Below are 72089 nucleotides of genomic sequence, written 5' to 3' on the forward strand. Positions count from 1 at the left end.
TTACCCTCTGCCTATTTATACCTGTTTGAGCATTTAATGCTCACGAAGTCCCAAGCGACTCATCGGTTAGCGGAATTGGGTTGCTTTCCTAACACGTCACGAAAGGTTCCAGAAACACAATAATAAAATCGAATAAATGAGATCGGTTAGTTAGGGTTATCGAATTAAGCAAACTTTTAAAACCACGGATCGGTTAATGGCAATTCATTTAGAGATCAGATCAAATATGCATATCAGAGATCGAAAAAATAATTAATGCAGTAATAAAATAAAAACCTTCTAATAAAATTTCATTTCATTTCCTAGAGATAGGATTACATCATTGGGGGAATCTTTAAAGATCGGATTACATTATTTGGCCGATCTCTAAAGATCAGCACTATATCTTACCTAATAATGGCCTATGTCAAAGCCTAGTCTTGTGGCTGAATCAAAAGATGTGTTTGATTAGAAAGCCAGCGACAGGCATTGGATAGATGTGCAGCTCAGATAGGGTGACTATGACTCTCATGATAGTGAGCGGAGTCATCATCGATGTCATCGACCCGAACCGAGTTGTAGTAGGGACGCCCGATGTGATGAGGGGCCAAATGAACTTCAAGAGGTGGTCACCAACATTAATATTGAAATTAGCAGTTCTCTTGCCCAAAATCGATCCACCCATTACATCGGTAGACCGATTGGAGATTGGCACATTCGTCACTTTCGATCTTGATCGATAAATTAGTCTGGTTCTATCACTGTCATCAGATAATGTCCTTATGGTTCTCCGATCGCCAGGGTCATAAACTTTCAGGCGAAAGGTGAAAAAAACAATAGGGAAAAGATCAAATGTAGCCATAATCAGAATTTTTTTTTTTTACCGGAGAAGCTTGAATTGGAGAAAAGAGCATTAGGAAAAAATGAAGTGCGAAGGGGACTTCCTCATTGGTGCATATATATAGGGGCTGGGCATTTATTGCATACAAAAACCGAAGCGAATGCATCGATAACTGAAGAATTAATTACGTTGACCAAGGCAAGTTAGATGAGGAAGAAAGATCTAGAATGGGAGAGATCGGAGAATGAGAAGGAGAGATTAGAAAAGGAGATGGTCATAATAGGGAGATCGGAAGAAACAGAGATCGGAGAGCATGGAGGGACTGAATAGCTTTCCAATAACTCTCTTCATAATCAGAGTCGAGTTAGTTAAAGTATTGCAGGCGTGATCAAATCTTCACTGCACGCCTCATTTGCAGAAATGCCTACCTAGCTGACAGATGCCAAAACAGTTATGGCAGTTTTGTACATTTTGATCTCCACTGATGATCACAATTGTAAGGATGGACCTGAAACCCTTAGATCAAAAAGCAGATGATAGGTTCAGCGCTTTTTATTCCTAGCCTTCGGATCCATCTTGTAAGGCAAGACCCTGAGCCGTTGGATTAAAAGAAGAAAAGATGGATATTCTGAATAAAATCCAAACCCTCCATTTTGATTCTCTTTAATTTTTAGATATCAGATTATGTCCTTTTAAATATAAACCCTCCATCTCCCCAGATGAGATCCTGACCCTCTATGATGAGCACCCGTTCCCTATAAATACCTACATGCAATACTGTAGAAGGGACGGACAAAAAAGGTGGCGGTGATTATAGTGGAAAGACTCTGAAATTTGAATCAGTCTTACTACTTTGCCATTCTGAGCTTTTGAGAAACTTTAGAAACCAGTTTTCTTAAGTATCTTCATTGAAGGAGTTCTGAACCCTGAAATTTTCATTTTCAGCACCCGTTCATTGCTCTGTAAAGGCCATTCTCTTTATTCAGTTTCATTCCCACTGCCTCGATATCAGTACATTATTCTCCTTGTTCAACTTCATTCCGACCTGGTTCCTGCTACTTCGAGTAAGTTTTAGTCTTTTGGCCGTCAGCTTCCACCTCTTCAAGATTTGTGGACGTCAGAGTTTTTTCATTAGTCTACTCAACTCCCCACAGGTAAGTGTCCAGACTGTCATTTTTATCGAATGCTCGTGCTTCATTGTATCTGTTTTTTTATTCTTGAAACTTCTATTATATTCAGTCGTACTAAAATCCCAGTGTAGATTACCCAGGCCGATAATTATTTCCCGAGTCTTCTTTTTCTATTTATTCGTAAACTCTATTTACCTCTTCTCAGTTTTCATTTCCTTCGAAAATAGAGGTTCTGCTCGTGGATAACTTGTAGGCAATTTAAAAGCTATCGGTAGAAGCATCCTAACATGAGAGTTTTCAAACAGATAAAAATGACAAAAGGTTAGTCATAACAAAAGGTTGAGCAGTAGGTCACATGAAAAATTTATAAGGTCAGGCTACGAAACGAGCCCAGGAGATAACATAATAGAGCGAGAATCGAGATAAGATCGAGTCTCGGACTAGTAACCAAAAAGAGATCGAATATTGCCCGCCAAAGAGTTCTGATATGGCAATCACATAGGAGATCGGTGAGAAGTTCGGTCTTATATCCACCCTCTAGTCATAAGGCTCAGTGGGTTAAGAGAAGCTTTGCACGGATTTCTGGCTCCCGAGGGCGCCAGAATCCTTAGTTCAAAGTCCTCACGATATGCGATCCTAATAAATACTCTAAGAGATCGAGGGAAAGTTCTTACTAGATTCTCATCCAAAACCTTAAAAAATATGCAGAGATCGGAAGAGAGTTCTTATCCGAGATCCTTCGCTTAAAATTTTAAACAAAATACTTTAAGAGATCGGGGGAGAGTTCTTACCCGATTCTCGTCCAAAACCTCAAAAAATATGTGGAGATCGGAGGAGAGTTCTTATCGGAGATCCCTCGTTTAAAATTTTAAACAAAATACTTTAAGAGATCGGGGGAGAGTTCTTACCCGATTCTCGTCCAAAACCTCAAAAACCGATTTTCGCCCAAAACCTCAAAAAATATGTGGGGATCGGAGGAGAGTTCTTATCCGAGATCCCTCACTTAAAACTTTAAACAGAATACTTTAAGAGATCGGGGGAGAGTTCTTACCCGATTCTCGTCCAAAACCTCAAAAAATATGTGGAGATCGGAGGAGAGTTCTTATCCTAAATCCCTCGCTTAAAACTTTAAACAAAATACTTTAAGAGATCGGGGGAGAATTCTTACCCGATTCTCGTCCCAAACCTCAAAAAAATATATGGAGATTGGAGGAGAGTTCTTATCCGAGATCCCTCACTTAAAACTTTAAATAGAATACTTTAAGAGATCGGGGGAGAGTTCTTACCCGATTCTCGTTCAAAATTTCAGTAAAATATATGGAGAACGGAGGATAGTTCTTATCCGAGATTCTTCGCTTAAAACTTTAAACAGAATACTTTAAGAGATCGGGGGAGAGTTCTTACCCGATTCTCAGCCAAAACCTTAAAATATGCGGAGATCGAAGGAGAGTTCTTATCCGAAATCTCCCACTTAAATTAATACATCAAGGGATCGGGACAGAGTCCTTACCCGAATTCTCTTGACTAAAACCTGAATTAAAACACCACAACTTCAATACATAAAGTAACCTTTAGACAAAATCTACCACTCGACACTTATTTACTAAGGGTCATCTCATGTACTCATGTCCTTGAGCAGCCTGAATAGTAAAATATCAAATATTCCTTTTACCCTTATGAAGGAATAACATTGCCACTCCAACCCCCAAATTACCAATTTTAATTTATAAAGAGCATAATATTTAATCTTCTTATCCTCGTTGAGGGACGAGGTGGGGTGCCTAACACTTTCCCTACCTGTATACGGACCTCGAACCTAAAATCTCTGTTTTCGAAGTGGTTTCTCCTTAATTTATTTTCACAAATGATTTTCTTTAATTTCCCTCAAAATTAAAGTGGTGACTCCTCACTTTTCCCACTTCGGTGAAGTGTTCGTCCAGGCGACCGCAAAAACCCTTGCGACAATAAATATAAAAAATATTTTCTAAAGAAATATTTTTTGTAAAATAAATAAAACATAACATAACAGTTTTTATCAGTGATGGACACAAGAATTTAATTAAAAATATAATTAAAATATATAATTATTTAGGTATTGATTGAATAGATTAATTAATTTACAGTGTTGATTGAATAGATTAATTAATATATAATGATTGGTTGATAAAATCGTTAAATAACTATAAGATAAAACTTTCAATAAAACATAGTGATAAAAATAAAAAATTTGTTTTTGTTTTTTAATAAAATTGACTTATTAAAAATTAAATTGAATTGCTATTAATTAAAAAATAGAATAATGTTTAATATTATGAAATAATAAACTTAAAATACAATGATGGTCTTTATTTTATCTAATTTATTTCAAATTTAATTTTTTTTAAAACAATAATGAAAAGTAAAATGAATGAAAATTACAAATTAAATAAAATAAATTATATGATTCTAACTTTTAATATTATGAAAAAATATATTCATTTTCTAATATGAGTATGAAGAGATTTAAGCTATAAAAAGATTTCAATAATAACAATAAAATTATACGAAGAAAAGTTTTAAAACTTTTAAATTAATAAAAAATTATAAAAAAATTATATTAGATTTTTCTTTGATAACTCTTCAAATATTCCAATTATCCAGTGCCCTATAAAAATTTGATAGAAGTAATAAAAGTTATTAATTTTTTTAAAATTACTATTATACTCTTAAAAAATTTTAAATTTTCAAGAGGTCCAACACTTTCTTAGGATCAACGTGAGTCCATCACTAGAGTAATTTTTATTTGTAAATAGTTATACAATATTTATAATAAATTTACTATTTAATTTAAAATATTATGATAATTATTTTTTAGAGTGTTAATAACTGAAATTTGGCTCAATTTCAAAATTATGACATTATTTTATCATGAAAATTTTTTTACTGATACAGTTTTTTTTTTTATTGATTGAATGTTATAATGTTTTGAAAATAAAAATTAAATTATTTTTTGATTGTCTTAGTAATAAATTATTAATTTTATATTTTTAAATATTTAGAATTATTTCATTTTTGGAAAAATAAAATAAATTATTTATCATCATTTTTTATATCATTATATATTCTTTATTTTTGTTTAATGTTAATTAATTGTATAAAGATATAAAAAATAATATTTTATTTTTCTAATAATTTTAATTATTTGAAAAATATAAAAATTAATATTTTTTTATTAGAAATATGGCCTATTTGAATAAAATGAAAAAGTTGTAAGTTAATTTAGATAAAAAAAATTTTAAATTTTCCTTTTTAAACTTTCTCAAAAAGCAAAGGGTAAATTTCAACTTTCATTTTTGAAGAAATCAATTTTCAAAAATTCTGCATCATCATATTCACATTTTATCTTATGGACAGTAGGCATTAGCTACAGAGAATATTATCAGCAATTTAATATTAACTATTATTATTATTATTATGAAGCAACAGCTCAACCAAATGGGCCATCATAATAATTGCTATCTTTAAGTTTTAAAGGATGAAAATATATTGAATACATCTCATATAAATTCATTTTATATGAGTAAAAGTTTAATTGTTATTAAATTAAATATTTATATTGAAATTATATAAAATTAATTAAATGTATATAATAAATATATGAATTTATTAATTAATATTTAATTTAATAATTATTAAATTTATTTTTATATAAAATTAAGCTTAAAATAGATGCATTCACATATTTGTAATCTCTTGATTAATATCATATTTGGGGTACTTTTTATAGTCCATTCCTAAACTTTATTTATGTTTTACTTATATCTTTTGACTTTAATTTATTATTAAAAAAATTCATAAATTTTAATGTCATTTTATAAAAAAAAATCCTTTAACCTATAATAATAGATTTCCAAATTAGACATTCTTGTAAGCTGCAGTACGACATTTATAAATACAATTTTAATATTTTTCAGTAAAAGGTAAATCTTTCTTTTTTAATAAGTAGATCATTATGATAACATTATTATTTTTATGATAGATTCAGATAGTGATAAAAACGGCTGATATTTTTTAAGTGTAAAAGGAAAATATGTAAAAAGATAATTTTATTTTTTTTTTAATCTGAAAGCCTATTATAACAATTAAGAAGAATTTTTCAAAATAAAATTAAAATTAAGAAATTTTTTAATAATAAATTAAAATTATTGAATAAAAGTAAAATAAAGGACAGGAACCAACTCTAAAAATTATCCCACATTTGGGTCATAAATGGTTTGCCATGTCACAATGCAATTATAAGACAACATCAAAGCCATCTAAGCAGATGTTACTTGTATTCAACTTTTAATTTGAAAATAACCTTTGTGATTGGAATTTGCATTAGTATCAATAAATCATAACATCATTATGAGTAATCAACACCCACCACTTTATGCTTACTTTGATTTTATTTTATAATATCAACATTTCACTAAATTAATCCACATGAAATCCAACTACAGATCAATGTTACTCAATTCTCTCAAAGTGAATGAATTGATCAAGAAAAAATTTGAGAAGTCAACTCATAATCATGATTAGAGAGATTATATGTGGAATGGAATTGATGAGAAAAGTGCAAAAATGACCCTTTTGTGAGATCTAATAGAACATTCCAAGTCAACTTTCCAGAAGCAGTTGATGGTGGTGATTCCACAATGATAGTGGGATAATACAAAAGTAAGGTCTAAGTTCTCCCACTTGGCATTCACAATCTTTAACTCTCCAAACCTTTTGTAAGGATAATTTATTTAATGTAATTATTATATATATAATAATTCAACGTAATCGATAGTTATAATAAAATCATTGTATATATAATAGTTTTATAATATTATTTGATCAGAGTAAATTTATTCAGGAACTTAATTTTTAAAAAAATTGATAAATTTGATTTGCTTGATTGTCAGTTTGATTCCGCTTCCTTGAAAGTAAAAGAAGCAATTTTCTTCAATTTACACAAAAATAAGTTACTTTCTTTCATGAAATAAGTTACTTTTTGAAGAATGAGCTTCTCAATAAATAAAATGTTTGAATCAAATGAGGCCTAAAATTTTCCCTTCGCAAGTATGGTCAAGGGATTCCCTTCATTTTTTTTTTTCCTCCTCCCATTATCATTAGATAAATTTTTTGTCATTCGATAGATTTTTTTAACATATAATAATAATAATTCACTCTCACTAAGTTAAGAATAAAAAGCATAATAATTTTACAAAATTATACGCATAGTGCACACATGTTCTCATATATATATATATATATATTCAAGTGCAATATAACAGTGTAAAAGCTCAAAGTATTATTTTGATAAGGAAAATTTACAATTTGGTTTATGGATTTTATTTTATATTATACTTTAGTTTCTAAATTTTAAAAAATTAATTATTTAATTCTTGAGTGTTACACTACATTACATTTTAATTCTTGAATTTTTAAAAATTATTTATTTAGCTCTTGAATTTATACGATATCACACTTTAATTTTATAATTTTAATACAAAGAATAATTTAGTCATTCTATCAATAGATCAAATTGTTATAAACATTAAAATTATAAAAACTAAATTATTCTACATATTACAATTGAAGGAACTAGATAATTTTTTTCCTAAAATTTAGAAAATAAAATGTAATATAGTATAAAATCCAAGAGCTAAAATATAATATAAGATAAAATCTAATGGCCAAATTATAAATTTTCCTTTTGATAAAAATAAAACTTTTTTTTTTAAATGATAAAACCCCAAACCACAGGGTATATTTGTGAAATTATTCATATTATATATTACATACTAAACCATGTCTAAATTCAGTTTAAATCTTATTAAGTTTAAGGAAAATGATTTTTTTTTTTTTTGGGGCTTTTGAGAAGATTGTGAAAATCTTTTGAATTGATGCCAAATGATCTTATAAAATATACTAGCTAGCACCAAGAAAGGGAAGTATCCATCAATACAATGTATGGTTTAAAATGGTCCATTTTGATACAGCTTTTCATGGGCCAATGTTTCAATGAACCATTTATCTGCCATTACTGTATTGGAATTCAATGTCACCAGCGTTGACAAAAGCGTGATAAAAAGATTCCCACCTCCTTTTTTAGAATTGGAGTTAATATATAATTTTTTCTTTTTTTGCATTTAAATTTTTTAATAATTTATTATATTTAAAATAATAAGTATTAATTATTTAGTAGACCTTATTAAAATCTTTTCGGCACATAGTATTGAATTGTCACGCTGCAAGAAAGTTAGAGTTACACTTATGCTAATAGTTTAAATTTTGATATAATGATAAACGCTTAATTTTAAATTAATATCAGAGTCGAGATCATATATTCAAATTCCTGACAAATGTTAAGGAAATTGTTGACACTAAGTGTAGATAGTTCAATGGACCAGTGTCCTACTCAAATCGCTTTGGCTTGTGGGCTTTTTTTTATTGTCAATAAGTAAAACACACACATTCAACAATCTACGTTATAAGAGATTAGAATTGCATTTCTACTGGATACAACGATAAACACTTAATCCTACATATAATTTTATAAAAATGAGATTATTGAATTATTTTTTTAATTACTGTATAAAATTAAATATGATAAATAAAAATAAAAAATATATTTAATTTTTAAAGATCAAAATAAGATTGTTTTTTCAAATATATATATATATTCAAAAGTATATAAAACAGTTGAACATCAACCACCTATTCGAATCAACATAAATATTAAAAAAGCAACCAACCGCTTTTAAATTAAATGGAACTCGTATCCACAAGTCAAGTCACCTTCCGATTTGCCATTATTTCTTTGATTCTTTATATATATATATTTTTTTAAAAAAATATTTATTTCGTAATACATTGTTGGATCATAGAGATATTTACCAAGATAAATAAAAAAAAAGGGAATTATTTCTATATTCAAGTGCGAAAATCGTTGGACTAATTACTGTTAGCAGATCCCAAAATATGGTAACTTGATAGCTTCTTTTTTTTTTTTTTTAGTCAAATAGTTAAAAAAGATTTGGATTCTTCACATGAGTAGACATAAGAAATAATCTTCATACTGTGTAGCAAAGCTCAAAGTGAAAAACAGAACAAATCACAAGGAATTACAACAATAATGAAACCAGCTATCACTTAACCAGGTGTAAGGTGGGGCCGTCCCAAAAGTTTTTAAAATTAAAATTTTATTTATAAATTCTAGTGTATTTTTAAAAAAAAAAAAAAATGATATTTGCCTCTTCAAATTTTTAAAATTAAAATTTTACATATTATTTCTTAAAAAATTATCCTGCTAAGCCCAAAGGAAGAAGTGAGTGGTTTATTCCTCAAGAATCAAGAAGCCTCCAGAAGGAATGGAAATCACCAGCCAACTCGGGAACCAGTTAGTTTGATTTTCGAAAAACAGGGACCTACTAGTAATTATGACATAATTTCAGGAGGCAAATAGAGGAAAGGAAAATGCCATTGACAAGCTTCCTGCTAGAACTCAGACATTCATTAGTGAGGCACAAAGAAAGAATTGCAGTAATGCAACTATGAGTAGTACAATACCAAACTATTCACTTCCAAAGATCGGCTATCAGCATAGCAGAAGGGTACATTTGTATGCTCAATTCTAAGAATGCTGCAATATATGATACAACTCAATTAAGTCTTTATCCCAAAAATTTTAGGTCGGCTATATGGATTCTCTTTCTCCACTCTAAACGATTTTGGGTTAAATCCTCGAAAATGTGTAATGCTTCTAGATCATATTGTACTACTCTCCTTTAAGTCAGTTTAGGTCTACCTCTTCTTTTCTTTTTATCCTCTAACCTTATGTACTCTACTTGTCTAACTAGAGCCTCCATATGTCTATACTTCACATGACCAAATCACCTCAATTCTCCTCCTCTCAACTCATTCTCAATTGGCACCACTTCTACATTTTTTCTAATACTCTCATTACGGACTTTATTTAGTCTAGTATGACCACTCATCTACCTTAACATTCTTGTCATACCATACCCCTCTGTAAGGCATAACATGATCCCGTAGAATACCTAATGAACTACCGCACTTCACCTACCGATAACTCATTAAGTACCCTACAAGGGATTTTAAAATAATTTTCTTACTTTTGTTAAGTGGTGAGCATTTTCTAATAGGTATTTAAAACATTTAATTAAAATTAAAACTAGTTAATATTTTTGGTCCATTTTGTTTTTCCACAAATTTTATAAAAATTTTGCTAGAGTTCCGTCTATATTTTGAGAAAACAGTTCTTCAAATACCTGAAAAAAACACTTCCAATAATTTTTCTTAACAACTACTTCAATTTCACAATCAATCTCAACAACTCCACGATCAATCTCAACCATTTTCTTAAATCTCAAAATTCAACAGTCAACATTTCTCAATTCTCAAAACTTATCTTAACAATTTGCTAAACATTGCCATTTCAAATATACACAATAACTTTCAACAATTTAAATTAAAACTTCATAAATAATATCACAAATAAACTTTCACAATTCAAAGCAAAAGTAAAATACATATTTCATTCACTTTATCAATGAATTTTAAAGCATAGTGATGTTGTGCACAAACCTTAAGCAAGTCGCCTCTTGGCCTTGACTCGGTTCCTCGGGTTCTTTCCCAGTGTTCTTTTCAACTGAAACACACAATTTTACAGTATTTCAGTACCATAACTTAACATAAATTAAAAAATAAGTTTAACTTCACTTTTACCTAGCTCTAATGTGCTAAACTCGACGTTCTTGAAATTTCGTATTTCGGAGTTACTATTCACTACACTATTCAAGTCAAATTATTGACTTTCTAAGGCTTAATAGGTATGGGAATTCCAACTTCACCCACATACCACATTTTGGTCACTAAATTTGTTAGTTTTGGTTGTTTATTCAAATTCTAAGTCTTTTAGGCAAATTTGCAAATTTTTAGTTTTGGTGTCTAAGGTTGCACTGTTCCATTGGTCACTTTACTGTTAAATTTTGGCAAAACTTTCTTCACAGAAAATGTTCCCTATTATCTTAAGTTTATTCTCCTTTTTGAATCACTCCAATTGGAGTTTTGTAGCTCAAGTTATAGCCATTTGAACCATAGCTGCTGGATTGGACTCAACCCAGATTTTCTGGGCAATTTTTGGTTCTAGCAGTTTTAGGTTACTAACTTTGGGTGGTCAAATGACTTGGTTAATGGCATAATTTGGGTTGGTTTTCTTCATGAAAGTTTTAGGTATATACCTCAACTATCCACTGGTCAATTTTCAAGTCATTTAGACCTGCCTAGCTCAAGTCATGGCCAAATGAACAAACACTGTTCATTTGGTCAGTTTGTACAGAGGCAGACTATGATTTTCCAACTTTGGTTAATTTGTTCACTAGGTTTTTGTCACTTTTTGGGCATATTTTCTAAATGAAAATTGTGTCATTTAGTGTCTATTTTCATTCCCAACTGGTCCCTTACCAATTGGACTTGTAAAATTTCATTTTTGGTCCCTCAAAGTTGACTTGGTCATGCTGCCCACACTCAATCCGAATTTGGCCTTAACTCCAACCATTCCTACACACTTCATTTGGTCATAAATGACCATTTCTCACTTCAAATTAGGTCCAAAACATCATTTATAAGTTTCTCACATTTTTAGTCTCTAAACCCTAATGTCCAAAACCCTAATTCACAAACTCTTGCATTTAGCTACTTTCAAAGCCTTTAATCATAACCATTCAACTAATTAAAGTTCATATACCCATTCAAACCATTCAAATCATGCAATAAACCCCCATACACATGCTGGCCAAATTTCAGTTTAGTCCCTCAACAATTTGTTTCATTTCATTTTAAGTTTATTTAAAAGTTAATCAAGCTAAAAATACAACAAATAAACTAATTTTGCATCTTAAATCACTAACCTTTTTTTGTTGAATTTCTCCCTCTTCAAATCTCCTTTCTTTCCTCTTTTTTTTGTTGTCAATAGTTTTACTAAGCTTCAAAAACAAAGTTTAATGAAGGAATTTGTGAAATTTATGGCTAGTTTTGGGGTTTAAGAAGCTTGAGAGTAAGCTTCCATGGAGATTGAAAAATGAAGATGTAAGGGAGAGTCAGAGAGAGACTTCGGCTAGCTTAAAAAGGAAGAAGCAAAAATGAATTTTTGTTTATTTAATTGCATATTTATCCTCTAATTGACTTGGTCAAATTATCTAGTAAATAAAAAATTTATTTATGACTTCATATGTGATGTCACTTTAATGATGTCACTATCTTTTTGACTTTTCTTTTTCTTTTTTTTTTCTATTTATTTTTCTATTAGTTCTTTAATTTAATTCTTAATTCTGAAATTTTCTTTTCTCCGATTTTATTTGACAGTTAGGTCAGGAGTCAGCTCTCGGGGTCAATTGACTAAATTGCCCCTCGCCGGTAATCCAGGTTTGCAATTAATTCAATATTTCTTCCGGCTCCCTGACCTAATTATTTGACTGGCTTAACAGTTCTTTTTAGTGAATTTCTCTTTTCCAATGTGTTCGTAATGGTCCTAAGGACAGCGCGTCACATTTCACGGTTCGAAATTTGAGTTTAAATCGACTTCGCAGTCGTTCCCGAGATGGTCACCCATCGTTATGACTCTCGGCTCGTTTAACTTCTTATATTCTGTTTTTCTTATTTATACTTAACTAATTGGTAATTAATAATTATTTGGGTTTAAGGCTTATCTAGTTGTCTTAAGTGTGGTTCTAATCCCCTCAATTGTCCGGACCGACACCGGTCACCCGGAACAGTGAAATATACCAGGCTATTCAAATAGGGGTGTTACAATTCTCCCCCCTTTAAAATAAATTTCTTCTCGAAATTTTACCTGGTATCAATCTCTGAACAGCTGTAGGTGCTGTCTCCTCATGTCCTCTTCTCGTTCCCAAGTAGCCTCCTAGCCCGAATGATGGTTCCACAGCACTTTTACTAATGGTATCTGCTTGTTCCGTAGCTGCTTCACCTCATAAGCCAGAATCTTTATGGGTTCTTCCTCGTATGTGAGGTCTGGATTCACTTCAATTTCTTCCACTGGGAGTACATGAGATGGGTCTGATCGATACCTCCTCAACATAGACACATGGAAGACATTATGTATCTTCTCCAACTCTGGAGGTAGTGCTAAACGATAAGCCAAAGGACCCACTCTTTCCAGAACCTCATATGGCCCAATGAAACGAGGACTCAGTTTCCCCTTTTTGCCGAATCTCATAATTCTCTTCCAAGGAGAAACCTTGAGGAATACTTTCTCACCCACTGCATACTCAATATCCCTTCTCTTCAAATCAATATAGGACTTCTGACAGTCTGATGCAGTTTTAAGTCGATCTCTGATCACCCTGATCTTCTCCTCAGTTTGCTGAACAATTTCGGGTTCAATCATCTTTCTTTCACCCACGTCATCCCAACACAATGGGGTTCCATATTTTCTGCCATACAAAGCTTCATATGGAGGCATCCCAATGCTTGATTGGTAGCTATTGTTGTAAGCAAACTCAATCAAAGGCAAGTTTGTATCCCAACTGCCCTCAAATTCAATCACACAAGCTCATAGCATATCCTCCAAGATATGAATTACTCTCTCAGACTGGCCATCTGTCTGTGGGTGGAATACAGTACTGATATTCAATCTAGTTTCTAGGGCTCTCTGGAGACTACCTCAGAATCTAGAAGTGAACCTAGGATCTCTGTCTGATACAATGGATACTGGCACTCCATGTAGTCTCACAATCTCATCAATGTACAACTTGGCCAATCTTTCTAAACTGTAGTCCATCTGGACTGGCAGAAAATGAGCAGACTTGGTCAGTCTGTCAATAATGACCCATACTGCATCATGACTCTTCTGTGTCCTCGGAAGTCCCATCACAAAATCTATTGTTATTCTCTCCCATTTCCACTCTGGTACTGGTAGTGGTGTAACAACCCAGCGGGTACTTGATACTCTGCCTTTACTTGCTGACAAGTTAGGCATTTGGATACAAACTCTGCCACATCCCTTTTCATACCCATCCACCAGTAATGCTCCTTTAGCCCCCTATACATTTTTGTGCCACCAGGATGCATGGCAAAAGGAGACTCATGTGCTTCCTTCAAAATGATCTGCCTCAAATCAACATCATTAGGAACACACATTACCTCGGGTGTAGCAATAGACCATCATCTCGATTGAGAATTCGGTTTCTTGCCTGTAGGACTTTTCTAATAGCTTCGATATTTACGATCATTACGACGACCATTACGATCGATCAATTAACACTGGCTGTACATGCCATGCAACTGTTGTCTGCCCATCATCATTAATCTCTAAGCTGGCATGCAATGATCTTAACTCATGTACCAAAGACAAAGGAGTAACCCGTAGACTTGCCATAGTCTTGCAACGTAAGGCGTCAGCCACAACATTAGCTTTCCCTGGTTGATAGTCTATTAGACAATCATAGTCTTTTATCAACTCTAACCATCTCCTCTGTCTCAAATTCAACTCCTTCTGAGTGCCTAAATACTTTAAACTCTTATTATCTGTGTAGATATAACACTTCTCCCCATACAAATAGTGTTTCCAGATCTTAAGAGCAAACATAATAGCTGCAAGCTCCGATTCATGTGTTGGATAGTTCCTCTCATGCGGTTTTAGCTGGCGTGATGCATAGGCAATGACATTTCGATCTTGCATCAATACACAGCCTAACCCATTGTGAGAAGCATCACTATAAACTATGTATTCTTTACCCGAAGTAGGTAAAGTCAGGACTGAAGCTTCAGTCAAACATTTCTTCAATTCATCAAAACTCTATTGGCATTTATCCGTCCACTGAAATTTAACGTCTTTTCTAAGCAGCTTGGTCTATGGAGATGCCAACATGGAGAATCCCTTCACAAATCTACGGTAATATCGAGCTAAACCCAGAAAACTGCGAATCTCCGTGACATTTCTAGGTGGCCTCCAATTAAGGACAGCTTCAATCTTACTTGGATCTACCTTGATGCTCTCTTCTGATACTACATGTCCCAAAAAAGATATTTTCTTCAGCCAAAATTCACACTTCGATAATTTGGCATATAGCTGTTTCTCCCTTAAAGTCTGTAGTACAATCCGCAGATGTCTATTATGCTCTTCTGCATTCATCGAATAGACGAATATATCATCTATGAATACCACAATAAACTGGTCGAGGTATAGTCTAAAGATAGTGTTTATTAGATTCATAAAAGCAGCCGGAGCATTAGTTAACCTGAATGGCATAACCAAAAACTCATAATGGCCATAACGGGTTCTGAAGGCAGTTTTAGCAATACTCTGCTCTTGTACTTTCAACTGATAATAACCTAATCTCAGGTCAATTTTGGAGAACACAGCTGCACCCCTCAACTGATCAAACAAGTCATCAATGTGGGGCAATAGATATCTATTCTTTATTGTCACCTTATTCAAGTCGATAATCAATACACAAACGGAGAGTGCCATCCTTCTTCTTTACAAACAACACTAGCGGCCCCTAAGGTGACACACTAGGGCAGATAAAGCCCTTGTCAAGCAATTCTTGCAACTGCACTTTCAACTTTTTCAATTCTGCAAGTGTCATTCTGTATGGCATTATAGAGATTGGGTCCACACCAGGCATAACATCAATCTCAAACTGTACCTCTCTTTCTAGAGGTAATCCTGATAATTCATTAGGAAATACATCCAGAAAGTCACATACAGTAGGGATGTCCCTCAGTGCTGGACTCCCCACTTGGGTGTCTATCACATGTGCCAAGTATGCTTCACAGCCCTTTCTGATCATTCTTCTGGCTAGTGCAGCCGAAATGATGTTTGATGGCAGTAAATGCCTCTCCCCATATATTACCACATCACCGTACAATGGGAGACCAAAAGTGACTGTCTTCAGTCTACAGTCAATCATGGCATGATGCTTGGCTAACCAATCCATTCCCAAGATAATATCATAATCTCTGAAGGGCATTTCAATCAAATCTGACAGAAAAACATGTCCTTGGATCACCAAAGGACAGTCCCTATAAATTCTATTGACTCGGACCTCTTGTCCTAACGGACTAGTTACTAGCACTTCAAAACCCATTTGCACACATGGAACAACAAGTGAACTGACTATGCTAGCACTAACATATGAATGGGTTGAACCCGGATCAAACAATACAAATATTTCTTGATCAGAGATAGAGAATCTACTAGCTACCACATCGGAAGTCTCAGCCTCTTCTCGCTGTCTCATCGTGTAAACTCTGGCTGAAGCACTTCCTTGTGCTGATTGACCAACTGTGCCTTGACTACCTGAAGTAGTGCCTCTACCTCTGCCTCTTCCTGCCTTGGCGATCGTGAACCTCAGGAGCGCGGGACTGCAATAGATCCCTTGGCAGTAGTAGGAGCTGAACCATATCTCGGATACGGAGCACTAGTGCAGTCTCTAGCTATATGGCCCTTGCCTTCACAGTTAAAGCAGGCTCCAATGGCCTAATAACATTCCCCCCCATGAATCTTGCCTCAAGTCTCACAGGGGCGGGCAGAATGTGAACCCCTGTTCGATTGCTGACCAGACCTAGGGGGTCTTTGTCCAGAGAATCGGCCCCTACCAAATCTTTCACCTCAACCCCTGCTAGGTCCACTAAATTTCTTCTTCTTCCCAGAAGTCCCACCAGAACTCTGTTCAACTGATTTTTTCCTCTTATCTTTTTTTGATTTCTCAGCTTTCTTTGATTTTTCTTTCAATGGGGTTTCTTCTGATTTTATTCTTTCCAACTCAAGTGCTTGAGACATGAGCTCTGAGAAGTTGTTATGCCTGAATCCCACAACTTGCATCCTCAAACTGGGCTTCAAACCAGTCTCAAATCTCTTGCATCTTGCCTTGCTGGTGGAAAAGAGACTCCCAGCATAATGACTTAAGCGGGAGAACTCCCTCTCATACTCTGCCACTGTTCTGTTGCCTTATTTTAGACTCAGAAACTCTTGTAACTTCTAATCAACATATGCATCTGGGATGTATTTCTATCTGAATTCTCAGATGAAGTCATCCCAGGTCAGTACTGGTGGCTCAGCTAAGCTATGGGGGATGGTCTTCCACCAATCATACGCATCCCTTTGCAGTAGCGACACAAAATACTCAAACTTCAGTTCATCTTGGCAGTGCAACTTCTTAAATACTCTGTCCATTCTTTCAAGCCATTGCTCTGCCTCTATAGGGTCCATTGTACCCTTAAATTTTGTAGCCCCATACTTCAGTAATTTATCATCTTTGCAGTGGAGGCGGTGATTGTGCCACAGTGTGCAGGGTGGAGCTTAGCGAGCATACCCCTGACCATTTGTTGAAACATCGCGACCATCTGCTTTGTGGTGTGCAGAAAGCTGCGACATTTGCGGTAGTCTTTCTTGATCCACTGATGTTTTGTAGAGCTGGGGCTTCCCCTTGTGCCTCAGCTTCAACATATTGCTCAACTGAGTGATCCCCTTCTTCCATTTCAATATGAAGTCAGGGTATCTCCTGAACAAGTAACGCATGGAGATTTCCCTCCGTTAGTTCATATTATGATGTAATGTACTGTATGTAATAAATATGGACATTGAGCAGTTGTACTTAACAAGTGTAGAAAGAGATGATTCTCATATATTTCAATTAATCTGTACATGGGTATTTATATACAATTGATTCCTATAATTGTGTTATACTAATTAGGAAGAAATCCTAAATAAGAAATCCTAAATAGGAATACAGAATACAGAATATACACAGAAATAATATAATGATTGACTTTCCATAACACTCCCCCTCAAGTTGGAGCATAGATGTTAATCATACCCAACTTGTTACAAATGTAGTCAATCCTAGCTCCATTCAGAGCTTTTGTGAAAATATCTCCTAACTGCTCTCCAGTTTTGATATGTCCTGTTGAGATGATCTGTTGTTGAATCTTTTCACGAACAAAGTGACAATCAATCTCAATATGTTTGGTCCGCTCATGAAATACCGGATTAGAAGCAATATGGAGAGCGACTTGATTATCACACCACAATTTCGCAGTGGGGTCTTAAAACTGTCTCATCTAGTAATTGAAATATCCACATTACCTCACATCGATTGTGCCATGGCTCTGTATTCGGATTGAGACTAGATCGAAACTACACTCGCTTCTTGCTTTTCCAAGACACCAAATTTCCTCCAACAAAAACGCAATATCCGATGAGTTGACCTCCTATCAACCTTAGATCCAACCCGATCGGCATCGAAAAACATTCAACATTTAAATGCCCATGATTACCATATAACAAACCTCTTCCTGGAGCTCCTTGGATAGCACAAGATTTGTCCCAAGGCTTCCCAATGAGCAACGGTTGGGAAGACATAAAGCGACTTACCACACTAACGGCATAAGCAATGTCAGGACGAGTGACAGTAAAGTAGTTTAATTTTCCTACCAATCTCCTGTATCTCTCTAGATCTTCAAACAACTCACTATCCCCTGCTAACAGTTGTAAATTTGGAGTCATTGGTGCACTACAAGGCTTAGCACCTAATTTTTACTCTCTGTCAATAGATCAAGGACATATTTTCTTGAGACAAGAAAATACCCTTCTTACTTTTCATAACTTCAATAACCAAAAAATACTTTAATAATCCCAAGTCTTTGGTCTTATACTGTGTTTGGAGGAAGGTTTTATGATATGAAATACCTGCAGAGTCACTCCCAGTGATGATAATGTCATCCACATAGACTACCGGGAGAATTAGACCCACCTCAGTTGCTTATAAAATCGAGTGATCACACTTACTCTTTTGCATACCAAATTCTGTCTTGCTTCACTGAATCTCCCAAACCAGGCCCTAGGACTTTGTTTCAAGCCATAAAGAGACTTCCGAAGCCTACAAACTTTACCCAACTCCCCCTGAGCAACAAACCCAGGTGGTTGCTCCATATACACCTCCTCCTGAAGATCACCATGAAGGAAGGCATTCTTGATATCCAATTGGTGCAGGGCCAATCATATGTAGGCTGCTAAAGAGATAAACAAGCGAGCAGTAAGTTTAGCTACAGGAGAAAAAGTGTCGAGTAATCAACCCCATATGCGAGCATATCCTTTTGCTACAAGGCGTGCTTTTAATCTAGCCACAGAACCATCAGATTTACCTTTACTGTAAATACCCATTTGCAACCAATAGCTTTCTTACCAGTGGGCAAAGGCAACAGTTCCCATGTACCATTAGCATCTAAAGCCTCCATTTCCTCTTTCATAGCAGACACGGCCCGGGATGAGACAGGCCTCACCAACGATTAGGGATGGGAATAGAGTCTAAAGAAGTAATAAAACACCGAGAACAAGAAGACAATTGATTATAAGAAACAAAAGAAGAGATAGGGTAAGTACATGAACGTTTACCTTTACGAAGAGCAATGGGTAAGTCTAGATCAGAATCATGATCAGTATGAGGTACAGGATCTCCCAACGAAGTAGCTGGTGGAGGATCTGATTCAGGAATCTCCAATCTCCTGGAATAAACATGAACAACGGGAGGCCGAGTAGGTCTAGAGACGGAAGAAATAGGCTGTGAGAGAGGACTAGACATTGGTTGGACAGTATATATTAAGATATCATCTTCCTCCCCCTGACTCTCATAAACAGATGATTGAGAAAAAAATGGAGTGGACTCAAAAAATGTGACATCTGTAGAAACAAGATAACGATTAAGAGTAGGAGAGAAACAACGGTACCCTTTTTGGATCCGGGAGTACCCAAGGAAGACACATTTGAGAGACTTTGGATCCAATTTAATAACCTGCGGACGAACATCACGTACAAAACAAGTACAACCAAAAATACGGGGTTCAACGGGAAACAAAGATTTTGTAGGGAACAAAGCAGTATAAGGAATATCCCCATTAAGGACAGAAGAAGGCATACGATTGATCAAAAATATGCCGTGAAAGCGCATCCGCCCAAAAGTGTTTAGGAACTTTCATCCGAAAAAGAAGAGCACGAGTTACCTCAAGAAGATGCCGATTTTTCTTTCGGCCATGCCATTTTGGGATGGGGTATCCACAGAAGGCGATGAAGAATGCCATTTTGTGTCATATAAAGTGAAATTGTCTTTGAAAAATATTCTTTAGCATTGTAACTTCTTAATATGCGCACAGATATATTAAATTGAGTTTTTTTTTGATTACAAAAGGCACAAACTATAGAAAACAACTCAGAACGATTCGTCATTAAATATAACCAGTAACACGAGTAATCATCAACAAAAGTAACAAAATAACGAAATCCGGTTTAGAAGTAACAGAACAAGGACCCCAAACATCGAATGAACTAACTCAAAATGGGATGAAGCCGTTTATTGACTCTAGACACGAGAAGGCAAGCGATAATGTTTTGCAAGCGACACGACTCACATTCTAGTCTTGATAAAGATCAAATCGAGGACACAACTTCTTCATGGTAGACAAAGAAGGATGACCCAATCAATAATGAGCTTCAAGAGGTGTTAAGGTCTTTGGAGCAAACAAGCGTCGCGGTACATGATTTTCGAATGTAGAGACCACGACTCACGTCCTCTACCAATAATCTGTTTCGTGTAAGATCTGAAACAAACACCGATCGAAAAAAGGAAATAGAACAATTTAAGGTGCAGTAAGTTTACTAACGAAAGTAGATTAAAAGAGAAATTTGGTAGACACAAAAGCAGATGACAAAGAAATTGTGAAGTCAGTTCGCGATTCAGAACCCATGACACAAGAAGTAGAACCATCGGCTAAAGTAACGATGAGGAAGTGGGATTAAAGTGAAAAGTAGATAGAAGACTATAATTACTGTCATGTGATCATTGCACGAATCAATAACCCATTTAGATGAGGAAGACACAAGGCATATAGTGGATTTACGACTCGTGATCGTAGTGATAGGGGCGGTAGGCTTTAGAGATGCACGATCTTTGGGAAAAGCGTGCAAAATCCTCTGCGGATACCAAAAGCAGTTTTCTCGGAGGAAGATCTTGTAGAATTCTCTTTGCCATATTTGCCATCTGTTATTGATTTTTCCTCTGAAGTTGCGGACAATTATATTTTGTATGGCAGCTCATGACAATAATAACAAATGACTCCTCTTGAGTCTGATTAGAACTAGCCTCTCCATTCTGTGATTATACATTGCTGTAATTCCTCCTCTACTTCCTCTTCTATTACCTGTTGTCCATTTGGATTATGGCTAATAAGAGCACTCTTGTGGCAGTGTGAAGATTGGGTACTCTCATGCAAGGACCCGTGTGAATGTTTCATGCAAAGAGGAAATCTCGAACTAGAAAGAATTTGAGATTTAGCAGTCTCATACTCAAGGAAGGCACAAGAAAACTCATGACCAGTTGCTCTCGTTGGGCTCTTTGAACTTTCACATCGAACTAAAAGGCAACAATACATTAAGTTCCTCATATACGTTTAAAATCCATAAAATAAGCCGTGAGAGACTTATTCTCTTTCTCACGGTAGAATGCCTTACAAACATCATAAATACGGAGATATTCCCTTTACGAATCTGAAAATTTAAGTAATCCATCAATTCCTTAACAAATTCACGTGATTAATTAAACTAATTACCTCACCGTGAATCGAGTTCAGCCGCAAAACAACCGAGCATCCTCCTTAGCCAAGTTTGTTGTGTATCATCGAGGTGGATCTTTAGTAAGGTGGTCATCCTTATCAATGCTACGCAAATAGACCCTAACAGTCTTACTCCACCGGATAATTCGAACCATTAAGTTTGTGTTCCGTGATCTTAGTCATCATCGAATCACATCGTAAATAACATTCTTATTGTCCGCCATTTGTTGAGACAAAGAAAACTAACCAAACGCTAATCCAAAGTCGATAAAGAACAAAATAATCCAAAATCACAAATCAAGCAAATACAAATAGGATCCGAGAGCCAAACCTCGAAGTCCTTTAATGGTGTAATCGGATCGAACAAAGACACAGTGGTAGAATGAGGGGATTGAGGCGACGCTGGCAATGTTGATCGGAGTCGAAACGGCCGGTCGGCGGCCAAGGTCTCTCTTGAGCTGGGTGGTGAGAACAAATAATCACCATAGATGGATGACCTGCTCTGATACCATGTAGAAAGAGATGATTCTCATATATTTCAATTAATCTGTACATGGGTATTTATATACAATTGATTCCTATAATTGTGTTATACTAATTAGGAAGAAATCCTAAATAAGAAATCCTAAATAGGAATACAGAATACAGAATATACACAGAAATAATATAATGATTGACTTTCCATAACAACAAGAAAGACACAAATTCTCAAGTTAAAACATACTTCAAAAATTTTCTCTGATACCACTAAAACATGTCACACCTTACCCCTCTATAAGGCATAACATGATCCTGTAGAATACCTAATGAACTACCGCACTTCACCTATCGATAACTCATTAAGTACCCTGCAAGGGATTTTAAAACAATTTTCTTACTTTTGTTAAGTGGTGAGCATTTTCTAATAGGGATTTAAAACATTTAATTAAAATTAAAACTAGTTAATATTTTTGGTCCATTTTGTTTTTTCGCAAATTTTATAAAAAATTTTCCAGAGTTCCGTCTATATTTTGAGAAAACAGTTCTTCAAATACCTGAAAAAACACTTCCAATAATTTTTCTTAACTACTTTAATTTCACAATCAATCTCAACAACTTCACGATCAATCTCAACCATTTTCTCAAATCTTAAAATTCAACAGTCAACATTTCTCAATTCTCAAAACTCAATAATCATTAAAATAATATCTATCAATTTCATTCAAATTAAAATAAAACATTTCCATTCATTATTTCATTAAAGACAAACAATCTATATATACAATATACAAAAATCTACATTAGGAAATTCAAACTAAATTTTATTACAACTTAATACAAACTTTGTATAGACTGCTCAAGACCGATTTACATGTCCATATATTTATGTGCAATACATTCATCAAAATAAATATTTACAAATAGAGTATAAATTATACCCGATAACTTCAAGCTGATAAATCCTCAATCCTCAGCAGCTCACTCTGCTGTTCCTCTAGTCTCTATATCTGCGACAGCAATAAAAGCTATCGCTGAGCACTAGGACTCAGTGGTGCACAACATACTCAAATAATCCTTATGCAGAAATAAAATCACATTTATTCAAAATTTGACTGAGCATGCGAGTTAAACACAAAACATAATTTATGAGATTTTAATCCCAAACAATTTCATTTTGAAGTATCAAATCACATTTCATAAAACTCACAGTTAGATCATGCCATTCGAAACAAATAAAATCTCAATAGCCAGAGGCTAAAGAGAAATCACATCACAAGGCTAGCTAGCTCAAATATATGGATATCCATTCACATCCTCTTCTACTAGTACACCTCAACACTTCTTCAGAGAAGGAATCAAAATTCGAAACTAATTACCCCCATTAGTCATGCTAGTGAGATATTCAAATATATGGTAATGATACTGTGATTTCAAAACTTATCTTAACAATTTGCTAAATATTGTCATTTCAAATATACACAATAACTTTCAACAATTTAAATTAAAACTTCATAAATAATATCACAAATAAACTTTCACAATTCAAAGCAAAAGTAAAATACATATTTCATTCACTTTATTAATGAATTTTAAAGCATAGTGATGTTGTGCACAAACCTCAAGCGAGTCGCCTCTTGGCCTTGACTCGATTCCTCGGATTCTTTCCCAGTGTTTTTTTCAACTGAAACACACAATTTTACAGTGTTTCAGTACCATAACTTAACATAAATCCAAAAATAAGTTTAACTTCACTTTTACCTAGTTCCAATGTGCTAAACTCGACGTTCTTGAAATTTTATATTTCAGGATTACTACTCACTACACTATTCAAGTCAAATTATTGACTTTCTAAGGCTTAATAGGTATGGGAATTCCAACTTCACCCACATACCACATTTTGGTAACTAAATTTGTTGATTTTGGTTATTTATTTAAATTCTAAGTCTTTTAGGCAAATTTGCAAATTTTCAGTTTTGGTGTCTAAGGTTGCACTGTTCCATTGGTCACTTTACTGTTAAAATTTAGCAAAACTTTCTTCATAGAAAATGTTCCCTATTATCTTAAGTTTATTCTCCTTTTTGAATCACTCCAATTTGAGTTTTGTAGCTCAAGTTATAGTCATTTAAACCATGGCTGCCGGATTGGACTCAACCCAGATTTTCTGGGCAATTTTTGGTTCTAGCAGTTTTAGGTCACTAACTTTGGGTGGCCAAATGACTTGGTTAATGGCATAATTTGAATTGGTGTTCTTCATGAAAGTTTTAGGTATATACCTCAACTGTTCACTGGTCAAATTTCAAGTCATTTAAACCTGCCTAGCTCAAGTCATGGCCAAATGAACAGACATTTAGTCAGTTTGTACAGAGGCAGACTGTGATTTTCCAACTTTGGTTAATTTGTTCACTAGGTTTTGATCACTTTTTAGGCATGCTTCCTAAATGAAAATTGTGTCACTTAGTGTTTATTTTCATTCCAAATTGGTTCCTTACCAATTAGACTTGTAAAACTTTATTTTTGGTCCCTCAAAGTTGACTTGGTCATGCTGTTGGCAGCATGACCACACTCAATCCGAATTTGGCCTTAACTCCAACCATTCCTACACACTTTATTTGGTCACAAATGACCATTTCTCACTTCAAATTAGATCCAAAACATCATTTACAAGTTTCTCACATTTTTAGTCTCTAAACCCTAATGTCCAAAACCCTAATTCACAAACTCTTGCATTTAGCTACTTTCAAAGCCTTTAATCATAACCATTCAATTGATTAAAGTTCATATGCTTATTCAAACCATTCAAATCATGCAATAAACCCCCATACATATGCTGGCCGAATTTCAGCTTAGTCCCTCAATAATTTGTTTCATTTCATTTTAAGTTTATTTACAAGTTAATCAAGCTAAAAATAAAACAAATAAACTAATTTTGCATCTTAAATCACTAACCTTTTTTTGTTGAATTTCTCCCTCTTCAAATCTTCTTTCTTTCCTCTTTTTTTTTGTTGTCAATAGTTTTACCAAGCTTCAAAAGCAAAGTTTAATGAAGGAATTTGTGAAATTTATAGCTAGTTTTGGGGTTTAAGAAGCTTGAGAGTAAGCTTCCATGGAGGTTGAAAAATGAAGATGTAAGGGAGAGTGAGAGAGAGACTTCGGCTAGCTTGAAAAGGAATAAGCAAAAATAAATTTTTGTTTATTTAATTGCATATTTATCCTCTAATTGACTTGGTCAAATTATCTAGTAAATAAAAAATTTATTTATGACTTCATATGTGATGTCACCTTGATGATGTCACTACCTTTTTGACTTTTCTTTTTCTTTTTTTTTTCTATTTATTTTTCTATTAGTTCTTTAATTTAATTCTCGATTTCGAAATTTTCTTTTCTCTGATTTTATTTGTGATTAGGTCGAGTCACTCTGGTCAATTGACCAAATTGCCCCTCGCCGGTTCATCCCGGTTTGCAATTAATTCAATATTTCTTTCGGCTCCCTGACCTAATTATTTTACTGGCTTAATAGTTCTTTTTCATGATTTTCTCTTTTCCACTATGTTCGTAATGGTTCTAAGGACCGCGGCGTCACATTTTACGGTTCGAAATTTGAGTTTAAATCGACTTCGCAGTCGTTCCCGAGATGGCTACCCATCGTTGTGACTCTCGGCTCGTTTAACTTCTTATATTCTGTTTTTCTTATTTATATTTAACTAATTGGCAATTACTAATTATTTGGGTTTAAGGCTTATCTAGTTGTCTTAAGTGTGGTTCTAATCCCCTTAATTGTCCGAACCGACACCGGTCACCCGAAACAGTGAAATATACCAGGCTATGCAAATAAGGGTGTTACAATTCTCATCTCTGCAACTATTATCTCAGACACATACGATTCCTTCAATACCCAACACTCACTACCATATATCATGGCCAGTCGTATGGCTGTATGGTAAAATTTTCTTTTCAACTTATTGAGAATCTTGCGATCTCATAAAACTCTCATAGCATGTCTCCACTTCAACCATCCGGCTTTAATCCTATGACTAACATCCTCCTCACATCCCCATCTACTTGAAGGGTTGAGCCGAGATATTTAAAGTGATTATTTTGGGGCGGTACTTATCCATCCAAACTAACTCCTTCCCTACCACCAGTTCGACCTTCACTGAACTTGCAATGCATGTATTCTGTCTTCATTCTACTTAACTTAAAGCCCTTTGACTCTAGAATACTTCTCCAGAACTCTAGCTTTCTATTGACTCATTCTCGCGTCTCATCTATCAGAACAATATCATCCGCAAACATCATGCACCAAGGGATACTCTCTTGTATATGTTTCGTCAATTTATCTAAAACTAATATAAAAAGGTAAATGCATACAGCTGAAACTTGGTGTAATCCTACTAAGATAGGAAAATCTCTTGTGTACCCTCTCACTGTGCGCATAATAGTAGTTGCTCCTTCATACATATCTTTCAATACTTGTATGTACCTAATAAATACCATCTTTTGTTCTAACACTCTCCATAAGACATATCTTGGAACACTATCATAAGTCTTCTCTAAATCGATCAAGCTTCTAATGAGAAATATCGCTTCCATAGTTAAACGACCGGGCATGAAGCCAAATTGATTGGGAGATATAGAAATGTCATGACGTAGTCGATATACCATAACTCTCTCCCAGAACTTCATAGTATGACTCATGAGTTTAATTCTCCTATAGTTTGAGCAACTCTATATGTCTCCCTTATTTTTAAAAATAGATACTAAAATACTCCTCCATTTATCAAGCATTTTTTTTTAGTTTAGAATCTTATTAAACAATTTAGCTAATCATGTTACTTCCATATCTCCCAAACACTTCCACACTTCAATTAGGAAGTCGAGCGGGCCTTTTTTGGGGATAGAGGGACTTGAACCCTCACGATTTCTAAAGTCGACGGATTTTCCTCTTACTATAAATTTCCTTGTTGTCGATATTGACATGGAGAATGGGACTCTATCTTTATTCTCGTCTGATTAATTAGTTATCTATTAGACTTTGGAATGAATGATTTGATCAATTAATATTCAACCCTTTCTTCAACTTGGAATCAATTCAAAACAATTTTGTTTTTATTTCATTTTTCATCTAAAGATAAAAAAAATACGGATTTGGGCCCCTATTAATCTTTAATTAATTTTAATCATTTGGGATAGTATTTCAGTATATATATATATATGTATATATGGTTATCCTTTCTGAAGTTTTGACGGAATGATTACTTTACTAATGCAACGCAATCAACTCCGTTTACTTTACTTTGTTTGTTTTCCGAAAACAGGATTTGGCTGAGGATTGCCCATTTTTAATTCCGGGGTTTCTCTGAATTTGAAAGTTATCACTTGGTAAGTTTCCATACCAAGGTTTCCATATATTGCAGCTCTGCGGCAATATATGATATAAGAATCGAAATGGCATTATCTTTTTGGGATCAGACTGACGTGCAAAATAGATTCTCAGCAGAGCTGATGCCTTTGATAATTTCTTTGAATTTTCTTATCATCTCCGAACCACCAAAAAAAAAAAAATGTAGAATCCAGCCATCTCATAGCCAATGGAGGTGTTACGATCCCATTGCAAGAAACCCACACTGAAAGTATGGGATTTCAATGTGGGATATAAATGGACTTGAGCTCTCCAAACTTAATAGCTAGCAGTATGATTCTCCTAAGTTCGTATCAGAAGGAGACTAAATGAGACCATCAAAAGATTAAAAGGGGAAAAAGGTTGAAAAACCAAAACCATAGTTAAATATAGAATTACCAAAACAGAAACCAAATTTAGATAAATTCTAAAATCAGATAGAGGTGCAAATAAATACACCGCATACCTGGTGCCTTAGAAATCTGATTGTGAATTGGACATCATTACCTAGGCCCCAAATTTTGTATAAAAGTGAAGAGAATAAAATAAATTGATATAAAAAAAGATTGTCAAAACTGGGGGACAATAGTGAAAAGGACTAATGAACCCAGTGTTGCGACATATGGCCAAAAAAATAGCACATAAATGACAAGATTTTATTTTGGATCACATAGGCATGAAAACTAACCATGCAGTAGAGCTAGAGCCTTTTGATAATCTGTATAGCATGATAACCAGGCTCAATAAGCAACAGGTTAAGCTATCTCACTGCAGATATTGGAGACTTAACTAAACTAAGTTAGATCATAGAACAAAAGTAGAATCTTAATCAGCAAGAATTGGGATCAGACTGACGTGCAAATAAACACATTCAGCACAGCTAATGCCTTTGATAACTTGTGGTTACTTCTCATCATTTCCCAATTCATAGCAGAAAGATCAACCCAGAAAAATTAAATTTAACAGATACAAGAAGAAAAATAACCCCAAAATGGTCAATAAAAATTATTAGTGCATATGCTGCCCTTAAAATCAGATTACATGAAGAATACAGGCATTTAGATGTTCAAAACCTTATTTTAGAAAAAAAAAATTAAAAAAAGGAGCGAAACCATGGAGAAGTCTCTTGCTACAAGACGACAAAATTTAAAAACTAAAAAGCCCGAAAACACCAAGAAATTACGTGTTCCTCAACCTTCATGTGCTTTGAGAATAGCTTGACAGTATGCCATTCTCTCGTCAATGAGGGCAAGCCTCTGGAGAATCATAATCATTTATTCTAAACGGTCATATAGAAAATGAAGAAAAGCAAGCGTTCTACATTACAACAACAATGTTAATTTCATATGAATCTCAGAATCAGAACGATTTAGTTATAACATAATTCATTTCAGACAAAATGAAAAACTACTAGACCTTAGAAGTTAAATAGCTCTCAAGGCAGAAGTTCAAATAATAAGAACAGCTCGACTACCTGGATCCATTTTCGCTTCCACAAGCAGCCCTTCACAGAGAACTTCTTTCCATGAGGATCCGAAAGCCGCCTTCATTTGTTTACCCGAGGCCTCGACATCTTAATTCAGTTCGTGAGATAACTCCAGAAAGCTCGTCTGTGTATTTTCACAAAACAAACAAGAAATTGAGCACCCATTAACAAAAGAACAAGAAGCAGAAGTATTCTAAATAAACCCAGGTATCATTCAAGAAGACACATTGATGCTCTTCATTTATAAACCCATTATTGATTATGGGTTATAATCACTAATAAAATATAATAAAAAAGAAAGGAAGAGAAACCTTTAATTGATTCGACCTCGATAAATCAGAGCTGAAGACCATTGGCCGATTTAAATTCATTTATAAAGAAACTAAGTAGCTGTGAAGCCGAAGCGAAGGCGGTGTTACCTCATTGTTGTCGCTTCTGCTCTTTGTCTTCCTCTCATTCTTCTGGCCTTGAGGTTGATGCTGGCGGCTGGTTCCTTTTCTTCTTAAATTTGGCAAGGGTTCTAGGCTTTCTCAGAGAGGCCGTCTTGGTCTTTGAGGGTTTTTCTCATTTCATTTAGCTCGAAAAAAGCTATTTGGCTTGTTTTGTAAACGAGGACAACTCCAAGCGTGAATTTTAGGCTTGTTTATTAAATGAGCCAAGCTTGAGTTCAATAGTATTTAATTTGAGATCAAGCTCTAGTTCAACTCATTAATAGACTTATGAATTAGCTCGTTAATTAAGCTTGTGAATAAGTTCATGAACAGGCTCGTTTATAAATTCGTAAATCAATTTGTGAATATGCCCATTTATAAAGTGAATGAGCTCGTTTATATGCTTTGAATACAAAATAATATATTATTAAATATTATATTATTATATAAATTTATAATATAATTAAAATAAAAAAATACATTTATAAAATGTAATTATTTTTATCTTCTTCTAGAAGGTTATTATAACTTTTATGCATAAAAATTATTTTAAACTAATTTATTCATATTAAATGACTAAATATGAATTCATGTATCTTTCCTCCTCTCTTCATTTTTCTCTTTAAATGTTAAACTTTTAAAAGATTAAATTTCAAATTTATTACTAATCTATTTAATTAGAATTGGTCTCTCTCTCTCTCTCTCTCTCTCTCTCTCTCTCTCTCTCTCTCTCTCTCTCTCTCTCTCTCTCTCTCTCTCTCTCTCTCTCTCTCTCTCTCTCTCTCTCTCTCTCTCTGTATGTAATTTCCTCCCTATTTCTATTAACACTAATTAATCTATCGATATTAATTTATTATTACTTTGTATACTGTCCTTCTTCCAATCTCTATCTTTATAAACTCTCTCTCTATAATCTCTCCCTATTTCTTTTTATTAATGCTAACTAATCTATAGTTACTATATTACTTAATATTGCACACTTATTTCATTTAAATTAAATTATTTATTTTTTTAATAGAACATTAGTGAAAGATATAAAGCACCAAATATAATTTGATAAATTAAATAATATAATATATTTAATTCTTTTAAAGTTATTTAAATAAATTAAATAGAAAAATAGAAAAAATATATTTATATAAAAATTCATAAATGACACTTTATTAAGAGTATAATTGATTCTGTATAAATTAGTTAATAATATAAAAAGTAATATATTTTATTAGAATAATATTAGAAAAAATACAATAATAAATTTAATAATAATTACATAAAAGTAATAGTATTATTATAAACTCTATAGTTTTGATTCAAAATGATGTAGTTTTAAATTTTAAAAATAAAATAAACTAAAATAATAAAACACAGCAGCCTACAATCTCTCATTTTGGTAAGTGATAACCCTAGACTTCATTCTTCTCTCATGTAAACACAGCAGCCACCGCACCCATAGTCGATACACCATTTTTTTTCTTCCTCGGACAAGAGTAAGGTGGTCGAATATGACAACTTAGGTCTCAAATCTCTGAAATCAGCAGCTTCAGTCTCAGATCTTGGATAAGAGAAGGGTCGAACGTAGTAGATTTGATCGAACAAGAGCAAATCGAGTTTATTTCATTTTCAACCGGTAAAGGATTTTTTTTTAAGCTTTTTTGTTTTATTTTTCTTTCATGGGATTTGTTGTTTGATTTCTTTATTGGTTTATCTACTTTCAACTAAACTTTTATTCCATTTATTTGCTTTTTTGTTCTGCTTTTGACTCAATTTAATTTATTAAATTAATTTTTAATTTCTTAGACATGGAAAGTTTCTTGATGAACCTATTTAATATGGTTTTTTTTTTTTTTTTTGTGAGATGAGATAATATAGTACTTGGATCACCTTGAGACTCGGAGCAATTATGAGTACTATTAAGTTATACTTATTTGCATTACAGGGACGGCAACTGGCTCATGTAGCTATTGCAATGTAAATGTACAGTCATGACTCATAAGCATATTAGGCTCTTTCCAACCTTTAATTTATTTACATAATACTATTTATAGTTGTATGTATTGTTTGGATAAATTCAACAGGAAGGTTGTGGTTTTCAAGCACAGCTTTATTGACTACTTGGAGCTTCTCTTTTTAGCAGATGATTCCCTCTTTGAATTACAACATATTACAATATGGATCCTATTTGATATTTAAAAAATGAATATTTTAAATTAATCATTAATTGCACTTTGAAGATTTTATTTTATGAAATAATATTTTAAATTCCCTCATAAATTTTTTTCCAAAAATTATGTCTTCTTTTTTTAATAAAAAAAAAAAACTAAGTTTTACCATCTGTTTTAGTTATTTAAAAGGTTGAAACCACTACTATTAGAATCTTAGGAGCAACTGGATTAAGTACATAACAAATTCAAAAGCTATTTTGTATGATTTCTAGCATCTTGAATTTTCCTCAAAATTTGATTAAACTTTGACCAAGCTGTTGTTATGTATTTTGTCTATAGCCTGAATGTGAAAATTATTGCATAGAACTAGAATTACTTTAAATTCATTACATTAGTTATATTTCCCCACTATTATAGATTCCTCTCATTTTTGACCCATTTTCAAGCTTACCATCATCAATCTAGACCCAGTAATATATGTTATTGCAGTAGAGTTCATTTGCATCTCTTCTATGCTTACTTTTATCATTTGCTTACTTTTGGCCTTTTATATATATATCTTATGCTTTCATGCTTTGATTTTTGGTTGGCAAGCAATTTTTTAATTAGTTTTCACTGTTTGCAAGAAATTCTTGCATGTGCCTTTACACTTGCGCTTTTAATTAGTTGAAAAATGTGTTCTACTTCTTGTACACACAATTGCTCACAGGCCATTTCACTTCACATTTAATCATTTTTTTAATAATAATAAATAATTAAATTAATTTGAATTTTATTTTGATTACCCATAATTTAACTTATCAATTTAATTATTCAATTTTATTTTGATTGCCAATAATTTCTTTTTCTTTCAATAAATTAAATTAACATGGATTTTAATTGATGGTGTATCTTAAATTAGGCAACTATTTTGGGATGGATTCAGATGAGATCCTAGTAATTTAATTTATCAATTTTGATTTAATTCATCAATTTAATTGTTGAATGTTATTTTAATTGGCAATAAATTCCTTTTTTTTCCTTTTATATATATATCATTTTCAATAAATTAACATATATATCTTTTCCTTTCAATAAATTAAATATATACAAATTAAATTGATGGTCTATATATCTTAAATGGTAAGCATTTCTATTCTATATATTATTTCATTTTTATATAAATAACATGCGAAATTTTTTTAGCAGAATGTCAAACAACTCAAACTCAAATGTGATTGACTTAACTTCTCTTATTGATCAAGCTTGTTCTATTACTTTTCTTTCTACTCAAGATTCATCTATAAGCCCAGTCATGGATGATGCTACTGAAAATGTTGATGAGGCAAATCAGAACAAAGAAAAAGATGTCATCGAGGCAAATGAAGAGGAGGAAAATCCATTTGCTTCAAAGAAAAGGAAGTGAACATCTAAGGTATGGGCCGAGTTTAAAGAAGTAACTCTTCCTGATGGAACAATGAAAGTAGAGTGCATTCACTACAAACACCAATTGGGAGTTAACAAGATTGGTGCCATAACACATTTTCTTAGACATTTAAAGATTTGTCCAAAAAGGAAAGTAAATTTGAAAGGTCAACAACAACTTAGTATCACTACAACACTAGCTAAGACAGAAAGTGTGACTTCTGTGCAGAATTTAAATATGACCATGTCAAGATAAGAGAAGTCCTTGCCCATATGATTTTTGTTCATGAGTTGCCATTTCTTTTTACAGAGTCTGAGCTTTTTAATTTGTTGATGAGAACTGTAACTCCATATTATCAAAAGTTTAGTCATGCAACTGTAAGAAAGGATTATTTCTCTGCTTATGATATTGAGAAAAAGAAAGTGAAGGATTTGCTAAAGCATATTGACAAAGTTAGTGTGACCACAGATTTATGGAAGTCAGGTCAGCAGGTTTCATACATGGTTATTACTGCACACTTTATGGACTCCAACTGGAATTTGCAAAAGTGTACTTTGAACTTCTGTGATGTTCCATCACCTCATACAGGAGTTGTTATATGTGATGTGCTGTAAAAATGCTTAGTTGAATGGGAAATTGAAGATAAGGTATGGACTGTTTTTATTGATAATGTTGCCTATAATGATGCTGTTATTAGAATGTTGAAGGATAATCTTGCTTACAAGAATAGTCTTGCACTTAATGGTAAGTTGTTTCATGTGAAATGTTGTGCGCATATCTTAAAATTATTAGTGCAAGATGGGTTATCTGAGATTGAAGATATCATTTTCAATGTGCGTGAAAGTGCGAAGCATCTTGCAAAAGCTAAGTCTCATTGTTTGATTTTTAGTGAAATTGCAAAGTAATTGAAATTGCCTACAAAGAAGCTTATTTTGGATTTGTGGCATAAGGTGGAATGAAACATATTTCATGCTATCTGTTGCATTGGAGTTTTAGGATGTTTCGTCTCTATATCAGCAAAGAGATCCAACTTACACTTTCTTACCTAGTGAGGAAGATTGCGAAAAAGTGAAGGAAGTTTGCTCTTTTCTTGAAGAATTCAATAAAGTTACTAAAGTAATTTCAAGTACTGAATATCCAACTTCAAACTTATTCCTTGCTGAACTTTATAATATAAAAAAATTGTTAAATGAAGCACATGAGAATGTGGGCTACATGCAAGCCATGGTTAGTAAGATGAAAAAGAAATTTGATAAGTTTTTGGGTGATTGTAATTTGTTGATCTCTATAGCAGCTGTATTGGACCCAAGAAACAAGATGAAATTGGTTGAGTGGTGTTTTCCAGAGATTTATTCTACATCTGATGCTATTGAGCAGATGACTATTGTTCAAGAGACTTTGCGTATGCTTTATAATGAGTATTTTGAAGCTCATAGAGCAAAAAATGTTGACACAAAAATTAGTGGTGCTGAAAACCAAAGGGAAGGATCTAGTTGTATTGTAAGTGGGAAAAGAAAAGTTAGAGGGAGAGCACAATTTTATAGTTACATCAGGAATGTTGATAATATAATTGAGCAAGTGAAATCTAAATTAGAAGTGTGTTTAGAAGATGGTTGTCATATTTGTGAAGATGATGAAAAATTTGATGCATTAGAATGGTGGAAGATGAATAACATGAAATACAGGGTATTATAAAAAATGGCACGCGACATACTATCAATTCCCATTACAATTGTAGCTTCAGAATGAGCTTTTAGTGTTGGAGGTAGAGATATTGATCCGCATAGAGCAGCCTTGGGAGCAGAAACTATTCAAGTTTTAACTTGTAGATCTGATTGGTTACGAGCTTTCTATGGGATACAAAGAAAAAGAAAGGTAAATACAATAATAATATATTACGCTTCAGTCTTCAATAGGATATGGTAGCATACAATTAACTTTTATAATTTATTCGTTATTGTGAAAGGACAAGGAGGAAATTCAAGAGAGCATACTACTTTAGTGGTTTGGAATATTTTTGCATTCAATTTTCAAGTAATATTTGTTATACTTTTCTTTTGAATTTTTATTTTTATGTTGCTAATTTGCTATTATGATATTTTATTTTGATATTACTAATATTGATGTTTTGTGTGGTAAATCTTGAAGGTTGCATGGATGCAAAAATCACTTCAAATTCAAGCTTTAGGCAAGACCTATCCAATCATTTTAGTGATTTAATCCTAAGATTTGTTATTTTATTAAACTTTTTCAATTTTATTTAAATTATGGTAGTGTTGTAATTTATGTTATTTTCAAATTAGTTGTAATGTGTTGTATATTTTTTTTTTCTTGTTAATTTATATTATTAATGACTATAAACTCATGTAGTAATTTATTTTGAAAGTAATTGTGATTTAAAACATGTATTATAAATGTCGAGCTCGAGCTTATCAAGCTTGCTTATCGAAAACAAGTTCGAGCTTAAACTTATCGAGCTTGACACGAGCTCAAACTTGAACTTGACAAACAAACTTAAACCGAGCCTAGCTCGAATCGAATTTGAATTCGAATTCGAATTTAACATATTGCAGACGAATTGAGCTCGAACTTTAAGATTAAAATCAAATCAAGCTCGAGCAAAGCTCGAGCCTGAAGCATATATTCACGAGCCGAGCCTGAACAAGTCAAAGCTCGGCTCGGCTCTGTTTGATTACACCCCTATTTCCCGCTCACCATTATACGGTTGTTATGAGCCTAGATAAGTTTTCATTAAGGCCAATCCGATTAAAAATGCCACCATGATATTCAAAACTTTCAAATTTATGACCATGTTAGTGAATGAAATTGAATTTAAAAAGTTTAAATTTTATTTAATTAATAAATTAATTAATTAATTAATTAAATTTTATATTTAAAAAATATATATCTTTTTATTTATTATTAATTATCATCCATAATTACATTAAAATAGTATTATTATTTAATGGATACATAAACATAGTAAAACTTTATGTGTTTTATTAATTATTGTCAATTCTTTTAATTTTGTGAATTTTGACTTAATTTTAAATTTTAGTGTTAATTGTGGTTTGTATTCTAAATTAAATAAAGTGAATGCTAATGTAACCGTTAATGTGGTAAAAATATTATTTTTTTACATGTTTATCGTTGACATGGCAGATGATGTGGAATTAACTTTAATTTTTTAGTATGTTGTTGATGATGCAAATGATATGGTAAAAATATTATTATTATGTATATTGTTATTGAGTGGCATAACTTTAGTAATAAAAAGAAAATGCTAAAACGTTTCGACTTTTCTTAATTATAGCCATTTTTATTTCATTTATAGCTAGTTGATTAATTTGGACCTTAGTAAAAAATTAATATTTTATTGCTTAATACCAATGTAAAAAATAAATATTTATGTTACTTAATATAATTTAAAAAAAAATTCCTCTCTCCCCTTTATATTTTTTTCTGTATTTATGAAAATTAATTTTCAAAATATAAATTTTTATTTATTTAAAAAATTAAAAATTCATTAAAAAAAATCAATAATAATAATAATAATAATAATAATAATAATAATAATAATAATAATAATAATAATAATTTTAACATATAATAAACTCAACTCAACTCAACTCAACTAAGCTTTTATCCCAAAAATTTGGGATCGGCTATATGGATTTGCTTTCTCCACTCTAAACGATTTTGGGTTAAATTCTCATAAATGTATAATGCTTCTAGATCATGTTGTACTACTCTCCTCCAAGTTAATTTAGGTATATCCCTTTTTTTCTTTCTATCCTCTAACCTAATGTGCTCTACTTGTCTAACTGGAGCCTCTGTATGTCTACGCTTCACATGACTAAACCACCCCAATCTTCCTTCTCTCAACTTATTTTCAATTGGTACCACTCCCACCTTTTCTCTAATACTCTCATTACGAACTTTATCTAGTCTAGTATAGCCACTCATTCACCTTAACATTCTCATCTCTGCAACTCTTATCTTAGACGCATACTACTCTTTCAGTGCCCAACACTCACTACCATATAACATAGCCGGTCATATGGCTGTACAGTAAAATTTTTCTTTCAACTTATTGAGAATCTTACGATTATATAAAATTCCTGCGGCACGTCTCCACTTCAACCATCCGGCTTTAATCCTATGACTAACATCCTCCTCACATCCCCCATCCACTTGAAGGACTGAGCCTAGATATTTAAAGTGATTACTTTGGGACAGTACCACTCTATTCAAACTAACTCCTTCCCTATCACCAGTTTGGCCTTCACTGAACTTGCAATGCATGTATTCTGTCTTCATTCTACTTAACTTAAAACCCTTTGACTCTAGAGTACTACTCCAAAGCTCTAGTTTTCTATTGACTCCTTCTCGTGTCTCATCTATCAGAACAATATCATCATAAACATCATGCACCAAGAAATACTCTCTTATATATGTTTCGTCAATTCATCTAAAACTAATGTAAAAAGGTAAGGGCTTATGGCTGATCCTTGATGTAATCCAATTGAGATCGAAAAATCTCTTATGTCCCCTCCCACTATGCGCACAATAGTAGTTGCTCCTTCATTCATATCTTTCAACACTTGTATGTACCTAATAGATACCCTCTTTTGTTCTAACACATTCCATAAGACATCTCTTGGAACACTATCATAAGCCTTCTCCAAATCAATAAAAACCATGTGTAGATCTTTCTTCACATCTCTATATTTCTCTATCAAGCTTCTAATGAGAAAGATCACTTTCATAGTTGAACGACCGGGCATGAAACCAAATTGATTGAGAGAGATAGAAGTATCATGACGTAGTCGATGCTCCACAACTCTCTCCCACAACTTCATAGTATGGCTCGTGAGTTTAATTCGCCTATAGTTTTAGCAACTCTGTATGTCTCCCTTATTTTTAAAAATAGGTACTAAAATACTCTTCCTCCATTCATCAGGTATTTTCTTTGAGTTTGGAATCTTATTAAATAATTTAGTTAACCCTGCCACTCCCATATCTCCTAAACACTTTCACACTTCAATTGGTATTTCATCGGGTCCATAGGCTTTACCCACTTTCATTCTCTTAAGTGCTTCTTTTACTTCTAAAGATCTAATCCTTCTAGTATAATTCACATTCTTTTCTATTGTTCTATAGTCTATATTCACGTAATTACCATTTTAACTACTATTAAAGAGATCATTAAAATAATTTCTCCATATTTCTTTAATGTCCTCATCTTTCACTAGCACTTTTCCTTCTTTATCCTTAATGCACCTAACTTGATGGAGATCTTAACATTTCCTTTCTCTCCTCCCTGCTAATCTATAAATATCTTTCTCCCCTTCTTTAGTTCTAAGTTTCTCATATAACTTTTCAAAAGCTTGTGCTCTTGCTTGACTAACTACCTTTTTTGTCTCTTTCTTTGCTATCTTGTACTGTTCATATGCCTCATTATTATCACATTTAGGTAATTTCTTATACCATTCTCTTTTTCTCTTCACTACCTTTTGTATTTCCTCATTCCACCACCATCTCTCTTTTGAGGGTGGTCCATGTCCATTAGACTCTCCAAGTACTTTTCTAGCTACTTCTCTAATCTTTGATGCCATCTGTATCCACATATCATTGGCCTCTATATCCAGCTTCTATACTTCGGACTCAAGAAGCTCATTTTTGAACTTCACTTGCTTTACTCCTTTGAACTCCCACCACTTTGTTCGAGCTACATTATTTCTTCTGACCTTACTTGAATTATTCCTAAACTTGACATCCAAGACCACCAACCGATGTTGACTTGTTAAAGCCTCTCCTAAAATGACCTTGCAATCCTTTCATAGAGCTCTATTTGTCTTTCTGGTTAAGAGGAAGTTGATTTGGCTTCTATGTTGCTCATTTTTGAAAGTCACTAAATGTGACTCTCTTTTTATAAAGTAGGTATTTGCTAGTATTAGGTCGTATGCCATAGCAAAATCCAGCATGCTTTTTCCCTCCTCATTTCGACTGTTAAAACCAAAACCTCTATGAACATTCTCATAACCTTGTCTATCACTTCCTACATGTCCATTCAAATCTCCACCAATGAAAATATTCTCTTCATTCGGTATGCTTTGCATTAAATCATCCATATCTTCCTAAAACCTTTGTTTACTCTCATTGTCTAGTCCTATTTGTGGGGCATAAGCACTAACTATATTTATTGTTTCTCCTTCTAGTGCTAGCTTTACTAGTACAATGCTATTACTGCGTCTTTCAATGTCCTGTCTATGATTATGCCCACTCTGTTCTTGTTTCTCTCCTTTTCGATAAACTACAGTTTGCACCCTGAATTACCCACTTCCTTACTTTTCTCTCCTACCCATTTAGTCTCCTGAATGCAAGCAATATTCACCCTTCTCCTTTCCAAGGTATCCACAAACTCCATTAATTTTCCTGTAAATGATCCAAAATTCCAAGTACCAACCCTGATCCTCCTCCTATCCTGCTCCTTCCTAATTGGTCTCCTTCTATGATATCTTTTTTTGTTTTCTATGTCTATCTTGTGTTCTATTCTACTATCTATTCTATGTTATACTTATTTCATATAGACATTTTAGGGTAGTTTTATATCCATTTTGCCCTTATATTTTAGTATATTCTATGTTTTTAGCTTTATTTTAGCTTATTTATTAACTTTAGATACTTTATATTTGATTTTCGTAATTTTGTTGTTTTTGATAGGATTTTGTGGCAAATCAAGGATCAATGAGTGCATTAGGAAGTGATTTGAAGAAATTTGGATTCCTTTAAGCATGGAGGAAAGTTGAAGAAATCAAGCCTTGAAAGAGCAAGTTAGCCGAAATTTGCTTGAGACTCTGCTTAAGATCCTACTTAGGGTAAAGCGGCTTAAGGTGCAAGTCAAGCATGAGCGAGAAAAGTCTATTTTACTCTAAGTCCGCCGAGATATCGTCTACTTAACCTTAAATTTGCTAAGAAGTCGCTTAGGTTAAGCCAAACCCTAAGCGGTAACGTGAAAATGTCACGACTTGGATAATTTACACCTCATTTCCTATCCACTCCTTGGCTCTTATTTACTTTTAGGGCAACTTTTTGGGACCATATAAATTCATCATTTCCTAATTTTTGCCACAAGAGGAAAGGGAGGAAAAACAAAAAGGAAAGAAAATTTAATAGAAAGGGAGAGGAGACGCCATTTCTTTTGGGGAGGAGCTGCTGCAACCATTTTTTGGAGCTCCAGAAACCAGAGTTTTGGGTTCTTCTACCTGGGTTTTTCTATTTTGGTCCTCTTATCATGTTTTTCTTTACTTTTCTATCAATCTTTCTTGTAAATACCATAATGAGTGAGTAGACTCTTTAGATTTCAGAGTTGGGAAATATGTTTTAGATTAATTTGTGGATTTGCACTGGGTATTTCCTTATTTTATATAAATATAAGTTTTGATTCTTTCCTTGTGTGCTTGATTTACTTGCCTAATGTTGGTACCCATTGGGTATTGTGTTAATCTTTGATTGAAGGACCGAAAGGTGAAAGTCATTGATAGATAATCAAGGATTGGAACTTAAAATCACCTAGATTTAGAAATAAACTTGGGTTTTAAGAGGAATTAATGATTGGTTACAAAACTTAATGGGTTTTAAATTAATCAAATATCGTATGAAAGTAGGTTTGGTTATTTTAGAACACACTTTGATTTGCTTGAAAAAGAAATCAAAAGAATTTAGAATTAATCACCTTCAAACTCTATTTTTCCCTAAAAATTGGAATACCCAAGATAAATCCCAATTAATTTATGCATAAACCCCCAACTCTGGAATCACTTTTAACATAATTAGACTTTCATTTAAATTACCCATTATCAGTTTAGTTTAATTGCAAACTAGATTTAGAATTTATTTACTTGCTCTTTACATATTCCAATTAGATTAATCAATTTACTTCGCTCATTTACATTTACCATTCATTCATTAATCATTAGCCCAAATAATCACTTCATTCATAGTTTGGTACTCAAACTGCAAATCCTCATGGGAACGATACTTGATTCATCACTTTATTACTTGAGATGACTTGTATACTTGCGGATTCGCCACATCATTCTACTATTTGTCCTATGGACTAACTTCTTTACCCACACCCGTCCATAATGTGGGAACCCTTGCTCACTTAACACCACACTCTGGTGTCGGCATGGAGCATCGCTTTCGGTGAACGCCCTACTCCCTTGCATATTTCTCACTACACCAGGGCTCCGATGTAGTACGTCGTAAGTAGAGGATGCCCCAACGTTTATATCATTTGAATCCATATCATAAGGTGTGACAAAATTTTTATACTGGTTGTCACCTACCGCAACCCTCCTCCTTTATCCGGGCTTAGGACCGGCTAAGCGCAAACTACTTAGGCGGAGTTTATTTTAGCATATAATGATAATAATAATAATCAACATATGGGTAAATGTGTATATATATTATTGGATGACGGTGAATGGGAGGAGAAAGAGAACATATGGTCGATGTGTATATATATTTGTAACACTCCTAATTTTCAAATAATTATTTTATATACAAATATTAATATTTTATTTCATTAAATATTATGAGAATTTATTTAGAATTTTTCTAAATTTTTAGAATCAGGTTTGACTTCCTTGAAACAATAAATTTTATTAATTTTTAAAAAATTTATTTAAAGATCACATGATAAAAATAAAAATATATTTAGACTCTAAAAATTTTTTTGAGTATTCTGGAATTTTTTCAGAATTTTTGGCCTCGTTTTTTATCCCAAGGTAGAGCAAAAATTTAATTTTGGGTATTCTAAATTGAACCATCTAAATCAAACTGGACTGAATCAGACCAGTCGATTCGGAATGGTCTCTTTTTCTTTCTCCCTCCCTTCTCCTGCACGTCGACCTCCTCTCCCATTTCTCTCAATTTCTCTCTCCTCCCTCCTCCTCTTATTGGCCGACCACCTCCCCTCCACCCCAGCTCGTCGGCGCCCCACCTGGGAGTCTCCCCCTCGCAAGCACCGGTAGGATCACCGGAAAACATGCCATTTTCCTCTCCCTCACATGTGCGTGACCCTTGAGTTTCCCTGCCAAAATCCAGTCAATCCGGCTACTAATCAGACAGGGTCTTATCCCAAAATTTATTTACACCTCGAGAGTTTTCCATAGACACCAAGAATACAAATTTTCATTGAGCGGATTGTCTAATTTTTGTCTGGGAAGTTTCAGCGCATTTTGACTTTGGGGCTAAATTTCTCCCAAACCGAGAACCCTATGGGAATTTTGAGAGTACCAGCATGCTCTACACGACGAGAGCTTCGCAGCAATATAAATTTCAAAATTTTTCGATACCAAAATTTTGGTGGGTCCCACAAACTTCATGGTGATTTTCGAGCTTTACATTAGTTTAAATAATTTTGTAAATATTTTATTCTAACCCCTGGTATTGTGGGCTTCACGTAGGTACTTTCATTTTATGGAAATTCGACTATCGTTCGGATTTGTAATTTCGGACCGAATAGATAAGCTGCTGGAACTACTTTAGAACTGGGTCAAAGTTATAGGCTACCCCATCATTTTTAAATGTCCCAGACGCATTCCAGCAGTCAAAATTGGTGTAGGTAAACCTGAACCCTAAGTTTCTTTAGTTATCTAGTGTCAAGTTTAGATTAAAAATTCATAAAATATTCGCAGGAGGTTAGAAAATTATAATTCATTTTGTATTAGCTTTGTAATATTGCTAAGGATTGCAGAGCAAAATTTTAGAAATTTTAGGGCTCGTTTGAATGATTTATAATAAAATATTAGTTATAGGGATTGAAATGTAAATTTTTAAATTTGAGAGTATTGACTGTTTTGGAGGGCCCAGGAGGGGCCATATGATGTTAATGAGATGCGGTTGTAAAAATTTGAGATTTAGAAGTGTTATTTGAATCTTTTTGCAGGTTGGGTAGGTCATAGGTATGAGGAAAACTCTACCGGATTTTCGGCAAAACTTAGAATTGTCCTTTGATTCTTTAAAATTTTGTTTTAAGTAAATATTGATAAAATTTTTAATATAATGTTTAGGTGAGCCAAGTCAGCATTCCTCCTTTGCCAAGCCGCTGCAGTGACTGCCGATTAATTTGTGAGTAGATATTGATTTTATTTATAATTTTAATATTATTATATATTCAAGGCGTACTCATGCATTACTTATATATATGTATGTAGTAAAAATTAGGCACGTTTTATATTGTATTTGTTCTTGATGATATTGTTGTGATTATTATTTTATGGCAATCTGGAGTTGTGTGAGTGTGTTGGTGTGCATGTGGTGTATATATGGATACGGGTAGGATGGGTAGACGCGGTTGGAGCTTGTCTCACTGAGACCCGATCCTTATTATAGATAAGTCAGGGTAGGCACGACTTTGAGTTGATCTCACAGGCCCTCGCATTTTAATATTAAGAGAAAGTCTGGCTTTGAGTTGATCTCGCTAGCAGATGTTGGAACTAAGAGAGCTGTATGGGGGATCAGCTCCCATATATATATGCGTAAGTATAGATGTGACACACGGGTGTGTGAGTGCTCTAGATTGCCTTTGATGTGATTATGACTTGATTTCTTAGAAATGTGTGAAGATGATAAATTTCACTCTTAGGATACACTAGACTTAGATAGTTATAAAAATTATAAGTAAAATCAATATCTTACTTTATGAGTTGAATGCTTACTCCTGTTCACCTTATTTTTCCAGGTTACAGGAGATCTTATTCTTGTGTTTAACCTACTTCCTTCCTCGTAGGTCCATAAATTTCTATTTCCATATTTTGTATTGTTAAATTTGAATTCTAGATCTCCGCATATGTAAAACTATTTTATTTAGCTTGGGACTGTAAGATTAATTATTTTAGGGTTGTAAACTTATTAATCTATGTATGTGTAAATGTGTGGATGAATGGCTTGTTGGATGAGGGAGTTGGACTCCCATTTGATTCTATATTGAATTATGGATGATTGTAAGGGTGAGTTGAGCTCCCCAAATTGTTTTATTTTGAGATTAGAGGTCGGGTGAGTGAAGAACTCCCCGTTGGATAGTCAATGTTATGGCCGGACTCTGTTCAGTTGATTTCTTAAAACTAAGCTCAAAATGTGAGCTTCATGGACAAGTTAGAGATTAGTTAGGCTTACTACGAGTTTTGAGGGCCTTATGCTAACCTAAGTCCTAGTGCCGATTCAGCCCATAATTTGAGTCATGACAATATTATTAGAAGACGGTGTATGGGAGGAAAGAGAGAGAGAGAGAGGTGGGTGTAGGTAGGAGTAAGTATTATTTGGTTTAAACCGAATAAACCAAACTGAATCACCTTAATTTGGTAATTCGATTTGATTTTTAAGATAATTCGACTCGGTTTGATTTTGCATTTTAAGAATTTCGGTTATTTTAATTCGGTTTAATTTTGAAGAAAAAGATCAATTAAACTGAATCAAACTAAATTACTTTATTAATTTTTAAATTAATTTATTTTTATAAAAAATTTATGAATTACATGTAATTATATATATAAATTATTTAATTTCATTGATTAATGGTTATTAGGTTCAAATCAAGGTCAAAATCAGACCAAATAATTTGAAAATCAAGTCTAAATTAAAAAATCCATCCAAACTCAAAAACTAATCAATTCAAATCGAGCCTAATCAAAATAAAGCGATTCAATTTGATTTGATTTTTCATTCATTTCGGTTTAGTTTGGTTTTTAAAATATTGTAATTCTGTTAATTTATTTTTTATGATTTGGTTCAGTTCGGTTTGAACCGAATATTCAGCCCTAAGTGTAGGAATACTTTTTAAAGAAAAGGTGGGTGGAAGGGTTTATATATATATTATTGGATGACAGTAGGTGGGGGGAGATAGAGAGAAAAAGGGAATGATGAAGATATTTTTTAGAGAGAGAAATGGGCATAATGATATTTTTAAATTTAAGCAAATAAAAATATATCTATTTTAATAAATAAATTTTATAAATACTGACAAAAAAAATAAAGGGAGGGAGAGCAAATTTTTTATTATATATATATATATATATATATATATATATATATATATATATATATATATATATATATATATATTAAAAATTAACATAAAATAATTTTCATATTTTTAGGGAAATGAAATTATTCATTCCTTTCAATCATTATTGCTCATATTGTAAGCGCTCTATATGGCACAATTAGCCAAGACTACAATTGCGATTCGATGATATCAGCAACTTGCAATTTTGGTTGTTTGCTAGTATTCAGTTTACCCATAAACGTGTTGGAAATACATTAATGGAGAAGATAAAAAAATATCTAGACCTTGAAGTTGATATGTCCATTTCTAAAGTTGCGACATATAATATTATTTTCTATGTTGATTTGCCACCGCTTAGAAAGCTCTCGATACACTTGAGGTTTCAACAAAAAATTAAATTAATTATGATAAAATTACAATATAAAGAGTTCATTTGACCAAACTTATGTATGAGATGCTTATTTAATTATAAATATTTATCATGATTGAAGAGACTATCAATCATAGATTTAGTGGCCAAAATTGACCTTAGATGTTTCTTTTTATTAATGGATTATGAAATTAATTTATACGTAGAGAGCAATTTCAATATATACATACACTTATATATGTATTCAATTAGTTGAAATTTGAGAGTTTTGCTCACTTTAATATATACAATATATTGACCTGTTTAAATAATAATATAAAAATAATAATATCTTAATGTAATTATTGATGATAATTAATGATAGGTAAAATGTATTTTCTTTTTAAATATAAAGCTTAATCAATTATTATTTTGTTAATCAAATAAATTGTAATTTACCATTAACTTTTCAAATTCAATCACCCCTTTAACTACAATTGTGACATATCTGAAAGGTTTACATATTTTACACAAAATTAAAAATTTTGGATATAATTATGATTGTATGTAAACGTTTAATGTTTTTAGTTCAATTGGCCTTTCGTCAATTGCTACTTTATTTACATTGCATTGAAAGTGATCGAAAAAGCGGTTATTAAGGTTTAGGCCCATTTGGTTTAGTTGTGGAATTGCCAATAACTAGACCTAGAGACTAAGCACCTGTTTAGCATTGAGGTTGGATGGCCAAAATTATTTTTTAAGAAAAAAGAGTATTATTTTAGATGATATTGCAAAAAATAGTTTGAAAAAAGTTGTTTTGTTATTTTAATATTCTTATGATTAAAATTTATCAAATTTAATTTTAAATTATTTTTTAATACTGTATAACTAGTGCCTTTAAAAAAGTTTTTTTTTTTTTAATACCACCTCAAATAGTAATACCAAATAAGCCTTAACCCTATTTTTGAAGAAAGATTTTTGAAGTAATTGGAGATTTTTGAAGGTTTAGAAATTTTGAATTTTTATTTAAAAAAATTATAATTTTTCAAAATAGTATTTTAGAAATTTTTATTTTTTAGTTTACTAAATTAATGAATTAATAAAATTTTTCTTTAAAATCTTTAAATATTTTTAAAATTTTTTACTTTTTTTAAATAATAAAAAATTACAAAAATCTAAAATTTACTAAAAAAAATCTTACTTTCAAAACAAAATTTTAAAAAAATTTATCTTACTTTTATTTCCTTGATGTAAAGGAGTCATTTCAAATATCAGTAAAATGCATGGTATCTCAAATTAATTTAATGCAAATTAGAATCACATAAAAAAAATTACCACTTCCATTCATAATGGACAATTGTTATTTGTTGGCCCATAACTCAAAGGATCAAAACTTTTGATGATAACAAATGTTTAGGTACGTTTATCATCTTTCAATTCTAGTTTTTACGTAAGGTCCCTAAATCTCAAATGTAACAACCCAAATTTAAATATATATATATATATATATATATAAAATAAAAAAATATTTTATTATTAATATTATAGGATTTATTTGAATTGATTTTAAAATAAAGGAAGATAATTAGAATAAATAAATTAAAAATTAAAATTTTTCCAAGAATGAATCTGGACAACATGTTTGTCCAGGTTCATTTCTAGAAATTCAAAAAAAAAACCCAATTTTTCCAGCAGTCCCCTTCCCCCCTTCTTCTTTCTCTCCCGTCACTCTCTTTCTCCCTACCCATTTCCTCCATTTTTTCCGACAACCACCCATAACCACCACCGGCAAGGAGTTCCCCCACCAACCCATGTCGCCGACGCACCACCAACTAGCCGGTGAAGCACCACAAGTGGCGGCAAGTGATGGAGGAGAGAAAAATGCATGCACAGTGGGCAACAATTTCCAGGAGCGATTTCAGCTTCATCCGATGTCCGATCGAGGCGATTCAGGCGGTGTTGGAAAGCTTGTTCTAAGAGCTTTCTTTTGATACCTATTTTGCAATATTTGGTGGTCGAATGAGTGAGATATGGAGAAGAGAAGTTTTGAGTTTTTCAAGTTTTTCGTCAGATTTAAGACGATCTGACCGTTGAATCGATGATCCGAGACCACTTATGGACTGAGAAAGAGGAGAAGAACATTTTGGTATGATAAAATTCGATAGATGTCACAGGCGGGCAGTCACTGTGCGCGGTGGTTCCAGCTAGTTTTGGGGATGATTCATCTTCTAGAGGCTTCCACATAAATTTTTGGAATTTTGAGATGCAGATAAGCATTGGGTAAGATTATTTTCATTATTTCTCAGTCTATGGTGCTTAAATGCAGTGTTTCTTAAACAGAAAAAATTAGAGAAAAATTCTAAGAAAAACATATAATGAAATTAAAATTATTTGGAGATATTCTATGGTATTTGTTGAATTTTTGAGTGATTGTGGAATATTTTTGAAAAATATATATGTGGGTTTTAGTTAGATTTTTAGCATCTGAGTATATAAGATTATCTGAATTCAGGGTATTCAATTTCATATGATTGGTTGAAACTTGAGAATGGAGAGTTAAATATGTAAATATTGATTTGGGTTGAATTAGAAACATGTTAGTGGTCGGAAACTTATGGAATTGAGTAATAGTCTTGAATAAAAATTCATAAAATATTTGAGGGTTATTAGAAAATTGAAATTCATTTTGCAATAGCCTTGTAATATTGCTAAGGACTGCAGGACAAAATTATAGAATTTTTAGAGCTCGTTTGAGTAGTTTTTGCAAAAAAATTAATTTAAGGGATTAAAATGTAATTTTTAAGATTGTGAGTATTGACTGATTTGAAGGGCCTAGAAGGGGCCATATGACGTTGATGAGATATGATTGTGGAAATTGCGAATATAAAAGTGTTTTTTTTTTAACTCTTTTTGTAAGTTGGGTAGGTCCTAGGTATAGGGGAGACTCTGTCGAATTTTCGGCATAAATTAGGATGTGTTTGCCTCTTTAAATTTATTTTTTATTTAAATTAGCACTAATAAATTCATTATAAAATTATGTAGGTAATCAGTGTCAACCATATTCCTTCACCCAACCTCTACAGTCGTCTCTAGTGTACTGTGAGTAAAATATTAATTTTAATTATAATTTCAATATTATTATATGTTCAAATATGTCCATGCATCACTTATAAATATGTATCTATGTAGTTAAATAATAGGCACGTTTTATATTGCATTCTTAATTGATGAAGTGCCATGAATGTTGTTTATGATAATTTGGAGTAGTGTGCGTGCGTTGGTGTGCGTGTGGTGTGTGGTATTAGATATGGATAGGACGAGTAGACGCAGCTTAAGAGACACTCGCTGAGACTTGGTTCTTTATGGATAAGTCGAGGTAGGCATGGCTCGAGATGATCTCCCTGGCCCCCGCATTTGGTTTATCAAGCGAAAGTCCAGCTTGAGAGATACTAGCTGGTAGAGGTTGGATTAAGAGAGCTGTATAGGGGATCAGCTACATATATGTACTGTTTGAACATTATTGGGTGAGTGAGTGCTCCAAATTGCCTTTTGGCTATTATGATGTGTTGTGTATGAAAATTTTGATGATGTTGCATTCCACTCCTTAGGATGCATTAGCTTTAGCTAGCTATCTAATATGTACTTAAAATTGGTATTTATTCTATGAGTCGAACGCTCACTCTTGTTCACCTTATTTTTTCAGGTTACAGGAGGAGAACTTTTTCAAAATGACCTGCTTCTTTTCTTGCAGGTTATTAATAATAACTCAATTGTATTATTATTATCTAAATTTGTAATTTAGAAGTCCGCATGTACTAGCAGTAGCATTAATCTTGTCAGGAACTGTATGAATTTAAGTTCTTGTATTAATCCTTGAAAAAAATTTATGATTTTTTAAATAGTTTGTAAATGATGTAACAGGGTTGAGCAGAGCTCCCCTAATTTTTACTTTGAATAATTATTGGGTTAAGTCAGCTTGAAATACAATTATAATAGTTTAATTAAAATTATTTTATATGCATATTGGGCCTCAATTGTAGGCCTGGTTATGGGTTTGGGAACAATAAGGCTTACTACAGGCCTCGGAGGTTTTATGCCAGGCCAGGTCCTAATGCCAATCTGGCTCATAGGTCGGGTCATGACAAATGTGATATCAGAGCTTAGGCTTTAGATTCATGGGAAATAATGTAATTGGGAGTGTAAAAAGAAGTCTTGTTAGGAGGTCACATGCAGAGTATAGGATCCTGTTTCGTCTTCTTTTGTAAATCCTTATTTATAGATTCTGCGTTATACCTCGGGTAATATAAGAGTGCCTTAGTTAGTGTCTTGATTTTCGTGGAGTACATAGAAATGTGAAATAGAGTTAGCAGACATGTTGAGGTCTACCATGAGGATACGTACTTCAAGAAATGCTATGTTTTTGTCAGAATGGGTTTAAGTATCGTGCCTACGTGGTGCAAGGCACGAGGACATAAAGGTGATTTTTGGTAATATAGTTGCTTTAGATGGGAGAGAGGGTACCACTACTAGTAGTCATCAGTGGATACCCCATCAAAGTAAATGTATAGTATTTGTGAATTCAAGAGGGATAAAAGATTCAAGAAATCTAGTATGTGGGACGTACCATAATAACTATACAATGTTCTCGATATTTGTGCAGTAAGCTGCAGATTACAGTACCGATATGGGATTATTGTGTAGAGCTGCTTTCCTGTAGTGCTCATGCTGAGGATGTTTACAGACAGTCTTTGTTTTAGTACAGTTATGCCAGGGTTCTATTACTGCAAAAGAGTTTGGAAATCCTAGGTAGAGATTTAAAACTCTAGAGCTAGAATATCAGAGGGTCACAATTGTAAGGTAGCTAGAGTCAGTGACTCAATTACCCTAGCATGAGCTACAGTTACATCAGGAATTATTGAAAGACTAGAGGTTTCAGTATAATCATAAATTAAAGGTAACACCTATAGGGTGAGGCCATTTGGTCTTTGATATGGGGTTTTAGATAGTTTTGGCATTGCAATAGGCCTTTTGCCTAAAGTTTAATGAAAAACAGTATCTTCGTTGTGTAGCAACAGGGCGCAGGGTATGATTTTTCTCCCCTAAAGGAGACAGGATGCTATGGATGATGTTCATAGCCTATGAAGCGACGCTTTAAGGGGTTTGCAGTATGATAAGAGAGTAGATAACTAGATGTGGTTGTGGCAAGGTGGTAGATGTAGTGCCCTTTTTGCAGTCAGTTATGATGTAAAGTAGTCTTATTCTTTCAAGAGAAATAAGGGTTTATTGCTAATGATGGTGACTAATAAAATAGTGCCCCAGATGGGATTGTAGAGTGTGGTAGAGAGTAGTTAGCTCGAGTATCCTAAAGAGGATACAAGTTCCATTATATGAACCATAGATGATCAAATCATGATGGATGTAAAGCCTTTGAATTGAATGATGAGTTTGGGTGCCTAGTATCTTAAGTTTTGGCTAATTGAGTAAACATGAAAAAAAAATAATAAAATAAAATTACTGCAGAATTAGTTCTCGAGGTAGTAAGGGTATTATGGAGGTTAAAGGATAAGAATAGAGATCACACAATAAATATATGACTGCAATTTCCTGAGTTCCTTTCTAACTTCATATTGTTCAAAACAATAGTATAGTTTAATTATAATAGTATTAAGAGTAATAAATTAGCGAAGATAAATCACAGAAGGCCAGTGGATAGAGAAAGTGCAGAATGAAAATTTGGACAATTGATTGCAGAAGCAACATAATCTAAATGCCAGTGGAAGTACTAGTTAGAGTGGTCGAAGGACTAAATCTAAGTAGCACAGATATGTGATAACCTGGTAAAGACTCTGAAAGATACAATTAGCAAGTACAGCTATCATGTTAGGAAGACGAATGGAACCAGGGATAGAATAGTCAAGTTCTATTTTGGGTAAGATAAAAGAAATAAATAAAAGGACAACTTGAAGGGCACAGAATAAAAGGAACAAAGTTAAGATATAGGGTAGGCTAAGTGTTATTCTTGCCAAGGTGAATGACAAGGATGGAGAACCCGAAATGGAACCACATTAGTGAGAATAGTGGTGGAGGTATGAAATCTAGTAATGTGATACTCATAGCATGATGCGGTTGAGATAGTGCCATGGGCTAGAATATAGAGCTTAAAGTTGCATGATTGGATCATACTCTATCTTTTCCCTATTCCTAAAGTGAAGTGGATGGCAATGGTGCAAGATTTCTTTAAATTATTAACAGTATCAAGAAGATTAGGTGAGGAATACAATAATAATAAGCAAAAGCTAGAAGGTGTGCAATGGTATTATAAACTATCTAACCAGGCAGAGAAAAGAAGTTAGTAAGTAGTAAGTTAAATAAAAATAAACCTAATGGTTCAAATAGGCATAACGAATAAAAGGGATGGTGGAAAATGGCATATAGGCTTAGGTCACAAGTAGAGATGGTAAGATAGCAATTACAAGGTCTGTGATTAAGGGTTGGATGAACATTTTTAGTATGACCAATAGAGTCCTTTCATGAGGAAACATGAATGAAAATAAGTGACAGAACAACAGTAAGAGATAGAGCAAGAAGGGATATGTATGAGTAGTAGTAGTCACAAGTCACTAGGCAGTACAAGGATAAGAGTTATGACCATAAGTATGATTGGAATCAGTTCTAGAAGAGTCTGTTAGTGAGAGGTATCTTCTAGAACACAATAAGATATAGGGATGCAAAGGAGCTAGGGTAGGCATAAAAAGGTAGAAATGGAGTTCAAGTGAAGATAGAAAATCTTAAGATGATATGGTAGGCAAATCGGTGGTACAATAGAAGGAATGTTATAATTGATATCTTATAGAAAAAGATGATGAAATTTCCAGAAGAAGACCATGAGATATGAATAGTGTGGTTATGTCAGTAGGAGAAAACTTCTCTTTCTCTTCAAGCTTAGATCGTACTTTTGGCTCTGAAAGTCTACATAACCAAGGGAAATAATATTGAGATGACTCAGTATTTAAGAATTTGGTAGGCACCAGTATGTACACATTTTCCTTAAAAGGAAATGACATTAAGTATGTACCTAATGTTAAGTATGAAAGGATGATCAAAGTAGTAACAAGAGTTAAATTGAGTTAGATATTAGGGCTTGCAACCCTTCTGTACTATAAGCTGTATGAACTGCTATTGTGGATGAGTTTTAGTGGATCAAATCCTTGTTGATAGGTAAATTTGATGCTGAAGTTTGGAAAGCTGTGGGCCGTGGATGTAACTATATTAAAGAGAGCGAATACGTGAAATATCTTGTCTAGGATTATGGTACAACACTCATTTCTCACTATTATGAAAGTTCAGGTAAAAATTATAGATTCTAGGATACTTATCTAACCATGAAGAGTAATTTACTGCAAAGGTAGTAGGAAATAATAATATTCTGAAGGTCAAGTTGGGAAAAGAGATACAAGAAGAAATTTTCTATGGTCAATTATAAAAGTCACATAATGGAAGGATGTGCTAGTAGGAGCCAATCGTAAGGTTAGAATTCCAGAAATAATGGAACTAGTAATCAAGGTAGGACTAAGAAATAAAAAGAAGATTAAAGTTGATGATGGGATGGACATCCTTAAAGGAAAAGGTATAAAGGTGAGATAGAACAAAGGTTAAAAAAAAAAAAATAATAAGTACACTAGGTTGGAAAGATGTTAACAATAGCAAAACATAAAAAGGAAGTAGATAAGATTCAAAATACAGGAGAAAAGCTTCATAGAGTTGGTTACAATGATGAGAATAAGAAGAATAAGTATGCTAAGGGCACACTAAGGAATGTTTAAAACAAGTTATGGTGAGATGATAGATTTAAGGAGTAGTGGAATCACGATTTAAGTGTTAATATGTCAGGAAGTACGTCACATAATAAGAAGTTTTAGGAAGAAATCAAGATATTTTTATTCCATAGGAGGAGTGGGAAATGATAAAGTCTCATGAACTGGGTTGTTAGGGAATACAAACACTTTTGTCATATAAGAGAAGAGATCCGGTTCACTTTCCAATGTTGATAGATGGTGTAAGGTACATTTGGCACTTGGATAGAGCTCTATAGGACTAAATGCATAAGATGGACAGAGGTTGGTCTAAGTACCTTAGTAATGACACAAATAGATTGGAAATTTGAAGTATCATAAAAATAAGAAAATGCAGAGGTGCTAACTATTGAGGTCAAAAGACAAGTAAAGATTTAGAATAAGATGCCTATGATAGGTGCTATAGGAAACATCTTATAGAACATTGTAGGATAAGGAACATAAGTCGTGTCCTTGGGAAGCAGAAGGTTGAGGGGTAAGCACCAAGGTTGATTGAAGTTAAGGGACATCAAGTCAAGTATAGAGAGGTATAGTAAATAATTGAGATGTCAAAAAAATAGTCAATGAATAGTTAAGAGATAAGAGCATCTCTAGTAAACTATGATGACAGTCAGGGCACTACGATAAAAATCAGATAGCAGAGGAATGCAATCTATCTTGGAGAATAGAGCATTTTAATCATCTTTGCTTAGCTGGAAGAGTAAATGCTCGCACTTATCCCAATAGCCCTCTTTCCTTATCCCTTGTTTATTTGAAAATTCGAGAACAAATTTTTCTTAAGGGGGGAAGAATGTAATAACCCAAATTTAAAAAATATATATAAATAAAAAAAAGAAAATATTATGTTATTAATATTATAGGATTTATTTGAATTGATTTTAAAATAAAAGAAGATAATTAGAATAAATAAATTAAAATTTTTCCAAGAATAAATCTGGACAACATGTCTGTCCAAGTTCATTCCCAAAAATTCAAAAAAAAAAATCCAATTTTTCCAGCAGTTCCTCTTCTCTGCCCCCCCCCCCCCCTCTCTCTTCTTTCTCTCCCGTCACTCTCTTTCTCCCTACCCATTTCCTCCATTTTTTCTGACAACCTCCCACAACCATCAGCAGCAAGGAGTTCCCCCACCACCCCACGTCACCGACGCACCACCAGCTGGCCGGAGAAGCACCAGAAGCTACAGCAAGTGATAGAGGAGAGAAAACAATGCGCACACAATGGGCAGCAATTTCCAAGCGTGATTCCGGCTTCATTCGACGTTCGATCGAGGCGATTCAGGTGGCATTGGAAAGCTTGTTACGAGAGCTTTTTTTTAATACCTATTTTGCAACATTTTGTGGTCGAATGAGTGAGATATGGAGGAGAGAAGTTTTGGGTTGTTCAAGTTTTTTCGTCTGATCTAGGACGATCCAACTGTTGGATCGACGATCCGAGACTACCTATAGACTGAGAAAGAGGAGAGGAACATTTTGGTATAATCAGATCCTGCAGATGTCACCGGCAACCAACAGCCGACCACCATGAGCGGTGGTTCCAGCGGTGACTCCAGTGAGCTTTGGGGATGATTCAACTTCAAGAGGCTTCCTCATTAATTTTTAGAATTTTGAGACACAGATAAGCTTTGGGTAAAATTATTTTCATTATTTCTTAGTGTGTGGTGCTTAAATGCAGTGTTTCTTAAACAGGAAAAATTGGAGAAAAATTCTAAGAAAAATATATGATGAAATTAAAATTATTTGGAGATATTCTATGGCATTTGTTGAATTTTTGAGTGATTGTAGAATATTTTTAAAAAATATATATATGTGGGTTTTAGTTAGATTTTTAGCATCTGAGTAAATAAGATTATCTGAATTTAGGATATTTAAATTTCATATGATTGGTTGAAGCTTGAGAATGGAGAGTTAAATATGTGAATGTTGATTTGGGTTGAATTAGAAACATGTTAGTAGTTGGAAACTTATGGAATTGAGTAATAGTCTTGAATAAAAATTCATAAAATATTCAAGGGTTATTAGAAAATTGAAATTACTTTTGCAATAGCCTTGTAATATTGCTAAGGACTACATGACAAAATTATAGAATATTTAGAGCTCGTTTGAGTGGTTTTTGCAAAAAAATTAATTTAAGGGATTAAAATGTAATTTTTAAGATTGTGAGTATTGACTGATTTGGCTGGCCCAAAAAGGGCCATATGACGTTAATGAGATGTGATTGTGGAAATTGCAAATATAGATGTGTTTTTTTGAACCCTTTTTTGCAGGTTGGGTAGATCCTAGGTATAGAGAAGACTTTGCCGAATTTTTGGCATAAATTAGGATGTGTTTGCCTCTTTAAATTTATATTTTATTTGAATTAGCACTAATAAATTCATAATAAAATTATGTAGGTAATCAGTGTCAACCATATTCCTTCACCCAACCTCTACAGTCGTCTCTAGTGTGCTCTGAGTAAAATATTAATTTTAATTATAATTTCAATATTATTAGATGTTCAAGCATGCCCATGTATTATTTATAAATATGTATCTATGTAGTTAAACACTAGGCACATTTTATATTGCATTCTTAATTAATAAAGTGCCATGGATGTTATTTATGGTAATTTGGAGCAGTGTGCTTGCTTTGGCGTGCGTGTGGTGTGTGGTATTAGATATGGATAGGACAGGTAGACGTGGCTTGAGAGACACTCACTGGGATCCGGTCCTTTATAGATAAGTTGGGGTAGGCACGGCTCGAGATGATCTCTGTAACACCCCTATGTTCTTTAGGTCAGTACATTCCACTGTTCCAGTGACCAGTGTCTGCCGGGACAGTTGGGATGTGTAAAACCATATTTAAATCACTTAAACACACCATAAACAAAAAATTAATAGCAATTACATGAAGGTAAAGTAGAAATCAAAAAAACAAAGGATAATGGGTTAAATGAGCCAAGGCCACAGCGATGGGTGACCGAAACGGGAAGTGACTACGAGACCAGTCGCTGCCCTATTTTCAAGTGGGACCTTATGGCACCCAGGCCTAAGAATTATTGCGAAGCTAAGGGTAACATGAAAATCACAGAAAAGAATAAAAAACCAGTTCGAAAATTTAAATCAGGATTCTAGAAGTAATATAGTGCTATTGGAAAAATGGATCAGACCGGTAAAGGGCAATTTGGTTAGTTCACCCTTAGAGGTGACTCATGGCCTAAATGTCCATTAGAATGTAGGAAATTAAATTTATGAAAAATCTATTAGAAATGAAGAGGTGAGTATGTGAAAAGAAAAAAAAAATAAAGTTTATGACATTATTTAGGTGAAGTAAGCATAATATCATAAAACAAATTTAATTAGTATTTAATTAAATCATTTTATTGGATAATTATATAAAAGAGATAATAGAATCAAAAAGGAAAAATTGTCATCTTGCTCACCTCTATCCTTGCCGCCACCCATCTCTCTCTTCTTCTCTCTCCCAAAACCTCCATTAAAGCTCATTTTGAGCTTGAAGAAACCCTAAATTTAGCCATAAAAATTATAAATTCCTTAGTTAAAACTTATAATTGAGCCTTGGTAAGAAGATTGGAGAAAGAAAAATTTAAGAAGGAAGTGGAAATTTGAAGAGGGAAAAGCTACCAAGAGGTTAGTAGTGATTTTTTAATTTCTCTCTTTATAATTATGATCAAGCATTTAAACTAAGTTAGGAATTGTTGAAAATTGAAACAAAATGATAAGTTAAGGAGCCATAGAGAATTTTGCAGCCAAGGGATGTTGGGGAAGATGATGTGTTTTAGTTTAATAAATCATGTATTCAAGTTCAATTGAGGTAGTAGATATGATTTGAATACTTTAATTTCATTAATTGTGCTACTTGGTGAAATTAGGGTTATTGACATTAGGGTTTTGGGGGAAAATTTAAGGAATTTGGTGAGTTGATATAAATTGACAAAATTGAGGCTTAAATTGGTCAATTGGTGTGTTTGGGAGTGCATGTGAATGCATGGAAAATGAATTGGGATTGAATGTGATGCTGCCCCAATCTGGACAGCTTGACCATAGTCCACTTAAATGATCATAATTGAAATTTTGTTCTCCAATTGGTGTGAGGCCAATTGGAGATGAAAACTAAGACCTAATGCAACAATTTTCATGAAGAAACTTTGCCCTAAAATTGACCTTAAGTTAGTGTAAAATTGAGTTGAATTTGAATTAGGTACCCTGTCCCTGTATAAAATTGACCATATAAATAGTACTTGTTCAAATGGTCATAACTTAGTATAGAAAGGTCCAAATGACCTGATTTTTAGATCATTGGAAAGCTATAACATATTAGAACAACTTTTGTGAAGAACACAAACCCAAATTCTGGCCATAACCTAGTCAAATTACCAACTAAAATTAGGTTCTCAAATATGCAGAACCAGAATTGTGCCATGAATTCTGGATTTTACCAATCTGGCCAGCCACATTAGAAATAGCATAACTTAAGCTACAAAACTCCAAATGAAGTGATACAAAAAGGGAATTAAAGCTAGGACATTAAGGAACAACTTTGATGAAGGAAAGTTGGCCAAATTTCCACTGGAAAAGATTCAATGAAACAGTAGAACTAAGAGATCCAAAACTGAAATTTTAGAATTTCACTTAGGAAGTTTGAAAATTTAATTGGCAACCAATGCCAACACAATTGTAACCCAAAATGTGGTATGTAGGTGTAATTAGAATTAACATACCTAGTAAGTATGAAAAAGTCAACATTTTGACTTAAATAGTGAAATGAATAGTAACCCCAATATGCCAAACACAAAGAACTCCATTTTAAGCAAATTTAAAAGTATAATTAAGTGTATATAAATTAAATTATTGGATTACTTATAAGGTATGGTATTGAAACACTGTAAATTGTGTGTTTCAGTGGAAAAAGAGACTGAGAAGGAAGAAAAGAAAAACGTGAGTCAAGGCAAAGAGACGACTCACTAGAGGTTTGTATACAACTAAATTGATTTTAATTTTGTAAATTGTTTTGAATAAATGGTAATGGTTTTGCAATTATGATTACCCCATTGCAATTATGAATTGTGTGTTGCCAATATCTTATGGATTTGAAAATGAATCGAATGTGATTATTGAATTTGAAATGTAATTATGTGATTAGAAAATCTTGTAAATTGTTTTTAAACCACAGTTAGCATGACAGTCCCATTCGGAACTCTCCAATAGTAACGGCTATTTGGGGTTGGATAATTGACATTAATTATGTCTCCTATTAATAAAGGTTAGTAGGATGACAATGTATGAGTACTCATTAGCTAGCTAGCTCTTCCCCCATTAATAACGATTAGTGAGGTGATTTGCTTTATCATGGTGTATAACATAGCATTGATCGTGAAATTTTGTGTTATGGTCTAGACTGTGTGTCCTTGGTAACACTTTTATTTTATGAATTGTGAATCTTAAATGAAATGTGAATTTATGTAAATGATGTAACACCCCGTTTGCATAGCCTGGTAGATTTCACTGTTCCGGTGACCGGTGTCGATCCGGATAATTAAGGGGACTAGAACTACACTTAAGACAATTAGAGAAGTCATAAACACAAATAATTAGTAATGTTCAATTAGTTAAGTATAAACAAGAAAAACAGAACATAAGAAGTTAAACGAGCCGAGAGTCACAGCGATGGGTGACCTTCTCGGGAATGACTGCGAAGTCGTTTTAAACTCAAATTTCGAACCGTAAAAAGTGACGCTGCGGTCCTTAGGACCCTTATGGACACAGTGGAAAAGAGAAAATCACGAAAAAGAACTGTTAAGTCAGTCAAATAATTAGGTCAGGGAACCGAAAGAAATATGGAATTATTTGCAAACTGGGATGAACCGGCGAGGGGCAATTTGGTCAATTGACCCCGAGAGCTGACTCCTGACCTAACTGTCAAATAAAATTGGAGAAAAGAAAATTTTGGAATCGAGAATTATTGTCACGACCCAACCTATGGGCCGGACCGGCATTAGGACCTGGGCCAGCCTAAAGCCCCTGAGGCCCGTAGTAAGCCTAACTGTTCATTTACCCAATTCTAAGGCCCATTTGGGCCCAATTTCAAGAAACCAAACGGACAGAGTCCGGCCATAAAATGGACTTTCCAACGGGGAGTTTTCGACTCACTCGACCTGTAAACACAATAAATACTCAATTGGGGAGCTCAGCTCACCCTCCACATACTCATCAGCATAAAAATAAATGGGAGCTCAGCTCCCTCATCCAATCCATCAAACATGCATAGAATATTAAGTTTACAGGTCCAAAATAATAATTTAGTTCTGGACCCAAATCAAATAAACATTTCTAACACATGCGGAAATTCTAAGATTTAACAAGTTTATACAAACATTAGTAATCGACCTGCGAGGGAGAAAGCAGGTTAACCTCAAAAATATCCTCGTGTGGCCTGGAAAAATTTTTGAACAGGAGTGAGCGTTCGACTCAGAGAGTAAAATATCAATTTTAACCATAATCTCTATAACTATCTAGAACTAATGCAACCTGTGGAGTGAAATGCAACAGCAACAATATTTTCACATCATAACAGCAAAAAGGTAATTTGGAGCACTCACGCACCCTGTAGCATCAATCATAATATATGGGAGCTGATCCCTATCTGACTCTCTTAAATCCAACTCGTGCCAAGAAGAACTCAAGCCGGACTTTCGCTTAATAAACCAAATCGGGGTCCCAATAAGAACTCAAGCGTGACTACCCCCAAGGATCGGTCTCGTGAAGAACTCAAGCCGTGATTACCCGTCCCGTCCATAGTCCACACCACATCACACGCACACCAACGCACGCTGCTGCTCCAAATGACCACACTAACATCCTGGCACTTTAACAGTTATCAATGCAACATAAATCGTGCCTAGAGTTTAACTACATAAATATATGCATATAAGTGATGCATGGACATGCTTGAACATATAATAATAGTGAAATTACAATTAAAATTAATATTTTACTCACAGACTTGACGATGGTCAGGCGGTGGGCGGAGGAAGAAAGGCATCGGCTTACGACAATTTTATTACAATCATTTAATAAATTTGACTCAATACAAACAAAGAAAAGACCAATACGTCTTAAGTCGTGCGAAAATCCAGTGAGTCTCCCTATACCTAGGACCTACCCAACTCAAAAGGGCTCAAAACACACATCTATATTCAAAATACATATGACCACAACTAAATCACATCACACAGCCCCTCCTGGGCCCACCAAATCAATTATCCATCACAACATGTAAAATTTCAATTTAGTCCCTATAATTGATCATTTTTGCAAAAACTGCCCAAATAAGCTCTAAAAATTCTAAAACTTTGCCCTGCGGTCCTTAGCAATATTACTAGGCTATTGCAAAAAGAATCATAATTTTCTAAGCTACCACGAATATTTTATGGATTTTTAATCCTATTTAAGCACTAGAAAATTACGAAAAAGCAAGGTTCGGGTTTACCTTTGCCGATTCCGACTTTGGGGACGCGCTCGGGACGTCTGACAATGGGGGGATAGCCAAAACCTCGATCCAATTCGGAGACTTTTCCAGTGCAGTGCATGCGGCCGAAATTCACGCACTGACAATCGCCGAATTTCCGCGAATTGAGGATACCTACACGAAGCCCATAACACGGGGGTTAGTACATAAATTTTTCAGAATTTTCTAAGCTCATTTAATGCTCGGAAAAACACTGCGAAGTTCCGTGGGACCCACCGAAAAACGGTGTCGGAAAATTTTGAAATTTATATCCCCGCGAAGCTCTCGACGTGTGGAGCGCTCTGGTACTCTCGGTTTTCTCGTGGGATTCACGGTTTTCGAGAAATCTAGCCCAAAAGTCGAAATGGGCTAAAAACTTCCCGAGCAAAAATTGGACAAACCGCTCGATGGATTTCGGCGTTCTTGGTGTCTATGGAAAGCTCTCGCCGAGTAGATGATTTTAGACACAAGACCCGGTCCAATTGGTGGCCGGATCGGTAAGATTTTGGCCGGGGAATCCGAAACGCCGCGCGCGCATTTTCCGGCCGTTTGGGGCGGCGGCCGGTTGGCTGGGGAGGCTGGGAGGCGGCGCCGGTCGGCTGGGGTGGCAGGGGGAGGTGGCTGGCCGGCGGCAGGGGCAGGAGGAGAGAGAAAAGAGAGAGAGAAGGAAGAGAGGTCGACGCGCGCGGGGAAGGAAAGAAGAAAAAGGAAAAGGCCGGTCCGATTCGACCGGTCCGATCCGGTCCGGTTCGATTCAGCCGATTCGATTCAAGATATAAAATTTTGAATTTTTACTCTGCCTCGGGACCGAAAACGAGGTCCAAAAATTTCGAAAAAATTCCAGAAAACTCAGAAAAATACGTAGACTCCAAATATATTTTTAGTTTTGCCACATGGTCTTTAAATTAATTTTTAAAAATTATTAAAGTTTATATTTTCGGAAAATCGAACCCGATTTTTAAAATCCGAAAAATCTCAAAAAAATTCCTAAAATTTAAATAAAATTAAAATACCAAAAATGCTCATAAAATTTAAAATTTTAGGGTGTTACATTCTTCCCCCCTTACAGAAAATTCGTCCTCGAATTTTTACACAAGGCAGAATAAAGCACATGATTATACATTGAACAAATAAGGGTACTTGCTACGCATGTCCCATTCTGACTCCCAGGTGCACTCTTCCACTGACTGACTCCTCCACAAAACCTTAACCATAGGGATCTGTTTGGATCTCAGCTGTCTCACTTGGTAGTCCACTATGGCTACAGGCTGCTCCTCAAATGTCAAGTTCTCTTTTAGCTCTATCACATCCGGCTGTAGTACATGAGAAGGATCTGGAATGTATTTCCTGAGCATGGAGATGTGAAACACGGGATGAACGTGAGAAAGGTTGGGTGGTAGCTCCAACCGGTAGGCAACTGCTCCAACTCTATCAGTAACCTCAAAAGGTCCGATATACCGAGGTGCCAACTTGCCCTTCTTTCCAAATCTCATGACTCCCTTCATCAGAGAAACCTTCAGGAATACATAGTCGCCTACTGCAAACTCCACATCCCTCCATCTGGGGTCTGCATAACTCTTACGCCTCTTGAAAGTCATTTCAATCGTTCCTCGATTAAAGGAACTACCTCAAGTGTCTTGCACTAGGTCTACATCATGCACCTTCGCTTCTCCCATTTCCGTCCAACACAGAGGAGACCTACACTTTCTTCCATATAGTGCCTCATAGGGTGCCATCCCTATGCTAGAATGGTAACTGTTTTTGTAGGCAAACTCCACTAAAGCTAGCTGATCATCCCATTGACCTCCAAAATCCAAAACACTCATGCGAAGCATGTCTTCTAGTGTTTGGATTGTCCTTCAGGCATCAGTGCATGCGAGGTGGAAAGCCGCATCTTGAAATTCAATCTGTGTGCCAAGTGCCTCTGTAACTTTCTCCAAAACCGAAAAGTAAATCAGCCCTCTGCCGATATTATGGAAGCTGGAACTCCATGCAATCTGACTATTTCTCGAATGTAGAGCCGGGCGTACTGTGCCACAGAATATGTAGTCTTCACAGGTAAGAAGTGAGCTGATTTGGTCAAGCGGTCTACAATTACCCATATCGAATCATATCCTCGCGTGGTACGAGGAAACCCAGTCACAAAATCCATTACTGGTAGAGGAACCAAGTCTGCTGGGAGGATCTTTCCATCCACCACTACTGGGCTACCCGGAAAAACCATATCTACATCTATGTTGTCACTAAGTGGGGTAGCTACCGACAAAGGGCATTCTAGGGTTGTAGGGTTTCTACCCAACCTTATGGCAAACATAGGGGAGACAAATGAGTGCGTAGCACCCGGATCTATCAAAACACGAGCCTCATAGGAACAGACCAGAAGAATACCTGCCACAACTGCATTTGAAGCTTGAGCATCCTGGTGGGTCAGGGTGAAAACCCGAGCTTGACCCCTACCCTGAGTGGCAGAACCACGATCATCGACTTCTACCTCTGACCGCCTCCAAATCCACGCCCCTTGTCCTCGGCCTGTTGGCCATCGAATCGATCGCCGCCATGTTGGAAGTACCGGATACAATCGCGAGGAACATTTGCAAGAACCACTGTGACCCCATCTCGTGGCTCACCAAAACGGGCATTCTCTAGCAAAGTGACCTGGTTAGCCACACCTGAAGCATACTCCTGATCCCATCAAACAAGGTCCTGAATGTCCTCTTCCACACTGTGCACAAGGTGCCAAGGAGGATCTGAACTGCACCAGCTGCATTCTCGAATCAGAATTCACCGCTGGATCCGCACTACCACGAATCCTCGAGGTTTGTGTCTAAAACCACTCTTCTTGTTCCTACTTTTTCCTCTGTAATTACTCTGGCCACCACTGTCCGGAGTACCCATGGAAGGAACACCTGAGGAACCCTCTGCTCTGTTTTTCTTTGCCCTTCCGCTGTCATCCACAGCATAGCTAATCTCTATCTGTCTAGCTCGATCAACTACCACATCAAAAGACTGATCAGACATCATGGCCAGGTGTGCATACCTCTGTCCGCCCCTTTAGGAATCTCTTCACCTTCATAGTTTCGTAGCTCTGCTGAGGGGCATACCGCTCGATTCTAGAAATTGCAGAGCATACTCATCTACAGACCTGCCATTCTGTCTTAAGGCCTCAAAGGCCCACTGCTTTTGATCCCTGAAGCTTTCTGGCACAAACCGATTGATAAAAAGTTCCACAAACTGAGCCCATGTCAAACCCTCCATCCGGGGTAACACGTAGTCATTCATCCATTGTCTAGGCATAGGCCCCATGACATGCTGCATACACTCTATCAGTCTTCTATCGACCAATCAGAATTACATTCTGTCTGCAGGAATCCAAAAACCGATATGCATCGTCTGACACATCATAAGTACCAGGCACCAACTTCTTAAAATTGATGATCTGTTTGTAAGGTTCTCCTCTTGGTGCGGTGGACTGCTGCTGCTGTGGAGGGTGGACCATATATTGTGCCATCATATCGATGGTTCTCTGCAACCCAGCGAGAGTAGCTGCCATGGGGTCCATGGGACCCTGTGTCATAAAGGACTGATCCTGTACTGGGGGAGGCTACTCCTCTACTTGAGCAGCTCTAGGCCTCCTACCCCGCCTCCTCGGGGCAGGCGCCTCATCCTGTGCCGACACCTCGTCCGGCACATCTGGTTCTGGTGCAGTGGCAGCTCTCCTGCTTCTACGCATTTCCCTGAAATTCAGCAGCATTAGCCCACAAAATTCAAAACTGCACATTACATAGCTCTATAGACTCATGTTTACACACAATATATAAAGCAGAAACTAGAAGCAAAGATGACAATGCAAGACGAATATGGACCCTATTTTCCCGCATGTGACTCCTAGTAGACTCTTCCCAACACTTAGACAATTTTTCCCTAAAATCTAGAGCCTAAGCTCTGATACCACATTTGTCACGACCCAACCTATGGGCCGGACCGGCACTAGGACCTGGGCCAGCCTAAAGCCCCCGAGGCCCGTAGTAAGCCTAACTGTTCATTTACCCAATTCTAAGGCCCATTTGGGCCCAATTTCAAGAAACCAAACGGACAGAGTCCGGCCATAAAATGGACTTTCCAACTGAGAGTTTTCGACTCACCCGACCTGTAAACACAATAAATACTCAATTGGGGAGCTCAGCTCACCCTCCACATACTCATCAGCATAAAAATAAATGGGAGCTCAGCTCCCTCATCCAATCCATCAAACATGCATAGAATATTAAGTTTACAGGTCTAAAATAATAATTTAGTTTACAGACCCAAATCAAATAAACATTTCTAACACATGCGAAAATTCTAAGATTTAACAAGTTTATACAAACATTAGTAATTGACCTGCGAGGGAGAAAGCAGGTTAACGTCAAAAATATCCTCCTGTGGCCTGGAAAATTTTTTGAACAGGAGTGAGCGTTCGACTCAGAGAGTAAAATATCAATTTTAACCATAATCTCTATAACTATCTAGAACTAATGCAACCTGTGGAGTGAAATGCAACAGCAACAATATTTTCACATCATAACAGCAAAAAGGTAATTTGGAGCACTCACGCACCCTGTAGCATCAATCATAATATATGGGAGCTGATCCCCTATACAGCTCTCTTAAATCCAACCTGGTGCCAGCGAAGAACTCAAGCCGGTCTTTCGCTTAATAAACCAAATAGGGGGTCCCAGCGAAGAACTCAAGCCGTGACTACCCCCCGAAGGATCGGGTCCCAGCGAAGAACTCAAGCCGTGACTACCCGTCCTGTCCATAGTCCACACCACATCACACGCACACCAACGCACGCACACTGCTCCAAATTACCACAACAACATCATGGCACTTTAACAGTTATCAATGCAACATAAATCGTGCCTAGAGTTTAACTACATAAATATATGCATATAAGTGATGCATGGGCATGCTTGAACATATAATAATAGTGAAATTACAATTAAAATTAATATTTTACTCACAGACTTGACGATGGTCACTGAGGCGGCGGAGGAAGAAGGTCAGCTCACACGACAATTTTATTACAATCATTTAATAAATTTGACTCAATACAAACAAAGAAAAAGACCAATACGTCCTAAGTCGTGCCGAAAATCCGGCAGAGTCTCCCCTATACCTAGGACCTACCCAACCTGCAAAAGGGCTCAAAACACACTTCTATATTCACAATCCATATGTCCACAACTCAATCACATCACACAGCCCCTCCTGGGCCCACCAAATCAATCATCCATCACAACATGTAAAATTTCAATTTAGTCCCTATAATTGACTATTTTTGCAAAAACTGCCCAAATAAGCTCTAAAAATTCTAAAATTTTGCCCCGTGGTCCTTAGCAATATTACTAGGCTATTGCAAAAAGAATCATAATTTTCTAAGCTACCACGAATATTTTATGGATTTTTAATCCTATTTAAGCACTAGAAAATTACGAAAAAGCAAGGTTCGGGCTTACCTTTGCCGATTCCGACTTTAGGGACACGCTCGGGACGTCTGACAATGGGGGGATAGCCAAAACCTCGATCCAATTCAGAGACTTTTCCGGTAACGGGTCTATCTGGCCGGAAATTCACAGACCCGGACAACTGTCGAATTTCCGCTAATTGAGGATACCTACACGAAGCCCATAACACGGGGGTTAGTACATAAATTTTTCAGAATTTTCTAAGCTCATTTAATGCTCGGAAAAACACTGCGAAGTTCCGTGGGACCCACCGAAAAACGATGTCAGAAAATTTTGAAATTTATATCCCCACGAAGCTCTCGACGTGTGGAGTGCTCTGGTACTCTCGGTTTTCTCGTGGGTTTCACGGTTTTCGAGAAATCTAGCCCAAAAGTCGAAATGGGCTAAAAACTTCCTGAGCAAAAATTGGACAAACCGCTCGATGGATTTCGGCGTTCTTGGTGTCTATGGAAAGCTCTCGCCGAGTAGATGACTTTAGACACAATACCCGGTCCAATTGGTGGCCGGATCGGCTGAATTTTGGTCGGGGAAGCCGAAACGCCGCGCGGGCGAGGGAGGGAGTTCGCGCGCGTTTTCCGTTTGGCTGCAATCGGTGGTGGGGTGGCGGGGAGGTGGTGGCAGCGGGAGGAGAGAGAAAAGAGAGAGAGAAAGAAGAGAGGTCGACGCGCGCGGGGAAGGAAAGAAGAAAAAGGAAAAGGCCGGTCCGATTCGACCGGTCCGATCCGGTCCGATTCGATTCGGCCGATCCGATTCAAGATACAAAATTTTGAATTTTTACTCTGCCTCGGGACCGAAAACGAGGTCCAAAAATTCCGAAAAAAATTTTAAAAAACTCAGAAAAATATGTAGACTCCAAATATATTTTTAGTTTTGCCACGTGGTCTTTAAATTAATTTTTAAAAATCATCAAAGTTTATATTTTCGAAAAATCGAACCCGATTTTTAAAATCAGAAAAATCTCAAAAAAATTCCTAAAATTTAAATAAAATTAAAATACCAAAAATGCTCATAAAATTTAAAATTTTGGGGTGTTACAATTAAATTAAAGAACTAATAGAAAAAAAAAAAGAGAAAATGAAAAAGTTAAAAAAGTGTAGGAAGATGACATCATGCATGATATCATGCATGATGCCATAAGTCATATAATTAATAAATTAATTAAATGGATTTTTAAGTCTTCCATAAGGATAAAAACAAAAGAAAAGAAAAGAAAAAAGAAAAGTAAAAAGCCTCATCTTCCTCCCATTTACATTTCTCTCTTCCTCACCATTGTAAACCTCCATTAAAGCTTGCTTCAAGCTTTGAAACCACCATTAAACCCCAAATCCTCCCATACTTGCTTCATAAAAACTAGATTTAATCACTTGAGAGGAAGATTGGTCATCAAAGAATTGAAGAAAATTGAGAGAAAGTGAAAGTTCAAAGACACCTAACAGGGTAAGTAATGCAAACTTCAAGTTTTTAGTTTAATTAGTGTATGCATAGCATCAAGAGCATAGAAATAAACTTAAAATAAAAAAATATATGTGAGGGACTAAAGTGAAATTCGGCCAGCATGTGTATAGGGGTATATTTGCATGGTTTGATAGATTTAAATACATATGTGAGCTTGTTTGAGATGAAGAAACATGTATGTATGCATGGAATTAATCAAATGCAACAATTAGTGTGGTTAGGGTTTGGAGGCCTAAGGTTTTGAGGCAAATTTTGGAGAAATGCATAATTGATGACTTTGACCAATTGTGAACTGAAAAATGGTCAATAATGACCAAAGGAGATGTGTTTGAATTGTTTAAAGTGAAACCAAATTCGTAGGGTGAATGGTCATGCTGCTGGTAGCATGACCAAACCAACTTTGAAGGATCAAAACGGAAATTTTACAAGTCCAATTGATATGCCACCAATTGGGGACGAAAATAGACATAAAATAGTACAATTTTCATTAAGGAACCATACCCAAAAACTGACCAAAACTTAGTGAACCAATTGACCAAAGTGAAATGAGAGCGGTCACATCATAAAACCGACCAAATGAAGCAGAATTATTCATTTGGTCATAACTCGAGCTAGGAAGGTCAAAATGACCTGAAATTTTACCAGTAATTAGATAAGATATAGATCTAAAACTTTCATGAAAAACACCAACCCAAATTATGCCATTAACCTAACCAAATGATTGAGCAAATTTGAGTTACCGAACCTGCAAAACTGCAGATTTCCATTTGAGCAGTAAAGTTCCAATGGCTATAACTCTCTCTAGAAAACTCCGATTTAGGCGATTCTTGAACCGATGGAAACCTAAAACATAGTAGAACATTTCGTATGAAGGAAATTAGACCAAATTATGGACTTAACTTGATCAAATTACTGCACGAAGTTAGATAAAAAATCTGCCAGAACCTAAATTGCAGCATGAACAGTGCACGTGAACAGTAATTGTATTTTGGCTATAACTTGAGCTACAAAACTCCAATTAGGGTGATCCAAAAATGAGAATACACTTAAGACAATAAGAAACATTTTCTATGAAGGAAGTTTTACCAAATTCTAACAGTAAAAGGACTAATGAAATAGTGCAACTTAGGACCCCAAAACCGAAAATTGGCAATTTTGCCTAAAAGACCTAAGCTTTGAGAAAATGACCAAAACCAACAAGTTTAGTGACCAAAATGTGGTATGTGGGTGAAGTTGGAGTTCCCATACCTATTAAGTCTTAGAAAGTCAACTATTTGACTTGAATAGTGTAGTGAATAGTAACCCGAAACACAAAAATTTCGAGAACGTCGAATTTAACACGTTAGAACTAGGTAAATGTGAAGCTAAATTTATTTTGGATTTGTGTTAAGTTCTAGTACTGAAACATTGTAAAATTGTGTGTTTCAGTTGAAAAGAATATCGGGAAGGAACCCGAGGAATCGAGTCGAGGCTAAGGGACGACTCGCTTGAGGTTTGTGCACAATACTACTATGCCTTAAAATTTATTGATAAAGTGAATGAAATATGCATTTTTACTCTTGCTTTGAATTGTTGAAAGTTTATTGTGATCTTATTCAGGATGTTTGATTTAAATTGTGAAAGTTATTGTGTATATTTGAAATGGCAATGTTTAGCAAATTGTTAAGATAAGTTTTGAAACCACAGTGTCATGACCATATATTTGAACACCTCACTAGCACGACTAGTGGGGGTAATTAGTTTCGAATTTTGATTCCTTCTCTGGAGAAGTGTTGAGGTGTGCCAGTAGAAGAGGATGTGAATGGATATCCATATATTTGAGCTAGCTAGCCTTGTGATGTGATTTCTCTTTAGCCTCTGGCTATTGAGATTCTATTTGTTTCGAATGGCATGATCTAACTGTGGGTTTTATGAAATGTGTTTGGATACTTCGAAATGAACTTGGTTTGCATTAAAATTTCATAATTCATGTTTTGTGTTTAATGCTTATGTTTAGTCAAATTTTTGAATAAATGTGATTTTATTTTTGCATAAAGATTATTTTAGTATGTTGTGCACCACTGAGTCCTAGTACTCAGCGATAGCTTTTATTGCTGTCGCAGATACAGAGACTGGAGGAGCAGCAGATTGAGCTGCTAAAGATTGAGGATCATTTAGCCTAAAGTCTTCGGGTATAATTTATACCCTAATTGTAAATATTCTTTTGATGTATATATTGCACATAAATGTATGGACATGTAAAAATGGGTCTTGAACAGTTGTATAAAATTTGTATAAAGTTTTAATATATATTGTAGTTTGAAATTCTCTTAATGTGAATTTTGTAATGATCATTGGATACTGGATTTGAAATTGAAAGTTGATAAATGTGTTGAGAAATTGTTTGAGATTGAGTTTGAAATTGAAGCAGTTGTTGAGAAAATTTTTAGAAGTGCTTTTTACAGATATTTGAAGAACTGTTTTCTCAAAATACGTAGAGGAACTCACAAAATTTTTATAAAATTTGCGGAAAAATAAAATGGGCTAAAATTTCCAACTAGCTTTCAACTTAATTACATGTTTAAAATACTTATTAGAAATGCTCACCACTTATCAAAAATAAGAAAATTGTTTTAAAATCCCTTGTAGGGTACTTAATGAGTTATCGGTAGGTGAAGTTCGGTAGTTCATTAGGTATTCTACGGGATCATGTTATGCCTTACAGAGGGGTAAGGTGTGACATGTTTTAGTGGTATCAGAGCCAACTTTTGAAGTATGTTTTAACATATAAATTTGTGTCTTTCTTGTTAAGTACAACTGCTCAATGTCCATAATTGTTACATACAGTGCATTAAATCATGAATATGAACTAACGGAGGGAAATCTCCTTGTGTTACTTGTTCAGGAGATACCCTAACTTCAGCTTGAAATGGAAGAAGGGGATCGCTCAGTTGAGTAGTCTGTTGAAGCTGAGGCACAAGGGGAAGCCCTAGCTTTATCGAATGTTAGTGGGTCAACAGCACCAGCCCTACAAATGCCGCAGTTCCCTGCACAATTCACACAGCAGATGGCTGCGATGTTTCAGCAAATGGCTGGGGGTATGCCTGTTCAAGCTCCACCCCAACCACCTGTGGCACAACCACTGCCTCCAGCCAGACAATATGATAAATTATTGAAGTATGGGGCTGCAGAATTTAAGGTTACAGTGGACCCTTTAGAAGCAGAGTAATGGCTTGAAAGAATGGACAGAGTATTTAAGAAGCTACATTGCCAAGATGAACTAAAGTTTCAATACTCTGTGTCGCTACTGCAAGGGGATGCATATGATTGGTGGAAGACCATCCCCCACAGCTTGGCTGAACCACCAGTGTTGACCTAGGATGACTTCATCAGAGAATTCAGACAGAAATACATCCCAGATGCATATGTTGACCAGAAATTGCAAGAATTTTTGAGTCTGAAACAGGGGAACCGATCGGTGGCAGAGTATGAGAGGGAGTTCTCCCACCTGAGTCACTATGCGGGGAGTCTCCTTACTACCAGCAAGGCAAGATGCAAGAGATTTGAGACGGGTTTGAAGCCCAGCATAAGGATGCAAGTTGTGGGATTCCGACACAGAAACTTTTCAGAGCTCATGTCTCAAGCACTTGAGTTGGAAAGAATAGCATCAGAAGCAACCCCAGTGAAAGAAAAATCAGAGAAAGCTGAGAAATCAGAGAAAGACAAGGGGGAAAAGTCTGTAGAGCCGAGTTCTGGTGGGACTTCTGGGAAAAAGAAGAAATTTAGCGGACCCAGCAGGGGTCGAGGTGGAAGATTTGGTAGGGGCCAATTCTCCGAACAGAGACCCCCTAGGTCCAGTCGTGATCGGCAGGGTTCACATTACGCCCCGCCCCTGTGAAACTTGTGGCAAGGTTCATGGAGGGGAGTGTTACTGGGCCACTGGAGCCTGCTTTAATTGCGGAGGCAAGGGCCATATAGCTAAAGACTGTACTAGTGCTCCGAGATATAGTCCAGCTCCTACTACTACCGAGGGATCTATTCAGAGTCCTGCTCCCAGAGGTTCACAGTCATTTGGCAGAGGAAGAGGCAGAGGTAGAGGCACTGCTTCAGGCAGTTAGGGCATAGTTGGTCAGTCGGGACAAGGAAGTGCTTCAACCAGAATCTACACAATGAGACAGCGAGAAGAGGCTGAGACTTCTGATGTGGTAGCTGGTACATTCTCTATCTCTGATCAAGAAGTATTTGTGTTGTTTGATCTGGGTTCAACCCATTCATATGTTAGTGCTAGCATAGTTAGTTCACTTGCTGTTCCATGTGTGCAAATGGATTTTGAAGTGCTAGTAACTAGTCCGTTAGGACAAGAGGTCCGGGTCAACAGAATTTATAGAGACTGTCCT

The 72089-nt window shown here is 34.8% G+C and overlaps 1 protein-coding gene, 1 long non-coding RNA gene and 2 other non-coding genes across 4 annotated transcripts; 1 reads left to right on the forward strand and 3 right to left on the reverse strand.

Annotated features, from left to right (window-relative positions):
- Positions 1–27547: 27547 nt before the first annotated feature.
- Positions 27548–27634, reverse strand: LOC131181280 (small nucleolar RNA Z122). Its single transcript, XR_009149907.1, has one exon. It is a non-coding gene; the product is annotated as a small nucleolar RNA Z122 (small nucleolar RNA).
- Positions 27635–28325: 691 nt separating this feature from the next.
- On the reverse strand, positions 28326–28412 carry LOC131181277 (small nucleolar RNA Z122). The gene has a single exon (XR_009149903.1). It is a non-coding gene; the product is annotated as a small nucleolar RNA Z122 (small nucleolar RNA).
- A 332-nt stretch (positions 28413–28744) lies between these two features.
- Positions 28745–29602, reverse strand: LOC110648767 (uncharacterized). Its single transcript, XR_009149435.1, has 2 exons — positions 29393–29602; positions 28745–29097 (listed from the first exon to the last, which is right to left on the reverse strand). It is a non-coding gene; the product is annotated as an uncharacterized LOC110648767 (long non-coding RNA).
- Positions 29603–32860: 3258 nt separating this feature from the next.
- On the forward strand, positions 32861–34666 carry LOC131180590 (zinc finger BED domain-containing protein RICESLEEPER 1-like). The gene is made up of 4 exons (XM_058147934.1): positions 32861–32967; positions 33339–33581; positions 33669–33804; positions 33968–34666. Exons 1-4 carry the CDS (start codon positions 32861–32863, stop codon positions 34664–34666), a joined length of 1185 nt encoding a protein of 394 aa, XP_058003917.1.
- Positions 34667–72089: the final 37423 nt, after the last annotated feature.

Source organism: Hevea brasiliensis, chromosome 6, assembly GCF_030052815.1.
Source record: "Hevea brasiliensis isolate MT/VB/25A 57/8 chromosome 6, ASM3005281v1, whole genome shotgun sequence".
NCBI classification, from domain to species: domain Eukaryota; kingdom Viridiplantae; phylum Streptophyta; class Magnoliopsida; order Malpighiales; family Euphorbiaceae; genus Hevea; species Hevea brasiliensis.

Excerpts from the sequence above, each read along its gene's own strand:
- LOC131180590 (XM_058147934.1), top strand. The coding sequence starts at position 32,861 with ATGGATGATGCTACTGAAAATGTTGATGAGGCAAATCAGAACAAAGAA. Across the intron at positions 33,582-33,668 it reads GTTGTTATATGTGATGTGCT|AATGTTGAAGGATAATCTTG; the intron begins GTAAAAATGCTT and ends TGCTGTTATTAG. Across the intron at positions 33,805-33,967 it reads TTGAAGATATCATTTTCAAT|GATGTTTCGTCTCTATATCA; the intron begins GTGCGTGAAAGT and ends TTGGAGTTTTAG.